The sequence below is a fragment of the Carex rostrata genome, chromosome 10 (genome assembly GCF_964058835.1).
Source record: "Carex rostrata chromosome 10, lpCarRost1.2, whole genome shotgun sequence".
NCBI classification, from domain to species: Eukaryota; Viridiplantae; Streptophyta; class Magnoliopsida; order Poales; family Cyperaceae; genus Carex; species Carex rostrata.
This window is the reverse complement of record NC_135927.1, coordinates 11,944,072-12,000,449: the sequence shown is the minus strand read 5'-3', so window position 1 is coordinate 12,000,449 and position 56,378 is coordinate 11,944,072. Positions and strand designations below refer to the sequence as shown.

At 35.4% G+C, this 56,378-nt stretch overlaps 4 protein-coding genes across 7 annotated transcripts; 3 read left to right on the top strand and 1 right to left on the bottom strand.

Moving 5' to 3' along the window:
- Positions 1–20,096: 20,096 nt before the first annotated feature.
- NOXY38 (tetratricopeptide repeat (TPR)-containing protein) lies at positions 20,097–36,372 on the top strand. 4 transcript variants are annotated; one of them, XR_013513548.1, is made up of 30 exons: positions 20,097–20,278; positions 20,413–20,677; positions 20,995–21,059; positions 21,525–21,714; positions 22,227–22,358; positions 22,610–22,766; positions 23,215–23,411; positions 23,972–24,073; positions 24,269–24,404; positions 25,178–25,306; positions 25,886–26,192; positions 26,731–26,835; positions 26,927–27,045; positions 27,248–27,356; positions 27,663–27,740; positions 27,923–28,000; positions 28,413–28,529; positions 29,096–29,266; positions 29,378–29,464; positions 29,853–29,981; positions 30,172–30,324; positions 30,414–30,482; positions 30,830–30,988; positions 31,126–31,182; positions 31,284–31,324; positions 31,539–31,734; positions 32,335–32,644; positions 34,637–34,744; positions 35,086–35,136; positions 35,483–36,372. XR_013513548.1 is itself a non-coding variant. In XM_078310230.1 (30 exons), the coding sequence occupies exons 2-30, from the start codon at positions 20,413–20,415 to the stop codon at positions 35,906–35,908; spliced, it is 4,149 nt and encodes a 1,382-aa protein (XP_078166356.1). In that variant the 5' UTR covers positions 20,097–20,278; the 3' UTR covers positions 35,909–36,372. The 4 variants fall into 4 exon arrangements, 3 of the variants coding, with proteins under 3 accessions (XP_078166356.1, XP_078166354.1, XP_078166357.1); XM_078310230.1 differs by having other exon boundaries at positions 22,227–22,340; positions 31,539–31,658; XM_078310228.1 differs by having other exon boundaries at positions 31,539–31,658.
- A 7,289-nt stretch (positions 36,373–43,661) lies between these two features.
- LOC144560300 (uncharacterized) lies at positions 43,662–44,195 on the top strand. The gene has a single exon (XM_078309462.1). It carries the CDS (start codon positions 43,662–43,664, stop codon positions 44,193–44,195), a length of 534 nt encoding a protein of 177 aa, XP_078165588.1.
- Positions 44,196–51,251: 7,056 nt separating this feature from the next.
- Positions 51,252–53,303, bottom strand: LOC144561008 (large ribosomal subunit protein eL6x-like). The gene is made up of 4 exons (XM_078310227.1): positions 52,946–53,303; positions 52,566–52,672; positions 51,906–52,087; positions 51,252–51,597 (listed from the first exon to the last, which is right to left on the bottom strand). Exons 1-4 carry the CDS (start codon positions 53,197–53,199, stop codon positions 51,442–51,444), a joined length of 699 nt encoding a protein of 232 aa, XP_078166353.1. The 5' UTR covers positions 53,200–53,303; the 3' UTR covers positions 51,252–51,441.
- Positions 53,304–54,199: 896 nt separating this feature from the next.
- Positions 54,200–54,841, top strand: LOC144561055 (pistil-specific extensin-like protein). The gene is made up of 2 exons (XM_078310265.1): positions 54,200–54,371; positions 54,493–54,841. The coding sequence occupies exons 1-2, from the start codon at positions 54,212–54,214 to the stop codon at positions 54,789–54,791; spliced, it is 459 nt and encodes a 152-aa protein (XP_078166391.1). The 5' UTR covers positions 54,200–54,211; the 3' UTR covers positions 54,792–54,841.
- Positions 54,842–56,378: the final 1,537 nt, after the last annotated feature.

Sequence of the window (56,378 nt, the reverse complement as noted above, 5' to 3'; positions counted from 1 at the left end):
CAAGATAAGTAATAGGCATCAAGCCTACTTTGCATCCCAGCATATTTTGTATCTGTTGTGTATCTCCTTGAGTTGTATAAACTCTAACTTCTCCATGTTGATTTTCAGACCCGTTAGCCTTTGAAACACTGCTAGTGTTAACTTGAGGATTTGTACCTGTTGTACATCTGGTTTGACGAAAAATATCACGTCGTCCGCATATAGCAAGCATGGCTCCATATTTCTGATTGGCATCAAGAGTGCTCCTGTTTCTCTTAATCTTCCCATCCATCTTGGTAAAAAATCAATTGCTAAAATGAACAACAGCGGAGATAGGGGATCTCCCTGTCGTACTCCTCTTTTTAGCATAATTTTTTTGCCTATCAATCCATTAATTATGACTTGTGATGTGCCTCTTAGCACCAGCCTGTATATCCATTGAATCCAGGCTACCGGGAATCCTAGTGCACTCATGATCTTCAAGAGGAAACCCCAATCGATGGTGTCGAAAGCTTTATGGATATCTGCTTTGAATATGGCTAATGGTGTTTTAGTCATTTTTGCGAATTGCAGCACCTCTTGTGTGTATATGAACCCCTCCGAAATCTGCCTTCCTTTTATGAAACCCGACTGTGATTTCATAACAAGTTCATCCATGTGCGCTTGCAACCTGTTTGCCAGAATTTTTGAAAGAATTTTCTGACAGCTATGTATCAAACTAATCGGCCTATAGTCTGATGGCTTGATTGGGTTTGTGGATTTTGGGAGTAGAGTGATGTAAGATGAATTGAGAGGTTCTAATGTAAGATTGGAAGATGTTATCTCGGTTATGACTGCATGCAAATCTGGAATCAGGATATCTTCAAAAGTTTTAAAAAATTCCCCCGTCAGCCCGTCTGGCCCCAGGGCCTTATTTGACGGCCACTCTTTGATTACCTTTCTAAATTTGAATTTAATTAGTTATTCATCATAAAACAATTAGAATTTCATCGTTAAATTTTTGTAAATTTGTTATTGTCAGAAACCCAAATTTATAAATACAACGATAAAAGAAAAGCATATCGAAAGCACCATGAGGAGTTCTACTAGCCAAATTATGCATGTCGTATGACCGAAATATTTAAATATACAATATCCCAAAAAAGATAAACCAAATCATCGCAGTTTTAAAAATTTCGAATTTTGACACGGCCGCATTCTCAAGGTGCGGCCATCTTTTTTTTTTTTGTTCAGATTGAACTGCCACATGAGAAGGAGACCAAAAAAAAAGGGGTCGCATCCCCTAGATGTAGCCCGCAGATTGAACTGCCACATTCTCAAGGTGCATGTCACGGGTTGGTCCGTGCTACGGTTCAATATTCGAGTTTTTAAAATTCTAATGGTTGATCCGAACCGTTCATCTTGTTCTCCATATTAATATGTGTTTGGAGACCAAATTTTTCATTTTTTTTCATTTTTTTACTATTTTTTTAGATATTTAGAAAATCACTTGATCTGAAAATTCTGGACCATCCAAAAACAGTGATTTTCAATAAATCTAAAAAAATAGTAAAAAAATTTCAAAAAATGTAAAATTTGGTCTCCAAACACATATTAATATGGAGAACAAGATGAACGGTTCAGATCAACCGTTAGGATTTTGAAAACTCAAATATTGAGCCGTAGCACGGACCAAATCGTAATATGCACAGTAGCATAGACTCACTCATAAAAAAAACATTTAAAAGTTTGACTACATTCGGACTAATCCGTATGACATCATAGAAAGCTCAAATAGCTCGAAATTATATTCTCTTAAGAAGTCCAAATGTTGTTAGAAAACACAAAAATTAAACTCGTAACAGATCGTGAAATTTAACACAAGTTTAGAACTTTATATTATACACAATATCATGACGAAATCTTTTTTGTTTATGAGTTTTGCCTAGCAAAAAATGAAATTCATTTTGTTCTCATATTAACTTATGGGTGCCATAGGATCGATAATAAAATATTCTGACTAGATTTTATTTTTTTATACTAAAATAGATTCTTTGTGGCCAAATATCAGCGCAATTTTGTTATATTATTTATGCAACCAAATTTGGCTGCTTAAGATTCTCCATGAGTCATGTGCGGCTCACACATTTTTCATCTTTTATAAAACTTTGATATTGTTTGATTACATGTGTTAACCACTTCCTTATTCTAATGCGTATGTAATTTCAAATGAATTAATAAAAATTCATACAATATCGATAATAAGTAGTAAATAATATAGCCATACTCAGCATTTAATAAAAAATACAGAAAAAAAAAACAAAATTGCAAAGGAATAATAACTCATTTCAAATTATTTTGGAAGGTTTTTAATGTAAAATTTGTCAAAAATTTATTAATACTAGTTAGAAAGTTTAAGTTTTAGTAGTATTTTTTGTCACTTAAAAAATGTGCATAAACAAATGTCAAATTTTGTGCAATTTGGAGTTTGTTTAATTGTTGAAACTAGATTTGTGGATTAAATATTAGTAATTGTTTTTTAATACATATTATTCCATATCTTTTTCATTGATAAAAAAGATATCACCTTACAATCTCGTTTTTATTGATTATTCTCTAATATCTTAAGGCAAGTGATTATTTTTTTAATGTGTATTATACTCATTAGTTTTAGTTTTAAAATTATTTGCTTATAAACATTCCCAGTAAACATTTTTTTATAACTAATTAAACGAGTTTAAGCAATACCAAACTTCAGATCTAGTTTATTTTTTTATATATCATAATAGAGGATATACTTATAATAAAAGAAACACTTAAAAGTCTGACTATATCATGACTAATCCATGTGACATTTTAGAAGGCTCAAATAGCTCGGAATTATATTTTTTTTTTTCAAGAAGTCGAAATGTTTTTGGAGAACTCAAAATTTTGGATATGTATTAATGTATGTAACAAATCATGAAATTTAACAGTAGCTTAAAATATACATATTGCGCGCCGTGGCAAAAACTATTTTATTCCCGAGCTTCTCCTAGCAAAAGAATGAAATTAATTTTATTGTCATAAAGACTAAAGAGAGTATCTGAAATTCATTTCTACTCAGTCTGATGCAATTTATTTCCGAGCAATTGTTGCTCGCATCATACTACAAAAGAAAATATATGATACGCCGTGACGTGACATGACAAATACGTTGTGACTTGATCACGTGATATGACATGATGATTTTTTTTGTGACGTGATGTAACATGACTAAATGGTGGTAACGGTCACGTCATGACCACACGTGACGTGATATGACGTAATGTAAATTAGTCATGTCAAACTTTTTTTATATTTTAATTTAAATTGTCGAAAATTCAAAAAAAAATCAAGAAATATGAAAAATTCTAAAATGTCTAAAATAAGTAAATAATGTTTCAAAGTTTTTTTTGGAAGAAAGGTCGTTGGATATCTGACATCAAATTACAAATATTTATTGGATTAAATTGGAGAAAATAAAAATCAGTACTAAATGAGTACTAGTATCACTGAATTTACACTAAAAAAAATTCGGATACTCTGTGCGTACCAAAAAAATGAAAATTAACTAGAAAAAGCTGGATACTTTTATGTTTCATTTTGTAACGTTATGTAATTTTCGCTCGAATATGGTCACACAAATAATCACATCACAGTCACACGATACACAAGTCATGTCACATAATCGACACACATAACATGACTTGTAATTACATCGTGACTAATTTACTTCTCTGCACCCTTGTTATTCTATGCAGTGAATCCAACGCAGTCTTATTATTTTTCAACAAATTTCGGCTGCTTAATTATTTCCGAGCACAACATGGCTCCTGAATTATCTCTTGCTTCTTCTTCTTTTTCTTTTTAAAAAAAAAAAATTAAATTTCGTTGCCATAATCTGTTAACATTTTGTTTTAATCAGTCCGTCAACAAGCAAACTTCTCGCTCGAATCGGCTGTTATTTTTTTTTTTTGGAAAAGAAGATCCCTGTTTTTCTTATCGAACCGTTCAATTTTTTTAATGTACGAATTTCGATAATAATTAACAGTTGAATGAAAAAAAAAATGATTCCTATTTTTCCAAAAGAATAACATCAGATCTTCTCAGCACAGTTATCCCTTTTGCTTTTCTATTTTCTCGTGTTTCTTTATATAAACGACATAAAATGTCTAAATAATTTTTTTTTTAATTTCATACGCGGTGTTTGGTGTGCCACCTAAATTTCATAGTCCCCCACAATTACAAACGAGGTTTAAGTTATTTTTTATATTAAAGGTTACAGTACTGTGAATAATGCATATTAGTCGGTATTTTTTATTAATATTTTTATTTACAAAGTCTGAATAGTCGATCTGAACCATTCAATATAATCATCAGATGAAATGTACTTGTAAATTATATTTTACAATTTTCAGAATTTTTTACTTTTTTTTATAGATAAGTAGAAATGATTTGATCTAATATTATAGACCAATCAACATAAACTTACTATGTACATATCTAAATGAAGTTAAAAAGTTCTAAAAAACATAAACTTACTATTTTTGCATGAAAATTATATTAATTAAACGGTTCAATTAGACTATTTAGATTTGAAAAACAAATTTATTTATATATTATAAGTGGGTTTTATAAAATAAAATAAAGAGAAATTTTAAACAGTGACGCTTTCTTCTTTGTTAATTTTGTTGAATTTATTTTTATTAAAATGTAGAAGCATAGCTCCTAGATTTCATTAGAAAGGCACTAGAGGTGTCAAAGTTAAAGGTAGGAGATAATTTTCTTGAATTTGTAGTGCACAGGGATGAGAATAAGATCATAGTCTGTTGATTAATAAATCACCACAATTTCTTCGTGTATGTAAATTTACAATAGACTTAATAATGTAAGCTAAAGTTCTCAATTTTAATTTTCTAGGTTCTTCCCCATAATAATTAATTATTATGTTAAAATACAAACGTGGTAGAAAGGTGTAGGTCCGATACCCATCGGACCTAGTTTGGTTCCGATGGACAGATCTACCGTTTAATTTGTTTCAAGATTTGTGCGCACGAATATTAAAGCAGATGCGAAGTTCTGGAGCGAATTCTAAAGCCAATCCAACGGTGAGTGAACCGTTGAAACCAAAGTAGGTCCGATGCCCATCGGACGTACTCTGTTTCCATTAACATGTGAAAGACTTTCGAGGGATGCTTCTGATTTCTGAATCTCTTGCCTAAAATATGTAGAGTGCGTATCCTCTGAGATATTTCATATTTGTGCCTATTCGGGAACAGCGCAGAGGGAGCTTTGAGATTCATGCAGAACGTATTTCAACGATTGTGATTTTTCAAAATGTCACGCAAAATATGAGATACCTCAGAGGATGCGAATTCAAATATGTGAGGAATGGATACGACAGCGGGGAAACACATGCATCATGCATGTATTAAATTTTATGATTTTATATTTGGTAGCATTAAAATTAGAAGAGGTGCGTTGATACTCCCAACCAAACCTTGACCCCTACAGAGGCCGAACGCAACCCATCGATGTTATGAAAAGCCCTAAACCCATACCTAAAACCCTAACAATTTAACAAATGAAACATTATTCGCTCGTGGATTTGTTAAATGATAAAAATATTCAGCCTTTTAAAATGCATTGAATTTTTCAAAGCTACCATTTTAAACATATTAAATTACATGCCTGACCCTGAAAATTCCAAAGCAGTGTTGTAAAAAACGTCCGTTTAGGCCGATTAATCGGCCGATTAGTCGTTGGCGGTGATCAAACCGTTATGGATTTTTTTTCGATTAATTGACCGATTATTCCCGATTAATCGTTTGGCGGTATCCTATTCGTCCGACAACCGCATACCGTTATTTACAACACTGTTCCAGAGTCAGACACGGAAGTATCGTCATCAAAAATTTTCATGTTCGTCCACAATAAAAAATGTAATTGCAAAACTTTAAGGGCGTGTTCGGCCGACAAATGGGAATGGGCACGGGTGCGGGATTTGAACTGAAAAACACTGTTTCCGTGGGAAAAAAAAAATTCAGTTGAACTGAATTTTTTTTTTCCCACGTGAATAGTGATCTGGCCGAACACGCCCTAAATGTTTCAATTTCCGGAACTCGTTAAAGGTGAAATTGTCGGATTGAAATCTCTTTGCTTGGATTTTAAGCACGGACATGTCGGAATGCCTTTTTTGCAACAAAGTACCAAAAGACGCAACAACAATTATTCTTGTGTTGATTGCTCCTTCAAATCTCTCTGTTATAGGGAGACGAAATTTTTAATTTTCCAACAGAGCCACGTTGTCAATGCTCTCGTGCATCTGATTCTAATCTCTCTCTTTATCTATTATAATCGGAGGGCTCATATTTTCTCACGTCCTCTTCTCATTTAAGAGAGAACATATGCTTGTATTTATTTGTATTAATCTTTACTATGATTTATTGTGTTATTTTTTATTATATACACTTTTACAATTTAAAAATATATTCACAATTTGAGTATTGATTTTTTTTTATAAAATCACTGTAAAAATTTAATTTAACGTGAAAATATATTATTTATATAGGAACAAATTCCAGACACAATTCTAGTATTTTTATTTATTTGCTAAATTAGACTAAATTACAAATGGAAGGCGTTTGAAGTCCCTTAAATATTTAAACTATCCATAACAGCACTTTTTAAAATTAAAATAATAAAATAAACAACAGTATAATATATATTACTTTTTTCATGTGCAATCAGTGTTTTCTAATCAAATGTGCCTGGAGACTAAATTTTACATTTTTTTGAAATTTGTGTACTATTTGTTTAGAATTCTTTAATAAAAAAAACACTGATTTTAAATGATTCTAAAAAATAGTAAAAAAAATTCAAAAAATGTAAAATTTGGTCTCCAAGCACATTTCAATATGAATAACGTGTTGAGAAGTTCGGATTGACTATTTGAACTTTGAAACTAGAGATATGAGCGCAAATTAAAACACTCGCATTTAATTTGCAAAGCATGGTAGCATGTGTGTGTGTGTGTGTGTGTGTGTGTGTGTGTGTGTGTGTGTGTGTGTGTATGTATGTATGTATAATATCTCCATTCTTATATTATGCGCGTAGATGTCCTGATCCATCAACGACTATAATTGAAAGATGAAATTTCAGATTTAATATCAGCCCTCCAATCAAATAATCTGTCTTATCTCCATTCTTATATTATGCACGTAGATGTCCTGATCCACCAACAACTGTGATTGAAAGATGAAATTTCAGGTTTAATATCAGCTCTCCAATCAAATAATTTGTCTTATTTTGATTAAATGCATTTTTTTTACATGTAGAAGTCTAAATTTAGTTAGAAATATACTCACCACACACATGCCACACGATATGTTACAATTAAAATTGAATAGAGAATAAAATTGGAGAGAAAAACAATTTATTCATTTCCTTATTTCTCCTCTCCGGCTATCTCTCATTCCTTATTTTCTTATTTATGAATCATGATGGATGATCAATTTATTTTTAAGAATATCAAATGCTGACATTTTAAAAAAATATTTTATCAACATTTGATATCTTATCAAATTATTTGATATCTTCAAATTAAATACATTACTCGATTTAAGCTATAGTGAATTTTTTTACAATTTTACTTCTCTGATTTTGATAAGATAAATTATTATTTTTTATTAGTATGTTCATGCTCGTTCTTAATTAGTTTCAGTTGTTAATTATATAGAGAACATTTATTGATAAAGAATTTTAGAAACATTAACTATAATTAGTGTCACAAAATGAAACAACTAATTTGTTAATACGAATTCACCTTCACTAAATATTTTGTGTCCGTTTGGCTTTTGCCTATGGGGTGTAATTTCTACAAGCTATTTGTTTTATTTTATTTTTTTATCAAATCTCTTTACTTACATCAAATTTTGAATTTTAAATTCTAAATCAAACACTTGATTTTTTTCATTTTATAATATGTTTCTGTTGTAACGCACAAGTACGATGCTAGTGGGTGCGTGCGTGCGTGTGTATAATACATATATATATATATATATTGTTGGATTTATTTAATGGTACGCCCGTTATGGGAAATCCGAATCCAAAACCCAACTTGTTATGAAAAGGTGCAGACCCGTTATGAAGAGGTGCTGACCCCTTATGAAGAGGTGCAGACCTGTTATGAAAAGATGCATTGGTTTTTATATATACCCTATCATTCTGTCTCTTCAGATATCTGATAACAATAAGAGTAATTGCCACTGTTTCGGAAAAAGGAAAACACTATGTTAATACTTGAAGGTCTTAGGTCGTGAAAAATGAAGGGCTTCCGGCTTCGGCTTGTGATTCCTTGCAGAACCAGTGATACTGCTACGCTCGCAAGATCCACTTCCGCACGAAGATTAACAGAGTAATTTGTAAGTTCTATCCGTTAATTAACATATATATATATAAAGAGAGAGAGAGAGAGAGAGAGAGAGAGAGAGATGGGCTATGGTGCATTGCAATGCATGGAGGGATTTGTGCATTGGACCATAAATCTAAAATTCAAAATCCAAATGACCGATCCAAACCGTTCATCTTGTTCTCCATATTAATATGTGCTTGGAGACCAAATTTTACATTTTTCTGAATTGTTTTACTATTTATTAAGTATTTTACAAAATTGTTGATCCAACGGTGGCTTAACAAAACAGTAAAATCAGCAGCCACCGTTGGATCAACAATTTTGTAAAATACTTAATAAATAGTAAAAAAATTCAGAAAAATGTAAAATTTGGTCTCCAAGCACATATTAATATGGAGAGTAAGATGAACGGTTTGGATCGGCCATTTGGATTTCGAATTTTAGATTTATGGTCCAATGCACAAACCCCTCCATGCATTGCAATGCACCATAGCCCATCTCTCTCTCTCTATATGTATTATTTTACTCATACATACATACATACAACTGAAATTAACATATTTAATTAAGATCAAATAGATCAATTATTTTTATTAATATATATCCGGCCTGTATACTTTTATCACAAGTGCAGACCCTTCAAATTTTAAATGTACATAAAATATTCTAGTTGAGAGAAAAATATATATATATGTTTCTAAAAAAAGTAATGAGATGAAAATATATAAATGTGGAGAATACATAGAGAAAAAGGGTTGGAATCACATCTAGCATAATACCAAAAATATTGTCTTTTATTCAAAACTCAATATTTATTATGCAAAGTGATTTGAAAACTTTAGTATTCATCTCATACTAAAAAAAGAGATGAAAATGAGTTATTACGTTAAAAAAGAAACTAACGTTATCACATATAGATTGGTTTTATCCAACTGTCTTTATTGATTATAATTTAAATAATTTTGTTAAAATTTTGGACTCTGCCTTAAAAAAAAAATTACTGAAGAAAAGATGAACTGTAAAATAAGAAAAATATTAGTTTTAAATCACTAAAATTTCAAATCATTTGACGTACAGTGAAGCGTATACAAAATCTCATTACTTCTTTTTTTATAGACATGATATGTGGATACTGGATAATACGGGTCTTCTATAACATCGGATTTTAAATTACATTTTTCTTTTTAAAGATTTCCAAAATTGTTAAGATTATAAATTAAAGAATTGTTTTACTAAAAAAAATAAAGAATTGTTTAAAATAAATGTTTGCTATAAAATTAAATATTTTTTATTTCTTAATTTTAGATAAAAATATTAAGATCTCTAAATAAAATATTGTAGCTAACCGGTCCGCTGCTAGATGGTTTGATAAAAAAAAAAAAATTAAGCTGACCGCCCAAACAAGAAGCGGTTTGGTAAAAAAAGTTGACCGTCACATGTTTGGACAATCATGATAATTTTAAAATTAATTTCAATGCGAGAATAAATTTGATAATTTTTTTAGGGTATTAATAAAAAATGGGCAAAACCCCCACCTCCAACCAATTCGTATTCTCTGCATTAACTCAAAAGGGAATCCATTGAGTTAATGAATCTCAGCCGTCCAATTAATTTAAGATTCATGTAATTAGATCCACACTAATATTAAAGGGCCCTAGGTTATAGACACAATTCAAATTGACTCAGTTTAAAATGAAACGGTTGAGATTCATTAACTCAAATGATTCCCTTTTAGTTAATGCAGAGGATACGCATTCAACCTCCGACACGCTTAATTTTGTCATTTCATATTTACAATCCGAGCTTTAACAAATTCACAAATAAATCCTACAAAGTCCAAATTTTTATTATAAGAAACTTTTAACAAAGGAAAAAGAAAAACTTGTGAAGCAAGACGAATACTTCAGAAGCGTGGTTTCATATTTTACATATATGCAGGTAAAACATTTTTTGAAGCAAGTTTTCGTATTAAAATGCTACATTCAATATTTTTCAAAAAGTATGCAAAAAAAAAACTTTTTTTTTTCTTTTAGATTCCTCCCTCTGAGAAGATCCTTACAGTACCCATTTATTTCTAAAGGTTTATTAATCACTGAAAAGTTCGCAATCTTATTATTTTTTTGGTTAAAAAAGAGTGATATTAATAATCACCGTTTCAATTTAATTAAAATATTCCGCACACAGAGTCCGTATTTTCTGTGATAACCGAAAATATCAGTTTTTTTTTTTGAAAAAAGTGATAACATCCACCGATTTCCATTAAAATGAAAACCCCATACAGAGTTTAAAAAAAATATCAGTTAATTTCAAAGATTTAAATAGCGTTTATTGCGTCATAGCGGATTGGTTAAAAAAAAGAGCTATACCCAAGTAGCGCCGCTATAGCGCGGAATAACACACTATAGTGCTGATAGTGCCATAGCTTTTATGGTCTGAAAACGCCATAGCGGTGCTATAACCCGCTATTTAGAACATTGGTTAATTTAAAGCTGAAACATATTTAATTTGGTGCCTATTTGAAATGTACATGATAGTATTAATTATTGCTTTGAGACTCGTACAATAAAGATTTGAACGGTCCAAATTTTTTACACATCAACTCAAAATTGTATGTATTGAAAGATGTAATTTCCCACCCCCAATTTAAAGCTCCCCCAACCTCCGCAAAATTAAAATTTTAATTTTATATTTCAATCCAAATTTGAATGAGTTTATATACATAAACTTAAAAAAACTTTTGTTGTTAGAAACTTTTAAATAAAATAAGTAACACATTTCCAAATTCCAACAAAAACAAGAGTTTACATTTGTGTTTCATATATTTGTAAAGGTTACATGTGAAAAATCTGCTTGTAATTTTGTTACACCATCTCTCGCGAAAGAGAACCGAATTTTTTATTAATAGAAATAAAAAAAATAATATCGAAAAAGGGGAGCACTGTTGATTTTTCTCGAAAAATAGGTAGGATGGGTTGTGTTAACTCGTCCCGGTTACATCCCTAATCCTCACTTAACCCCTTTTGCCGTAATAAAAAAAAGAGACACCCGGACGGGTTTAGAGGACCCGTCCCGAAAAAAAAAAAAAAAAAAAAACGCGGACGGGTTAAGGCGTCCCGTCCAGACGCAAAAAAAAACAAAATTAACCTGAACGGGTTAAGACAGCCCGTCCCCCATCCCTTTATCGTCCCTCCCCTTCCCTTTCGCTTTCCTTTCGCTCTCCCCTCCACGCGAAGCCGAAGCACTGTCGGACCCGACCCGGGTGTCTCCTCCTCTCTGGGACGGACTAACAAAACCCGTCCGAATCGCCAATTCCACCCTCCTCCCACAAGATTCTTCATTTTCATCACTAATTGAAGGTTTGTTTTCTTTTATATATAACTAAAATAAATTAGTATTAAAATCTGTTAAATAATAATAATTTATAATTTGATTTGTTATCAGATTATTGATTATAGTAAATTTTATTAATTTGTTAATTGCGTTTTAAAAAAACTGATAAATTAGGATTTAAGATTTGAAAAAATTGATTTATTTTTAAACTCGTTTGATATAGTATAAATTAATTTAGTTTAAATTAGTTCATAGCATAGAATTGAGAGTGTTGATTAGGAGTGTTCAAACGGTTCGGTTTTTGACCGAATCGAATTAGTTCGGTTTAAACAGTTCTGTTATTTCGATTTATTGGATCGGTTCAGTTATTTCAGTTTATTGGATCGATTCGGTTGGTTTTTCAAAACCGAATTATAATTTTGTTTCAGTTCGGTTTGAAAAAATTTAAAATCGAAATAACTGAACTGACCGAACTTTCATATAATATGAATTTGATCGGAACCACCCCGATTTATTTGTTAATACTCCGGTTTATTTCTTAATCAATTGCTTTAAATACTTGGTTTACTTCTAAATATGAAAGGGGTGTTGATAGCATTATTTTAATTATTCTTTAGATTAACTATCTACTCTCAATTATTAGTTGCACTTTATTAGATATGAATTATTCATAAGATTATTTTGACAATATTCTAGCCTAAAGTTCATAGTTCATTAATTTTAGATTTTTTGGTAATACAAGTAATTTAGGTAATGTAGGTACTTATTTTCCTAATCTATTCTGAAAATGAATTGAATTAATTAGATTTCATTTTATTAGTTTGGTAAGTGTATTTTGCAAGAAGTGATAAATTAGATAATTTATTCATCTTGTATTTTATTTATTTCTCAATTTATTTATTCTTGTGAGTTTTAGAGTTCATAGATAATTGCTTAATTTAGTAATTTATTTAATAATATTAGTGGTTAGTAAATTTAGATTGTTATTAATTTTTTTTTAAAATATCATGCATGCAGAATGTCAAGTAGTCGTGATTCGGGTAGCCCTTCACATGCTGCAACTGCACATGATGATTTTGGTTTTGAATCGGAATGGTCAACAAATAATTTTAGCAATTTATTATGGATGCCGCATGACCAACATAAGGTCTCACGAATCCATGATGATGTAAGTTACTCCATGAATCATATAATTTTGTTTTTTTTTTATAAAATGATATAACTATTTGAATTACAATATTTTACTTTAATTAAATTGTATAACATTGACAGGATTACAGAAATGTAGGAGTGGACCCTCGAGGTGTGTGGACTGGGATTGCGTACCACGACCTTTGCAAACCATTCTTGCTTAGACTCGGTTTGTATCAGGTTTCTCAAATGGCTCACATAAAAATTGACCTAGCACTCCTCATTGGTCTCGTGGAGCGATGGAGACCAGAGACCCACAGTTTTCATCTTCCCGTGGGAGAGATGACAATTACGCTGCAGGATGTTTCTTGTCTCTGGGCGCTGCCGATTGTAGGGTTACCGGTGACAGGTCCTTCAGACCGTACTTGGTCTATCTTAGTGGATCAACTTCTTGGAAATGGGACCGCAAGTGCGGTGCTTAAAAAGAAAAAGAGATCAGGCCAAATGACACGCAAGAGGTTCGAACGACTTTTGGGTATGCTATAAGTTTGAAGGGTATTCGATTTGCTGCAATGCCAAATACGGAACCGGGTGAGCCGACAGAGGAGCAGATACGCCATTACACAAGGGCGTATGTAATCGATTTGTTCGGGTCTATGTTTTTTGCTGATTCGTCGGGAGATTCGGTTCCGGCAATGTATTTACAATTTCTATAAGACCTTGATTCCCCAGAACAGTACAACTGGGGTGGGGCTGTTCTAGCTTATCTTTACAGAAGCCTTTGTGTTGCGGTTCAACGTAAAACAAAGCTTATGGCAAGGCCAACTATGCTTCTACAACATTGGTGTTGGTCTTGTTTACCGACCGGCCGTCCTCGTCCCTTAAATGATTGGAGTCCAAATTGGGCCAATCCAAATGAGCAAGAGTGTCCAGCATTCGGAGATAAGTGGTGTTGTCTCCATGATTATCGCCAAGGTCACAATCGGAGTGGAGTTAGTTACTTCCGCAACGAACTGCAGAAGCTCCAAGATTACATGGTAAAATGGGAGCCCTACAACGCATTGTTAAATCAGATACCGTGTAAGCTGCCATCACGAGTTAATGACGAAAGAGGTGTATGGCTAGCTCGTGTGCCACTTGTGCACTTTTGGATAATTGAGCATTATTATCCAGATCGTGTGATGAGGCAATTTGGGTATGCACAGCCGCTCCCGCCACCACTGCCGTTACCCGAGGATGAGGTACGCCGGTTACATAAATTTGTTCACAGTGCCAATGTGGGACTAGTAATTGGTCTAATGTGCACCAGAATTACGTAAATGATGCATCTAATCCAGGAGACCACTTGGTTGTTCCAACCGGGTATTGGAGTCATTACGACATATTACCATATCGAACTTGGTTCCAGGAGAATGACATGTTCAATATCTTCTTAGGAAAGCGGTGCATAGAGAGTCTTGATGATCCCATTCCAGAATACAGAGATGAGATTGGCGAAGTAGGGTACATTCCCGGTGCCCCGAAATCGACACGTGATGTAAGTTTTATAAATTAAAAATATTTATGAGATGTTATTATTCTTTCAATATACTTATCACTTTTATTTTATTTTATAGACATTACGAGGGATAAAGATCATAATATCAGCAGCTATGGGATTGACGAAATCGAGGGCACTCAAGAAAATAGGGAAATTTTTTCTGAAAGCAAGTTGTGGCCTTCTCAGAGACAACGGTATGGATGCTAAATTGCAAAGTATGTTGAGGGCGGCCGATCTTCCAGACAATATCGATGACATCTCAATGACAAACCAAATAACAAAATAATATACTTAAAAATAGTCTTGAACGTACGACTTCATCTTCGATTGTAATCAGAAGATGTTCCTGATTTGAAAGCATTAATTAGAATACACAATTTTTGGATAAGGAAAAAAAATTAATCAATATTAAAATATTAAGAAACCTGATGTATATATATGTCAGACACATAATGTCTAGCTTGCTGTCCCTGATTCCTACTAAAGGAAGCTTCTAAACAAATAACACAACAACGAGGTCATTAATATATTATGTACATATATTTCAAATGAGAATGACACAAAAATAATGCAACCAACCTGCCGCACGTCTGTCGGACGTCGAACGTCTAGCTTGGTGTCCCACTCTCCTTCCTTGCATTTCATCCATCGTCATTGATGTCACATTATTAGACCTATTATATTGACTTGTTTCCATACAGAAAATGATATTTTGAACCAACAAATAGCACCTTTTACATTGAATATCCCTAGAATGTGGTACTGCTATGTTTTGGTTCCTACTTTGCAGGAATCAGGTGAAATCAGGCAAAAGGCAGACTTCAGGAAGCTCTGATGCGAGTCGCATTCACCTGGTGCGAGTCGCATCCAAGCCCAAAGCGACCTGCGATGCGACCCTCACTGCTCTCTCTTGAAGACCATCTGATGCGAGTCGCGTCCAGTTGATGCGAGTCGCATCAACTGTTGCCGCCCAATTCAAATTCGACCTGATAAGCTCCAAGTCAGATCTAATGCCTATATAAAGAGGTCCTAAGCCAGAAATTGGAGAGCTTTTTCCCCCTCTACATTCTAGAACACAAAAAGAGCGAAGATCAAGAGAAAAGAAGGAGATTGGAGCTTGATTGAAGAAGAAGAGAAGGGAAGATTTCAAGATCCTCTCCAATCTACTTTGGATCTTCGAGCTCCATCATGATTTGCTTATTCTCTCTCTCTTTCATGTTTACTTTTGTTATGCTTGAGTAGATCTCTAGTTCTTAGGGTTAAGATGTAATCTCCAAACCTTTTCTTTGAGTTGAATGATGTTTTGATCTAATGTTGAACTTGTGTGATTGTTGTTTGAGTATTCATCGTTTGCTTGATTGTGATTTCTTGATTGATTCTTGATTGTCTACTGTTAGATGTCTATAGCATCTCTTCTAGTAATTAGGCCTTGATGTATCTTGCAATTGTAATTGAGCACTTGAAGTAGATCTAAGATCAATAGTAACCGAGAGGTGAAATTTCTATTATCGAGAGGTTATAGATACTTCTAGTTAACCAAACAATCAATTTAGGATAGATACCAGTAGGCGAGAGCCACAGGTTGAAGCCTCGCACAAGAAATCAACTTAGATACGAACTCATGTCAGCTCTGCTCGAGGGCCATGCGACCCGCATCAGAGATGATGCGAGTCGCATCACACAGGTCGCATCAGAGATGATGCGAGTTGTATGATAGGTCCAGAGAAGGAAAAGTTTGAGATGAAGTCTGAAACCCTAAGAACGCCTTTTATAATTTATTCAAAACCAAATCTTTTAATCGCTTTCATTTACCTTTAATTGAATTGTCTTTTGAAATTAGGAAACATAAACAAATCAAACCCAATTCTTCAAACTTCTAGTACCTAACTTGGATTTGTGAAAGTCTAGAATTGAGTTTAACCGTCCCTGAGGATCGATACCTTATTTTACTACACGGATATGATTGTACACTTGCAATCCTAGACGTGAGTGGATTCAAGGTTTAAAACAAGTACAATTAGTTGTATTTGGAACTTTGTAAGCACACTCTGAGAAGCGAACAGTCATGACTATACGAGTATGCTTTCTCCTACCCTTCTTGATTTTGTTTTTATCCGGAACAATAGTTAGACCGTCATAACGTGGCCATTCACATTGGTTGGCAAAGTCGTGAAATTGGCCACTCCAAGTTTCGGCAAATGTCTTCGCGGAATACAAATGATTCACGAATATGTTGTGGTTGTATCTCCGTTCTCGACACATGGCAAATACATGAGCACACGGTATACCGGTAAGCTGTGGTTTGAGACATGCACATTGTGCTATGTTTCCATTGCTTATGATGACCTTATACCAGAAAGTTTCTTTTTTTATAAGTAAAATTTTCGTCTCGTTCTTTGTACACGACCCTCTCATCATTCACCTTGACCTCGTGTTCACCGTGCACACCGAGTGGCATGGAATTCATTTCCAGACACTTTTTGATTCTTTTAGCCAATAGCTTTTCAACTCGCTTTGACCAAAGTTGTTGACTAGCTAAGCGAGCCATTGCTTTCTCTTGTCTATCCCTAAACCACGCGAGACACTTGTAATATGTGTCTTCCACCAGTGCAACGACTGGCAGTCTCCGGCTAAATTTGAATACTGCATTCAACGATTCAGATCCGTTAGTAGTCATAATTCCCCAACGAGCGCCGTTGTCAATACATTGATACACCTTCCATGGTTTAGGGATTTCATTATGATTGGTATCTTGATATTTACCGACATTATTTAAGTACACAACTGCATCTGGATTTTTCTTTCGTAATATTTCGAAGAACTCCTCAAACCTCCATGGCTTCTTTTTGTTCACAAGTATTTTAAATAGGTCACAAAATTTTCTATTGTGTACTTTTTTCATCAAATTCTCGGCAATGTGTTGTGAGCACAATCTGTGAACGCACTTGCCACCATCCTCGTACCAACCACCGTATCTATCGGTGAATACTTTCTTGATCCCAAGTGCCGATCAGAAACAACGCACATGAACTTATTACCAATTACCTCCAGACGCAACCACCTCATGAACCATCCCCATGTCTGGAAACTCTCTTCCTCGACTAATGCAAAAGCCAGAGGAAGCAACTGGTTCTCAGCATCGTAACCGCATGCTATCAGCAATCTCCCTTGATACCTACCAGAAAGGAAGCATGCATCAATACTAATGATTAGCCTGAGATGAGGCACTGCAGCAATGCACGGACCGTAAGCCCACGCAGCTGCATTAAACAACCTTTCTGTTGGATCTCCTGTGGGTTCGTGCGCAACTCCGAATTTTGTTCCTGGATTGTCTTTTTTAATTGCTTCCAACAATGGAGTGAGAAGGTCGTAAGATTTTTCCCAACTACCGAATAGTTGTGCGATTGCCAGCTCTCGACCACGCCACAACTTGTTATATTTGGGAATGATTCCCTTGTATTTTTTACGGATTAGCCCTTTAACGCTTTTAATGGCTAAGGCAACATTCTCTCTAATATCTTCTCGTATAACACCGGCGACCATTTTTGCAGTTAATTGTACATGATCGGTACTAGAAGCATCGGCATGGCATGTATGTGGTCCTGAAATTGTTCTAATTTCTCACTTAGATGAAAATAATCCAGACTTAGCATACAAACGCCACGCACACCTGGTGTCCTTGCAATTGACTACCGTGCTAGTTCTATTGCTCCCCGTAATTTTTACTTCAATATTCTTTTTGATGTGATAACTATTTATTTTCAATTGTAGAGCCTCTTTTGAAGAGAACTCATTACCTACAGCAAGTGTATCATGAACATGTTTCGGCCTACTGAAGAAGTTGACATCTGCGGGTTGAAATGCTGAGGTGTCACTGAAGCTTGCCACATGGTGACTTACACCGCGGTCACTTGTGGGAAAATGTTCAGCCTGAACGCGTGGTTTTTGGTGTGATTGTGTTGAGGTATCATCCCGGACATCCCCTTCTGAATCAGCTTCATTATCCCAGTCGGCGTCATCCTCACATGAGTCAGCGTCCTCTTCATCATCACTTTGCGGCACATCATCAAAATCAGTATTAGGATCAGCTGCCTCCGGTGGATCGATCCATGGGCTATTCTGATTATTGTATTCTGTCTGAACAGACGGTGACAACTCGTTCAGATTGGGATAAGGATGCAGATAAATGTCTCGCCTCGGTGTTTTGTTGTGTCGGATAGGGTTCAAAGAAACTGGGACCCCCATAGTTACCACTATATTGGGTCTGTTGAGGGTCTTGCCTCGGTGTTTGTTGTGTCTGATAGGGTTCGAAGAAACTGGGACCCGCATAGTTATCACTATATTGGGTCCGTCGAGGTTCTGGATTTGGTTCTGGTACCATACTATTAACGAATAACAGCGGTTGTATTTCACTGATGATTGGAACCAACTCAATGTATAAATCAAGAAAAGTATACTGGGTTTGGGCACGCATACTTTGGATATAAATACCTCTCCAACTCTGATCGCACACGATTTCAATTTTCTCATAATAACGTCGGGTTGTTGTACCAACATTAACCCATGCATGTGCTTTTAGGTTATACTCATTCTCGGAATATCCAAGTTGGCGATAAATTTCACCTTTCACATCATACCAACTGTGTTCATCAGTTACACTCCATGAGAATTGAGGACTAATACTATACTCTACTCCTTTACGACCCTGTCGTATTTCACCACCAAAATAAATCCTCAGCATCAACATGATTAATTATTTTTATAAATTAACCTGCACAATAATGAATAAATCACATATTATTATTATTATTATTATAATAATAAAAACTAATATTAATTAAATTATTATACAAGAGTTACTAAATGACATAGCAGAAAATAACAAAATCATTTAATTGAACAAATATAAAGTTCAATAATTAGTAAAAACAAATTAAATTTGATAACATTTTAGTGATACCTTACAAAATTTACCTATTGAAATATATTCGTAACTAATATTAATTAAATAAAAATTACATATTATTAACTTACACAATAATGAATAAATTACAAATTATTATTATTACATTAATAAAAAATAATATTAATTAAATTATTTTATAAAAATTACTGAATGATATAGCATAAAATATAATTAAGGAGTTACTTATTTAAAATTTGATTTCGCTATCAACAACAATTACTTCTCTCTGTCTGAGTGTGATGAGCTTCTGTCTTTGTCTGAACGCCTTCTGCTATCTAAGTGAAAATGACCGATAATTGAAAATGATCGAGCATTCTGCGAGGGGGATATTAAAAGTGTAGCTGGACGGTGTAAAACAACCCGTCTTATTTTTTATTTTTTTTTTCCGCCGGGACGGGTTAAACAAAACCGTCCGGATTTTTTTTTTTTTTAAGTTCAGGACGGGTCCTGTAAACCCGTCCGGATTTTATTTTTTATTTTTATTTCGGGACGGGTTCTCTAAATCCGGCCATGTTTTTTTTGCACGAATTTGATTAAGGTTAAGATGATTAGGGATGTAACTGCGACGGGTTTATTGGACCCGTACGGTGGGACGGGTTGTCACAACCCGTTCTACCTACTTTTCGCAAAAACACAAAATTACTCATCTTTTTCGATATTTATTTTATTTTATTTCTATTAATAAAAAATTCGGCAAAAGAGAAGGCACAAACAACAAGAGGGTGTTGTTCCAAAAATAGCCTTTCAGTAATCAATCATCATCTCTCTTTCTCTCTCTTCCCAGGCGCGCCGCCCCTTAGCCCCACGCTTGCTCATCTCTACTCTCTCTCGCAAAACCCTTTAAACCCTAGCTGCCTTCTTCTTCTCCGCGTTTCTTCGATTCTCTTTCATTCGTTTCTTCTCCCCATCCATCTCATCGGTTTGTACCTACCTTCTTATCTCTTTCAGTGGTCTCTTTCGTTAATCGGTCAACTGATAGTTGTTTCGAGAACAAGAGGTTCTCTGATCGTCATAATCGAACTAATATTTATTGCTTAATGTTTGATTGAATAGATGGCTGGGAAATCGAATAAGGCAAAGAAGGGAAAGGCTGCTGGTTCGAACTCAGCACCGGCCAACATCCCCGAGCCTGAATCAAAGCCGGTGGAACCATCTGTACTTGCTTCTGATGTACCGGCAGCTGGTGTGAGCCCTCCAAATGGTGAAGCCAATGGAGAAATTAGAAACACTGATACGGATGTTCACACTGAGGAGGCACAAGCAGGTGTGAAGGAGGAAGAGGCAAATGAGAAATCAAGTCCGGGAAAGCAAAAGGAAGGTAGTGAGCTTGTTTACTGTGAATTTTTTGTATTATTTGGGTATTTTGGGGATTTGAAAACATGTGCAGGAAAAGCACGACTTTAGGAGCTCTTTGTTATTATCTGTGCTGGTATATTATTTGTGTTCTCTACAATGCTATGCATTTTATTTTTGGATGATCATACATAGTTACTAAGTTTGGCAGACCTTCATTACTTGCCAGAATCCCAGATTATTACAACCTTTATTTCATACCAAATCTCTGAATTTGCATCAATTGATGTACTATTTAATGCGTATAAATTTATATTTGTAAGTACACTTTATAATTTCCAGGGGAGATAGGCCTGTATTCTGTTCAAGTAAAGGTTGCGCAATCTGGAGAAAAGCTCGAGCTTCAGGCAAGCTCTTCTCATCTTATTCTCAAAATGTCATTATTGTGGTGGTTTCTGTTATCTTATTTTGATCAATACTGTCATCTTCTCACTGTTGTTATAATGGAAGTGACACACTTTCTGTATAATCTTATTGCTTGTTCCTCTTTTATGTTGAAAATTGTGACTCAAAATAGTTCTACAAAATATAACACTGATAGTGCACATGTGGAATGACATTAACAAAGTGGGCTTAGCCAAACTATTTCTAGTTAACCAAATTTACCTGTCTAGTCTTTTCTTTCACGTTGTTTGATGGTTCGTTGTTTTGTGATTTAAAAATAAGCGTACCTTTTTGTATTTCCATCAGTTCTCAATTGTAGCTTAGACATCAACAAACTGCAAATAAGATGCAATAGAGCACAACTAGTAGAAAACCTGTAGACCCAATGTGTCAGTAAGATCCTGACCTTTCGATACTGTAAATGACAGCTGAGCCCTGGTGACTCCGTAATGGATGTGAGGCAGTTCTTACTTGATGCACCAGAGACATGCTTTTACACATGCTACACTTTGGTGCTGCATTCTAAAGACGGCTCCTTGCATCCCATGGAGGATTACAACGAGATCTCTGAGGTTGCTGATATCACTACTGGTGGTTGCTCCCTTGAACTTATCCCCAGTAAGTATACAATTATTTTTTTTTGTAAGGTCGAGTATTTATATTTGATCCTATAGGAGCTGAATTTTGAAAGTTGGTCTGCTGCGACACATTGTGCTTGATACACAATGATTTTAGTTTTATGTTGAAACCAAATCAGGGGGAGCAAGCTTGGCACGGAAACAGTTGGTTTTCTTTCTCATTTCTTCTGTTAAGATGCCTAACAATCTCTACACCTTGAAACCCCCGCCCCCCCTTGAAAAAAAAGAAACAAAAAGAAGAATAAGTGAAAACAGCAATGTGGGCTTAAACTGTAGTCTTTGATAATGGCATGGCATATCTCATAGGTACATGTTTGCCCATTAAGGAAGCTTCTGAAGTGATTATGAAGCTATTTTGATAATAAAGGTGTAAATTGCACCTCTAATTGGATATTTATGAGAAACGAATCTCCGTTTCTGTTATCTTATATTTCTCTGCTTCCTGCTCACTGTCTTTTGTTGTGTCTATTTGTAACAAATGTGGTTTTGTAGAATTATACGACGAGAGATCAATTAGGCATCACGTGAAGCGTTCAAGGGACCTCCTCTCTCTTTCTAATCTTCATGTTTCTCTGTCTTCATCTCTTGCTTTGCATCATGAGGCTGGCGAGCAGAAGACCACAGGTCTCTTTTCCTAATTCCTTTTAATAAAATCCTATACACCCTTGCAAAATATTTGAAATATCTTGTTTGCTGTGATAACTTTTAAAAGTGTGCTTTCATTTTTTATTGAACTAAAACAATTTAGTGTTCATGGCTACTTTTGTAGAACTGCATAATCAATGAGTAATTAAGAGCATGCCAACTCTTCAATGAGTAATTACTATTATGATTCTTCAATATGATGCTTAATACCTTTTTATTTATTTATATAGATAGTGGGAAACAAGAAGCTCAGGAGATTGATGGACTAGGGTTTATGGAGGATGTGTCGAGCTCCATACCAAATCTGATCCTGCCGGGCCCCAAGGATATTAAATGTATTGAGAGCATCATTTTCTCTTCCTTCAACCCTCCTCCCAGTTACAGGAAGTTAGTCTTTTGATACCTCTTGAAATTTCACAAAGTACTGGCCAATGTTGTACAAGTCAGGTCCTTATTAGTAATCACTTTTGGTACTAAGATGAACAGTGGCACATAAACAAACCTTATTTGCAAACTTTTGAGAGATTGGATCAAACCATAACTTGGTGTATTCCTTGGGACAATCTTTTACTAAAATTAAAGTTCTCCGTGAGTTCTACATTGAGATTACTTTGCCTTTACTGGGTGTTAACCTATTGAATTGCTATCTGAAAAATATTGCAATGCCTGTGTTATTTCCAAGTGCTGTAAATGAACCTTCTCTTAGAAATTTCACTAACAAGAGAATTTTCTTTTTTTGAGATTTGTACTTCTTAATATCTTGTTTTACAATCCAGAAATGTTGTATAATATATGTTATTTACTTGTTATTTGTTTTTTTAATAATTCTGTGAAGGTTGGTTGGTGATCTTATATATATTGATGTGAAAACGGTGGAAGGAACTACCTATTGCATCACAGGGAGCACAAAAGGTTTTTACGTGAACTCCAGTGCATCAGCAGTTACACTGGATCCGAAGCCTTCAAAAAACTCTCATGAGTCAAGCACTTTATTTGGCCTTCTACAAAAGCTCAGCCCCAAGTTTAAGAAAGGTACAACATTTTGAAAGTTCTATATTATCAGACTAGCTTGATATTCCTAGCGACTGAGATATTCTATAGTTAATTTTGCTTCAGTTGTTCTAAAGATGCTCAAACTCTCCCTGCTTATTATTTTCTACATAGAAGGGGGAGTGAAGTAAAGGGAGGTTTGGGTATTATTAGAGCAATTTGATGGGGAGGTACATTGGTGTGTATATATATATATATTTTCACTATTTTGCAGGGGTTGTTTCGTATACATTGAATGTCAAGGTCATATAGGGGCATGCTCTAACTGTTCTCCAAAGAAAGGAATATAGGAATATTTCAAGCCTGTTTGTCAGGTTTTTTTTCTTATAAAGGTGGACATGGTTGAGCTGGTGTTTTCTCTATCAGTTGGAAAGGATTGTAGCAAAGATTGGAAAACTCCCATGGAAAAATGGAGCGATACTTACAAATTTATAAGGCTAGATACTTTTGGTGTTACATTGTATGAATGGTACTTAGTGGTCTTCCAGGTTTTGAAAGAAGCTAATAAGTCATTCATTGATTATTTTATTCGTTTCTTGTAGGTTTTCGTGAAATCTTGGACCAAAAAGCGTCAGCGCATCCTTTTGAAAATGTACAATCTTTGATGCCCCCTAATTCTTGGCTCAGCACCTTCCCTCTTCCAGGTAGACAGCTGTATCCTCATTTCCTCTCTCTCATTCTAGTTTCTTTTCTCTTGAAGGGTGGGGGGTTGGGGTTACTGAATAGCGACTTACTTTTGTTCAATTCTGGTTACTGGTTTAACTATTTAGCTGCGAGGTTCAGATGCTTGTTTGGAATTATACAGTTTTATTTTAATATCTGGAAATTGGTATTGACAGAGCACAAAAGGGACGCAGCGAGAGCAGAAGACGCAGTAATATTAACATATGGAAGTGATACAATTGGAATGCAGCGAGACTGGAACGAGGAGCTCCAGTCTTGCCGCGACTTTCCTCATACCAACCCTCAGGAGAGGTCTTCCTCCCTCCCTCCCTCTCTCTCTCTCTCCCCCTCCCTCCCTTCAGTATCTGTCATAGACAAAACTACTTAAGAAGTGTCCCCTTGTTGACTTGTATCTTTAATTGTAATTGCATGCTTGATATGTTTGGGTAAGGCTACGGTGCTATGGGTTGCATAGAGGGCTACGGTGCTACGGCTCAATATTCGAGTTTTCAAAATCCTAACGGTCGATCCGAACCGTTCATCTTGTTCTCCATATTAATATGTGTTTGGAGACCAAATTTCACATTTTTTGGAAATTTTTTACTATTTTTTTAGATAGGTAGAAAATCAAATATCTGAATGGTGCAGAATTTTTTAGATCAACTGATTTTCTACCTATATAAAAAAATAGTAAAAAATTTCCAAAAAATGTAAAATTTGGTCTCCAAACACACATTAATATGGAGAACAAGATGAACGGTTCAAGCTCGACCATTAGGATTTTGAAAACTCGAATATTGAGCCGTAGCACCGTAGCCCTCTATGCAACCCATAGCACCGTAGCCTTACCCGATATGTTTTGATTGGCATCTTATGTATGACATATTCCCAGCCAGTTTGGAACCTGAAATTTGTCCAAAGACTTTCTTTCATCTATTTATTTACGATTTTAAAATAAAGTTACTGGACTATAGGTTAACTAAACAATACGTCAATACAAGCTGCTTTGCCAATTCTCAGCTGTATACTACATTCAATGTTTCTTAAATCTGTTCTTGCTTTATCTTTGTTTCTGTGGCTTGTAGGATTCTACGTGGCAGGGCGCTGTACAAAGTGTCGTGTGACTTTATTGATGCGGCAGTGAAAGGAGCGGTTGGTGTGATCAATCGATGTGTGCTTCCTATCAACCCAACTGATCCGGAATGCTTCCATATGTAAGTTTAAGACCCTAAAATTTGGTTGATTAACGATTTCAGCACCTCCGACTGACAAATCTGAAAATCTTTCCTATTGGATATCTAGTCTTGAATAGGTTGTACCAGTTTTAACATGTTTATGTACTTCTTGTTCATGCTATACTGTCTTTGCATGCATCAGTTTTTCAACATTCTTTTTGTTCCTAATGCGCCACTTTGGATTGGTCATGCCTTTTTTTTAAAACATTGCTGATTGGGTGCATGCTGGTTCTTGGCCCCTCTGCCCCAAAAGAAAGAATGAAAAATCAAAGGGGTTTATTGAAATTAGGCAGATTTTTTTTGGTCTAGTAGAACCTTGTTATGGTCGGAGTGCCTCATATCAACTCTGTATTGGTAATTGCCAGACTTGTGCAGCACTCAGAACTGAGATTGAAAAATCATGATCCAAATTGAAGATCCATTATATTGTCCTAATCAGCAAAAGAACTTTCTATTTTTTGTTGTACTTATTCTCATGTAAAATGACATTACTTTTTGTTGTACATTCTAATGAACACTCATTTGTTTATTGACCAAAATATTCTTTTCTTTCTGTAGGTACGTACACAACAATATCTTCTTCAGCTTTGCTCTGGACTCATACTTTGAAAACCTATCCAAAGAGAAGAAGCCCACTCCAGATGACGGGCCTCAAGAGAATTCTGCCCAAACAAAGTCAACTATTACAGACACTGATGCCGACACACCTGACGAGACTCAGATAGCTGACAGCGAGCAGGCCACGTATGATTCGGCAAATAATGACCTGAGAGGTACCAAGGCATACCAGGAGGCTGATGTACCTGGGCTGTACAACCTTGCAATGGCCATCATTGACTACAGAGGATTTAGGGTTGTTGCACAGGTAAGAATATTAGTATATTCCTTTATTTAGAAAGAAAATATTGTATACTTCTTCTATGTTAACGAAAGAGTGGGGTTGTGTTTGTAAATTTGATAAGATGCTGGTGGCAGTGGTATGAAATTTTTCCCTATTATATGACAAAATAATTATACACATTTTTTTTAAAAATTCTGGGTTGAAACACATTGGGAATGGGGCAAAGTTAGTCTTCTTTTCTAGCAGTTTGTCTTGGCCATTTGAATATTTTGTAGTGGTATATGCCATTCCTATAGTTATGCAGCTATTTTTGGTGGTGGTGCACTCATATGTTTGTGAATTGTGAGATGTTACTTCCAAAATTTATTTCAGGGTACACATATTTTGAGACATTTTGAGAACTTTTTTGATAAGTTGCTTTGAAGGTTTAAATCAGAAAATAGAATTACTTTGAATTGAATCTCCATGTTCACAAGGATATTTTATATACCTCGTGTGTTAACCTTTTTGTCGGAGTAGGCAGAATTTACCTCCTTTTTAACTTTTACGTCTTGGTTTGTAGAGCATTATTCCTGGCATTTTACAAGGAGACAAGTCGGAGTCTCTTCTTTATGGCTCTGTTGACAACGGCAAGAAAATTTGCTGGAATGAATCCTTCCATGCAAAGGTTAGTTTACCTTCTATTTGACGAAGTAATTAGCAGATAGCATCTTATTTTATTTTTTATTTATTCATTTTGGAAGAAACTGTTTTGCTAGGTTGTGGAGGCAGCAAAACGGCTCCATTTGAAGGAGCATGAGGTGCTGGATGGTTCTGGAAACCAGATCAAGCTAGCTGCACCTGTTGAGTGCAAGGGCATTGTTGGAAGCGATGACAGGTTACTTCTGTTTAAAGCTCTTCGGTGAAAGTGTCATGTTTGGGGCTTTGTTTATAGTTGAAAGCTCTTTTGTGTCTAGTACTTTATTTTAGCTGCTTATATTCTTCATGGGGAGTCATCTTCTTTTCAGAACACAGCATATGTTTTCTTGCCATTTTCTTTATTGATTTCCTGACTTCTTAATTTTTTTTGTTTCCTGTAGACATTATTTGTTGGACTTGATGAGAGTGACTCCTCGAGATTCAAACTACAAAGGACCAGAGCACCGATTTTCAGTGCTACGGCCGGAACTCATTTCCTCATTTATTGAGGTAACCTTGTCACAGACTCCTACTTTTTATTGTTCTTAATTAAGGATTGAAAAATAGTATTCATATTCCTCAAATTAACTTTCTGTTGTGCAATTAGGCCTCAAACCTTGTTTCAGTTCATCCACATTTTACCTTAGATCATGTGTGCTTATAGTACTCTCAGCTGTGAAATTAAATACTAAGCAACAAGAAAAGATGAGAACTTGAAATTGGTGAAATGTTACCATGTGAAGATGATATTAACCTTTGTATCAAGTCAGTGACACCGAGTATGATAATGCTTGCTTTTCTTAAAATGGGAAACAGTCTGAAGCAACATCAAAGCAATCTGAACCTAAGGCTGAAGAAGAATCTGAAGCTCATGATCCTGCCACTGGTACATCGGTAAGGGGAATTTTGAGATCTTTAGGTTTACTGGTGTCTCAGTGAAATTAAATACTAGGCAACAAGAAAAGATGAGAACTTGAAATTGGTGAAAGGTTACCATCTGAAGATGATATTAACCATTGTATCAAGTCAGTGACACTGAGTATGATAATGCTTGCTTTTCTTAAAATGGGAAACAGTCTGAAGCAACATCAAAGCAATCTGAACCTAAGGCTGAAGAAGAATCTGAAGCTCATGATCCTGCCACTGGTTCATCGGTAAGGGGAATTTTGAGATCTTTAGGTTTACTGGTGGTATTCATTATGAGTGCAATTCTTCACCGACTTCCATATCTATTAAAAAAATTCACCTACTTCTTGGATGCACAAGTTTATTGTGTAGTGTAGTATCCGTAATTTCATTTTTGTATTATGCCATTTGTATTAAGTACCATTTATCCTTGTCATGCCTTTTGTATTGTGCATTATTTATATGAGTCTTTATACCTATTTAGTAGGTATATGGTGCTGTTCCGATGTCTGCATTACTCCATGTTGTATATTTGAGTAGCAATTTGTTTTGTGACTCATCCAAAAACCTTTTGTAGGGAAATTTTGTAATCAGGTCTGTTATTTGAACTATAGTTGATTGATTTTCAGCTGTCTTTCAATGAAATTATTTTTCTTTCAGGAAACCAGTATCAAAGATGATGAAAAACTCAATGAAAAGGATGGCTTGACGCCTAGCTCTGAAATACTGTTCAATCCAAATGTCTTAACAGAATTCAAGCTTGCTGGAGCTCCAGAGGTTCTCTCTCTCTCTCCCTTCCACTTATTCGAAAACTCTACATATATAATTGTAAAAGAAGAAATATTGATTATTCTCGCAAAATCTATTTTATATGTTTCGAACTCTGATGAACCGAAATCTGTACCCCACCTGCATCGACATCTGACCACCATTGCTCCTTTGTCTCTGGCATTAGTAAGGCTGCTCAAACATAGCAGTTACAAGTGGACAAACTATTCTATTCTTCAAGTCTCTGTATCCCTTTTGACAGGGCGGAACTAGAAAATCTTGATAGAGGAGGCTAAAACTTAAAATGCACAAATTGTGATTGGTGGGAATTGAACCCAAGTTCTCCACCAACACAAAATAAGCTCTAGCCACTAGACTATAAGTAGATATGTGATATTTATGAGGGGGGCTAACTCTATATAAAATGTTCTAAAAAAATAAAATTCAATTAAATCTTAGTACACATAATTAAAATTTTAAAATCATAGGGGTGGCTTAGCCACCTTTTGAATGGCTTTAGATCCGCCCCTTCCCTTTGATATCACCACTAATCTCTTGTCGCTCTCCTTTCACAGGAAATTGAGGCCGATGAAGCTCTAGTACGCAATGTTGGTACATACCTCACAGATGTGGTTATTCCAAAGTTTGTCCAAGACCTTTGTGCCCTCGACATATCCCCAATGGATGGTCAAACATTGACTGATGCATTGCACAGCCATGGGATAAACATGCGCTACCTTGGGAAGGTGAGTTGAGTTTGCTTCCTGTGACCCACACTATTTCAATATTAGAAGAAAACCTGTAATTGTAGAATACTAATAAATTGAATGTTATTCAATACCCCATTCTTTCGGTAGATTGCCGTCATGGTGAAGCATATGCCACACCTCTGGGCTTTGTTTGTGACGGAAGTTGTTGTTAGATCTGCTAAGCATGTCGTTAAGGTACAATTTTTATTTTTTCCTTTTGCAAGGGAAATATCTTTTCTACTTTTTATTGACTTAGTTGTTGAATGTGTGTGCACTGAGGACCAATTCAAGGGAAGAAAACACACAAAAAGAATTAAATATATTGAGCATGGAAAGAGAACTTTTAGGATAGTCCAACTATGCCCAACAATCTTATGGATTTCATTTTACTGGTGTCTATATGAGCTGCAGGTTCATTGATCATTCTTTATTTTACTGCATATAGTACTGTACCAATACTTGAGCAGTATGGTCCCATGCCTTCTGTTTGCTTGGTGTAATTTGAAACAGTTCCCTACTTTCACATGCCTTCAAACAAGGACTTGATCTGTTCCCTATTTCAATTTTTTCTTCTGTATTTCAGGATTTGCTAAGGGCAACTGATGACCATGATGTGGGGCCTGCAGTAGCTCACTTCATCAACTGCCTTATGGGTGATGTTCAACCCACAAGCGTCAAAGGGAGCTCTGTGCAATCCAAATCTCACAAGAAGGTAATAAAGCACATAATATAACTATTCTGCTTAGTACTTAACTGGTTAGGTTCAGACTTTCAGTGCTGGACCATTGTTAAATAGTTTTTGTAGGTTTATCATTTGTTTTTCAGTACCATTGTCTTTATCCATTTTTTATTGATTAATTGAGGCTGACATCTTTGTTTTTATTGGCTTCTTTTTTTTATAGGGTCATGAGCTTCAGACTAGCAAGTCTATTAGGGGCTCAACAAGGCGGGCCCATGGTGGTCAGGCCTTCACAAAAGGTTCTGTTTCATACACCTCTCTGACCTCTGATGGAGCTTGGACCAGCATCAATGAGTTTGCAAAATCCAAGTACCAGGTTCTGAAATCTGTGCCTAGATCTTTGTGACTTGTTTTACATGTTTTGAGTTTTTATTCTTTAGTAACATACTTTGCTCTCTTGTGTAGTTTGAAGTGCCGGAGGATGTGAGGTCAATGGTTAAGAAGGTCCCTGTGCTACGTAATCTGTGCATGAAGGTAATTTTAAAAAGAAATCTGAAAACTTAACAACAAGGGGTTTGATATATAATCTTCATTTACACCAGTTCTGTGCAAATTGCATCTTGGTTTTCATTTACTTAATTTCATAAATGTAAGAAAACCTGCATAGTTTATGCTTTTATAAATTGAGGTTTGATCTTCTTATATTGACTGAAAAATCTGAAGGACCCATAAATACGCATAAAGCATTTAGTAACTTTCTGTGCAACCATTACAGTGACACATTAAACCTTAATTTGGTAAATTTTCCTAAGCTTAAAAACTGTTTTTGTTTTATTTCTAAGTTTACCATTGCCTTTGTACCAACATTGTCTTTGCTACAGATAGGAATAACAATAGCATCTAGAAAGTATGATCTACAAGCATCCACTCCGTTTCAAGTCTCGGATATTTTGAATCTTCAGCCAGTGGTGAAGCACTCAATACCGGTTTGTACTGAAGCCAATGACCTCATGGAAGCTGGAAAAATCCGTCTGGCAGAGGTACTCATTTTGCATTTTTCTGGATGCTATATTAATGCTATCTCATACATTTGGTAATGCTTATAATATTCTTCAGTAGCGAGGTACTTGTATGGGTTTAATTTACATGACATATGGTCATAAACTTTTTGTTTCAGGGAAAACTCAATGAAGCCTACACTCTTTTCAGCGAATCATTTGCTTTGCTTCAACAGGTATCACTCCCTCTCTCCCTTTCTCCTTTGTGTGAAGATGTATACTCTCTCTCTGACAATGTAACGTATTACTTGCATTGGTTTTTGGTGCATAATAATAGATTACGGGCCCTATGCACAAGGATGTAGCTAACTGTTGCAGGTACAGTTTCTAGCTTTTTTTTAACATGTTACTCATGGCATTACTTTCAAACATGACAAATATCTCATTTGCTGATTCAACATCTTTCTATCAAATGCTGTTTGTATTGTCGTATTGAATTGAAAGCTGTTATTTTGTTTTCATTTATGTGAGTTATGATTGTCAATTTTGGATAGCATCAATAGTCACTTTTGTTTTCTCTTTATTTGATAAGATATCTTGGAATGGTTCTATACCATGCTGGTGATGTTGGAGGAGCATTGGTGCAACAGCACAGAGAGCTCATAATAAATGAGAGGTGTCTAGGTCTTGATCATCCTGATACGGCACATAGGTATGCAAGACATTGGAAATATCATGAGCATGCAATTGTAAACATTAAAGATCTGTTCTGTTTGCTCCTATTAAAAGTAAATTAAACTCTCTTTTCACTTGTTGAAACTGTGTGGGTAGTTTGTTTATCTTCAAAGAAATGCATTGTGATAGGAGTAACCTTAGAAAATTTCCAATGCTATCAGAGTTACATGTGATATTTGACATAAGCCTATAAGTTGTGTTATTTTGCCTTTCATTGGGGCAAATGTAACAATTTGAGGTTCTTAGTGCAACTTCTTCCACATTTAGTTCCTTATTCATTGGGCATCTCCGTTGTTCACCTCATTGTAAAACTGAATATTTCTTCATAATATAATTTTTGTCAGGCACTTCCTTTATCCACCTTGACCAAGTAATAAAAATAAGACAAATATTTTGATGTGGAATCTTCTTAGGAAAAAAGTTATTCAATAAATTTCTGCAGACTATTCTTGAGCATCCTTTTATTTTTGACTGAAAAAAGGGGTAGCAAGGACCCAGACTGCAATTTGGAATGCCTATTGATAGCATGGAAAATTGGGGGACACTTGAGAAGATATTTTTACAGTCAAATAAAATATCTTCTCAATGAGGACAATGCTCACCATCTGCATAGCTACCTTTTGCTGATTGTTTGTGTGGTTTTCTCCTTGCAGTTATGGGAACATGGGTTTGTTCTACCATCAGCTGAATCAGGTAGACCTGGCGCTTCGACATATGTCACGCACGCTTCTGTTGCTGAGCCTGTCAAGTGGTCCCGACCACCCAGATATGACAGGGACACTGATAAATGTGGCGATGATGTATCAGGATACAGGAAACATGAACACAGCATTGCGATACCTGCAGGAGGCACTGAGCAAGACCCAGCGCCTCCTTGGCACTGAACACATTCAAACTGCCGTCTGCTACCATGCTCTAGCCATTGCCTTCAACTGCATGGGTGCTTTCAAGCTCTCCATTCAGGTATAGTTTGCTACTATCCATGCCCTTAAAGTTTGACCCTAATTATCAAATATGAACTGCCTGATCTAACACCGGTGGACCAGAGTCTCCCCATGAATGATCTTTTATGTGCTGTTCGGCAGCATGGAATAGAGGAATTGTGGCAGAATAGTAGCAGAACAATAATGAAACTGTGGACTTATGGATTTGTGGAAAAGTGGAACTGGGCCAGATATTGTGCAGTCAAATCCCTCTTTGAACTTGAGTTTCCTACCTTATTCCACTTGGTGGATGGAATAGCCAATTTCACGGAATTATAATAGTCCTACAATCCTAACTGCTTCTGCTCCAGGTCCAAGCTTAATCGATTTACTTTTATTTCTATTAGAAAATCGACCAAGTGGGCTTAAATAGTGTAATATATGCTCGCCACTTTCATTGCACTACCCTTTTTTTCCACTGCTTAATGCTTTTAACTAATTCTTTTCGGCAGTTTTATTAGCGTTAGTCACCTTGTCTATTCCTTCCGCCCTACGCTCAAACACCTTGTTATAAAATCTTACATAATAAGCTAATTGGCACGCAAAGATGGACTTGGAATGAGAGAATCCTTTCCTTGGGCTTGGGATTTGTTTATCTGAAAAAGGGGTATCTACAGATCCGAGCAAGATAGATGCGATGTTGGAGTGGCCCGTGCCAAAGAATATAAAAGAATTAAGTCATAGTAGATTCTTCTACCTCATTAAATAGTAAAGATAGAACCCTTATAATAATCAGTTCTAACTGATATTTAGAAAAGCTATTTATTCTAGTCCTTTCTGTGTTATTTAGTCTTTTACTTTCAAAAAGAAATCTTACAGTTGATATCTATCCTAAGTTTTCTTGCCAAATACACCAGCTCGCTATTACTTGCTTTGGTAAGGTAAGTAAGCTACTATAGGTAGGCATCGGTACGCTTTGGCGCTGCTTTGGTATGAAAGAAAGCAACATTGATTCTTGAGAGTCAACATAGGCAAATTTTCATGTGGCAAGGGTGGTTTAAGCATAACGTCTGCACACGGCACAACCTTATATCCTTCTCTTCCCTGCGGAAACAGAGAATTTTCAACACTTTCCTCTCTCACCGAACACAATTGGAATAGGATGAAATAGAAGTCTGTTCTATTTTCTACTTTTCCACTGTTCTACTGTTTCACCAAAAAGCCATTTAGAGTGGGTTTCCATAGAAAATTAATGTGAATCTTAGGATGAAATTTGGACAGTCCAGAACTTTCTAGTATGACCATTCAGTGCATGAATAACATAAGAAAAAATTAATTTGTTTCTGTTCTTGGTCAAGGGTGTTTCTGTTTGTGAGGAGATTTGTGTTAAAATAATCTTTAGTGGGGGTTTCCATAGAAAATTTATGTGAATCGTAGGATCAAATTTGGACAGTCCAGAACTTTCTAGAATGGCCATTCAGTGCATGAATAACATGAGAAAAAAGTAATTTGTTTCTGTTCTTGGTCAAGGGTGTTTCTGTTTGTGAGGAGATTTTTATTAGAATAGTTAGGTTATGTATGGCCATTGGGTTGATGTTTCTGGGCAATGTCAAGGTTTTGTGAATTACTAGTGGGCTGTGATTGTTTTACCTGTTGGTGCTTGATTGCAAGCTTGTGTGTTAAAATTAAGGCTAAAATTTCGGTGGCCCTATTTTTCATGCAAAAGGTAATGTGATATGGATACTACCTGATCTTCATGGGGCTCTGCCTCAAACCTTATTTGTCCCAGTGGCCTAGTGTTGGATGGGGATGAATTTAGCCAAGAAAAATTCATAAATACACTTATTTATAAATCATGCAGAACCCGGATTGACCCTGCTTGACCCATTGCCAAAGAATTTACTTGTGCTGTCCAATGTCGTTAGGTCTTTGTCTGGCTTGTATAATATGATATCCCACTGGTGTCTTATTTAAATCCAAAGGTAATACTTATTGGCTTCCTTTTTCCGTCTCGTTTCTTTTGCAATGACAGCACGAGAAGAAAACATATGATATATTGGCAAAGCAATTGGGAGAAGAAGATTCTAGAACTAAGGATTCTGAGAACTGGATCAAGACATTTAAATTGAGAGAGCAACAGGTACTTGTTGTAACCCACTCAACCTGTCTGTATTTAGTGTAGATGGATGGTCCTGTTGATTCTTATATTTCCCTACTCTAAAATGAAACAACACTGCCAAAATTTATTTATTTTTCCACGATGGTGCAGATTTCTAAACTATCATACTAGATTACTAGTAATCTATTTCCTAAGGTTACGAAATGAGTTGCTTTGGTTATGTTTTATTCAAGTAAAACATACAGTAGTTAACAAGTCATAAGCACAAAAATGATCGCTTAACATAATATTAGATTTTCAATGGACATGTACTTCCTATACTTGTTTCTTTGTTTATTTACTACATATATATGTATGCACAGAAACAAAAGGTTGCACCAGGTTCAACAATGAAAGCCATTGATCTCTTGAAGGTTAGCTTTCTTCTTGTCAATGTACATCTATTACAATTCTATGCAACAAGAATTGGAAAATAAAATACACAAAAAAATATGCTAATTATAGGCGTTCATCTGATTGAGCCTTGTTGGGTTTTTCCAAACTGGAAAATTGTTTGGCCCTACATTTCAGAACAACAATAAAATAAAAACTGAGCCACTCTGCTAATACATTCATAATTAATCCAGTTTAATAAAATTATTGTGCTGATGCACAAAACTGAATATTTTATCTGAAAGGCTTGGTTCCAAGAAAAAAAGAAAAGAACATGTAACCAAGTACATGACTGACTTGTAACTTCATATGCCCTCTGTAATGCAGACACACCCAGACCTAGTTCAAGCATTTCAAGCAATGTCGAGCAACCCTGCCCCAGCCACTGAGGGTCTGCCACGTGGCAGAGGCATTGATGCACGTGCAGCCCGTGCTGCAGCTGAGATTAGGCGCAAGGCAGCAGCTCGGGGCCAACAACTGCGTCAGAACCCTGTAGCGGCCCCTACTGGTCAGAACTTGTCTGCATCTCTCAGCCAACTCCTCAATATAATAAATTCAGGTGAGGTGCCAGCAAGTGGTGCTGGGGTGAAGGCTGAGTCTAGTGGAAATGGAAATGTTGGAAATGAGAATGGAAATGGAAATGGAAATGAGACACTTCACCCGGTAGAGGAGAAAACAACTGCCCCAGTAGGGTTAGGCACTTCGTTGGAACCAAAGAAACAAAAATCGAAGTCAAAAGCAACATCTTCCTGAAGAATTTTTTTTTCCAATAAATTTACATTTTTTGGGGGGAGCCTCTGAACGTCTTTTCAATAGTTCCTATCCTTTTTTTCTTTTTTCTTTTTCCTAACCTGAGTTTAAGTGGCATGGTTTAAGGTTGTCTTTTCAAAAGATGGCGTCAATAAAATAATGGCGATGGTGAGACTGATTCAGAACATAAATTACAGTTGAAAGTTGAAACTATGGTTTCAAGTTTATGCCCAAAAATTAGGTGCAGATGCGGCGGGGGGGATGAGCTCATGATTAATTTATTGGGTTTTTGAACCCTGACGCTTAGTAATAACCTGTGGCAGTTTTTCATGCAGGTTTTTATACTTTTTGTTCTTTGCGTAATGTTTTAGAGGTGATTTTGAGCAGAGCATGCTTGTAGAACATTTTTGATGTAGTAAATTCTAACAAGTCAAATAATTCACTTTTCAGTAGTTTTCTTAAACTTCCTATGTGTGTGAATTTAAAATGTCTGACAGTTAGCTTTTGCTTTTGTTAGAACATGGGTATGTTTGAATGGGAGTTAGAATAGTTAGAATAGTGAAATTTGAGATTAGTAGATGAGAATAAAGAAAAAAATAGTGATTAGTATGAAAATGATGTTATTTGGATTAGTAAAAGATTGTACATTTGAAATAATAAATAGTTGTAACTGAAAATGAATTGTTAATAATGTGTTAATTAAGAGAAAAGATAGGTAAGTAGGGTTTTAAATAAATTATTATAATGTCAAAACATTAGAATGTGTTTTTTTTTTTTTTTTTTGTTTGTGTGTGTGAATAAGTGACATTGACACCAGAGTTTCCTGGTACCGAGTCTTAGTAGGTCTTGACACCGATTATCAGAGTTTCCTGGTACCGAGTCTTAGTAGGTCTTGGTTATGTCTCAGGTACAACACTGTCAACACTTCATTGGAGATCTACTCTCCTCTTAGGTTTGCAACAGTCTCTCTATGTACAACGCTAGGATTTGATATTGAGTTCCAGCAGCCTCAGTCATATCATAAATAGTCTCAAATTGTTACTAATTGGTAAAAGCGGTCGCACCCAACACCGACATCACACCGTGCTTGAATATTTAGGTTGTAATCATTCTTGTGATATCCAAGTCGGTGGTAAATTGCACTTTTCACATCATTAAAACCTTGTCCATAAGTTGCAGGAAAACTAATCAGAGGGTTTATGCTGTACTCAGCTCCCATTGGACCGTGTCGAATTTCACCACCGATATAAACCACTACACATATCATGATTGTTTGTTTTGGCAAATTAGCCTAAAAATGAAAATAAAAATAAAAATAAAGTAATGAATACCGATGGCAGTGAGCTTGTTTGAATGATGACAGCTGTGCTCTGTTTAATTTAATATTTATTTTCCAAAAATGATATCATAATTTTTTTTTTAAAAAAAATACTACACATAAGCAAGCATTAAATATTTATATCTAATTTGAGCAGAACACAAGTGCGAAAGGGGAATTGCATATTTATATCTACTTTGAACAGAACACAAGTGCGAAAGGGGAATTGCAAAGGAACTATTTTGAAAAGTAGTGAAAATATTCACCGATTTTATATTGAAATCAAAATACTTCTATTATGGTATCCAAAATGAATACCAAAAACAAAAGCATAAAGATCATACAGATGTTCAAAGTTTACATGATCACCAAAAACAACCAAAAGAGAAATAAAAAACATACATCATGTAAAACAAACATAGAAGCTAACAGAGAATAAAGTATAGAATAAAGCCCTAAACTATTCTAGAGCATCCCAGTCCACCCCATCTTCATCTTCATTCAGTTCTACACCAGACATTGGATTTTGGCGGTTGCCATCTCCACCATCTTGTGTTGTATTTATTGGGGTCTCTCTGCCAAGGACAGCAGCAAGGTCACTGTTTGAACAATGTCTAGACTGCTTGTTCCCTCCTCCTGAAGTTAATCTGGGACGTTCTTAACATCAGATGACAACATTAGGCTTAATTTGAGAATATAATTTTTAGGAATAGAGTTACACCATAAATGAGCTAAGGAAATAATTTTAAGACCTATTGATTTAATAGGTAAAGGAGCAGAGTTATTAAAGAAAACTCTGTTCCTCTCTAACCAAACTGTCCAAAGGACAGAGGCTTGGAGAAGGACTACAATATTTGTATCTTTTAAATGTATACATGCATCAATCAACCAGAGATCCTCTAAACAAATACCATAAAAAATAAAGTTGTTATGGGAAGCAATCCAATTCCAAATGGAATTAATATATGAACAGTTGACAAAAAGATGGTTTGCACTTTCAGGTGCTGAACAAAACACACAAGTGACTTCCCCTGGCCAACATTTTTCTCTCAAATTAGTTTTGGTAAGAATCTTATCTCTTCTTAAAAGCCATAAAAAGATTTTAATTTTCAGAGGTATATGAGATTTCCAAATATATATTCATAATTTGGAAATCCACCAAATTCAAGCCATTTATAGAATGAGTTAACAGTAAACAGATCATTTTGAGACCATCTCCAAATTAGTCTATCCTCTAAATGTGAGGAAAGGGTAAAGTGCTGAAAGGTCTATTGTAAAACAAGCCATTCTTCTAAATAAATACCAGTAATTTCTCTTAAAAGATAGAGATAAATGAGAGGAGGCAAAAGCCTTTGCAACAGAAATAAACCTGTCAGAGGCAATAGAAAAAAAATTAGGAAATAGATGTTGTAAAGCATGCTCCGAATGCCATCTATCCACCCAAAAGGCAGTTGTGAGACCATTACCCATCTCCTTATTTAAACCCAAGTTAATGACCATGTAATCTTTAAGAATGGACTTCCAAAAAGGGGAGCATCTAGAAGGAGAAGTTCTTTTCTCATATTTACTGAAAAGAATGTCCTTCCATTTACCCTTAACTGAGTTATCATTAAATCTAATCCACCATTTAGCTAAAAGAGATTTGTTCATTAATTTCAGATCTAGAATACCCAAGCCACATTGATCTTTGCTTTTACATACAATTTTCTAAGCCACTAAGGAGTATTTCCTTATAGTGGAATTACCCCCATGCCATAAGAACTTCCTTCTAATTTTATCTATCTTATTTCTTATCTTGGCAGGCATCCTATAAATAGAAAGCCAATATAGTGGAATTGCAGAGAGTACAGAGTTTATAAGAGTTACTCTTCCTCCCAAAGAGAGTAAGGAACCCTTCCAACTCTGCAATCTTTTTTCGATTTTATCTATAAGGATTTGCCAATCAAGCATAGATAGTTTAGAACTATTAATTGGAACACCTAGATAGGTAAGTGGAAGGGAAGCAACTTTACAACCCAAAATTGATGCTAAAGCAGGACATTCATCATTTGATAAGTTCAAAGGATACATTTCACTTTTCCCAAAATTTATTTTGGGACCTGAGAGGTTTTCAAAACCTACAAGCAACCATTTTACATGTAACAAGACTGTTGGATTAGCCTTTAGGAATAAAAGAGTATCATTTGCAAAATGTAAGTTTAGAATATTACCTATGTTCACAAGTTCTACTTCCCTCTAGGGTCAGCTTGATCCAAGTAATGAATCTCTGACCAAAACCCCTTGTTTCTAAAATTTCAAATAAAAAATCCCAACTAACATGATCAAAAGTCTTTTCAAAATCAAGTTTGAAAAGAACACCTTTTTGTTTTTTGATCTTGACTTGATACAAGACTTCATGGGCACACACAACATTATCTAGGATTAATCTACTCTTAATATAAGCTGTTTGAGAAGGATCTATCAAAGAATCTATAACACAAGCTAATCTGTCTGCTAGCAGTTTAGTAACTAATTTAAAACTACAATTAATTAAACTAATTGGCCTATAATTTCTAACAGTAACTGCATGTTCTTTCTTTGGAATCAAGCAGATACTTGCTAAGTTAAACTTAGAAACATCTAAATTATGATTATAAAAAGCTTGAAAAAGATGAAAAAGATCCTCCTTAAGGATATCCCAAAATGAATGATAAAATTGGAAAGACATGCCATCTGAACCAGGTGCCTTATTGGGGTTACATGCAAAAACAACTCTATGAATTTCTTCTAGAGTAAAAGGTGCTTCTAAAAAAGCACATTGAACAGTATTCAAATTGTCCAAAGCATGCCATAGATTTGGTTTAAGATGCAAAAGTCTAGTGGTAGAGGATCCCATAAGACCCTTATAAAATTCAGTAATGTACTTCTGGATTACTGACTGGTCAGTACATACAACACCATCTATTTCTAAGCTAGTAATTTGTGTTCTTTTTTTTCCTAGTAGAAGCAACTATATGGAAAAATTTAGTATTAAGATCTCCTTCTAAAAGCCATTTTAGTTTGGACCTTTGTGTTGGGTTTCGGGGTAACCAAAACCCGTTTAGGCTTAAGCTGCGGAATGACCGTAGAACAAAAATTTCTACGGCCAACTTAAGCTCAAGATTAAACGTGGTATGTCAGGAAACTTTCCAAGGCGGTCCACCTTCAGTATTCCTTTGGCATCAAAACCCAATTTAATCCTTTTACAGATCTACTCCATGATTGATTTCTAAAACTTTAATCTACTTACCAATTAAATAGATTAATATAACATATTTATACCTTGTTTCCAAATCACAGTTGGAATGCAGACCGAGCGAGTAGAGCTTCATCACGGGAATGATTCTCCTCGGAGCACCAAACGTATGATGCCTCTGTAGGTTATCCACCAGGACTAACCAGAGAGCGGTTTATTTCTTTTGCCAGAAATACTATAAACCGCGGAATTCTGCAAAAACACTATTCATGAAGAAAAAGACGAAAACCCGTAAACACGAATTTTCGGTTACTCAGTTTCACAAATAAGCAAAACTGACATACCGCAAAATTCGGGAAAACACTATTCATCAATCTCGTAAATATACTTCACAACAACTCGCAAGATTATACGTCAACTACGTATAACTTTCTTTTCTCAACCGAAACACTATTTGGGAGAGAAACCGAGAAAGAGAGAAAATACCGATTCGTTTCGACACGAAACGATACGAGTGAATTAGTGGTTTTTCTCTTTACATGTACCCCTCTATTTATAGGCTTTTGAGGAGGTTCGCAAAAGACCGAAATACCCCTCAACATATGCCTATTTACAAGATATGCCATTGAATGGATAAGGATGATGACATGTCATGTGGATAAGATCGATGACGTGTCATGTGGATAAGGATGACATGTGAAAAGACCAAAATGCCCTTGGCTCAAATTCAATTAACATCCATATAATTATTCTGAACAATTATATTTTTTGCGGTTGTTGTTTCGGTAACTTTTATACAACGTGTCCGGCACGTTTATAAATTAACCAGTGTTTTTGCTTTGTCATCCGTATGACATTTATATATTAATTATAACCAGTATAATTAATTATAACCATCTTACTATTGATCATAACCAATTTATAATCAATCACAATAATATTATCTGATTAACTCTTATATGGTGTGACCTGATAGGATCTGTGTTATGTTGGTAAATAGAATTAAAACTGTTTTAACTTCTATAATCATGAGAGGCATCTGGCAAAACGCATCATGACCATCCAATTACACAGATGATGTTGTACAGTACAATATCACGATCCAGTAAACAATTTACTTGTGTTAGTTCTTTTGTCACATAGCTATCAGATTAGTTTCAAGGTAGGTGTGTGTCATGCTTGTAAACTTAATCTTTTCTTGATCTTGAGCAGATCATCAAATATGATTACTCTTGTAATCATACCGCGCGCTGATAATCTTACTCTATCAAGGGGCCCAGTGATGCTATAGCTCGTATAGAGATACGAGGGACAATAGTACTTTTGGTAAACCATCACTACCTCAGCTAAGCCATGTATACCGAGGAGCTACCGTTATAACTGCATTTTACCGACAACGTTTGATAACAATCACACATATACATTTCTTAGTAGGAAAGATGAATTCCTCATACTTTAGAACTTAACACTGAATGAAAACATTAATAACACGAATACAATTCCGTATAATGTTTCATTCGGGGTCTGTCAGATATCATGTTCCTAGAACATATATCTATGTGATTAAAATGACAACTCCTTGTCTATGGTCTGTAAAACTTGACCATCATTTAATCCACATACTAACCTTATCGTGGTAATTAGTGTTCCTGCTAATTACCTTGGTCAGTGACTTTTTTAGAGTATATATCATCTATATTATGAAGTTTCACAATTCCAGTCATGAACTCGAAATGATTCATAAATACAATAATACTCAAGGCAACAAAATGATATTAATCATCCAATTCATGAACAAAGCTTTATATATAATCAATTATCGTATTATTAACTTCTAGATTATTACACTAACACTTTGCTGCCAATACAATTCTTCCTCTAGATATAACTTATGTAATTCTTGCTGACAAGATCTCCAAGAGGACCTATCAAAGTCTGTAAGGGAGTCCTCTTCTAGTTGTTGTTCAAAATATCCAATTTGCTGTAATAAATCAAATTTGACTCTTTTTTTCTCGCCTCTAATATTGGAATTCCATCCCCTCAACTTTTGTCTTAAAACTTGCACTTTAAACTTCCAACTAAGACCTATGTCATCAGTTAGGGGACATTCTAACCACCATTTAATAACTAAATCATAAAAGCCTTCAATTGCAAGCCAAGTTTTATCAAACCTTATTGTTTTAGAGGGTTGCAACTGAACAGATTGAGTGTCTAATATTAAGGGAGTATGATCAGAATAAGCTCTAGGTAAGGAACTTAATTTCGCCAAATTAAAATGAGTATTCCAAGCAATAGAACAGAAAGCTCTATCTAATAGAGCTTGAGAGGTGGAGTTCAAAGACCTGGCCCAAGTGTACTTCCTATCAGACAAGGAAAATTCAAGTAAATCATGATCTCTAATGAAATTATTAAAATGACTACTGATAACATGATTATAAGATGGACCAGACCTGTTAGATCTACGTCGAATCATGTTGAAATCCCCTATTATTAACCAAGCATCAATTCCTAAATTTCCAATATCAGCTAACTCCAAAAGAAATGATCGTCTAGCTGGGGCTGTTAGTGGGCCATACACTATTGTCAAACACCACTCAAAATTATCTAATTTATTATGAAAATGAATAGAGATAGAGAAAACTCTAATGTAAGTAGCAACAATTAAAAATAAAGAATAATTATATCCTAATATAATGCCACTAGAGGCACCTTCAGAGGGCTTAATTAACCATTCAGTAACAAAGGAACTCAGAGACCTGATCATACGATCAGAAGAAACCTCATTTTTAGTTTCCTGAATACACACAATGTCTACTTTATTATCTTTAATTAAATCATTCAAATAACGCCTCTTAATAGAAAGGCCCAAACCCCTTGCATTCCAATTAAGGATTTTAACCATTAATATTGGCTAAATCCCCTATCTGATTAGACTATAATAAAGTGTCATTATCTACATTATCATCTGTAGGAAGAGCTTGTAGTACAGCAGTACTGGGGATATGTCCAGAAGACACATAATCAGAGATAACTGAAGTAAAACATGGCTTTGATAAAGCTCTCAAAGTTCTAACTATTTGAATACTCTCATCTAAATTATGCCCTAATTTAAAACCACTAATATCATAAAGTTTGACTAAATTCAAATCAGTCAGCAAGGAGTAAGGAAATTGGTCTATAAGAAACTGAGTACCTGTGGTAGCTTTAACATTCTTAGATGATACATGTTCCCCTTACTGACGGCATCAATCATCGTAGATATCATCGGGACTAGCATTAAGGAAGACCCCACTATGAGCATCTGGAGTGTAGCAAACTGTGTAAGGGTTAGGTTTGGTAGTATAACCCCGAAGTACAACAAACTTTGGAGAGGTCGCGAGCTTGCAGTAGCCCGACAATTTGGGAGTTGGGAAGAGTCGTACAACTTTATGAAACTATTGCTTATCCGGACATGTGACAAGAATTCTGGCTCGGGGCACTTTCCGACCAACCCGAGCTTCGATAAAAATACAGGACTGGTCAAGCAAGGTGTTGTGGAATTCGTGGCCGTGGCATGGGCTTACGGAGCATGCATCACCGCATTTGATTACCTGAGGTCGGTGATCAGTATAGATGCAACCTTCCTTTCTGGGAGGTATGAGGGAAGGCTTTTGATGGCTTGCGGCTATGATGCCGAGAACCAATTGCTACCTCTAGCATTTGCAATTGTGCATAAGGAGAATGAAGATAATTGGGAGTTTTTTCTTACATTGGCTTAGGATTAATGTGATTGGTGTTAATAGATTCGTATGTGTTATATCAGACCAACACAAGGGGATCAAAGCTGCATTCCTGACTACGGATGTGATAGTAATAATGTTGTGCACAGGTATTGTATCCAACACGTTGCTGATAACCTGATCCAGGCGTGTGGGAAGGACGCATAGTACGAAACTAGGTTCAAACTAGGAGCCAGGAAGAAGAAGCCAAGAAGGCTGAAAGAGATGTTCGAAGATTTCGCCATGGTATGTCTAATATTGTCTAATTTATATCAGTGGACACCAGTATTGATGTATAGCTCCACTATCCAGAAGCACACCAGTGGACCCCTGTATAGCCACACCGCCGAATCATCCGCTACAGTCTGCGGCAGCCTCCCCTCATTGTATAGCTCCTGATACGGAGTCCAGGTCACCTGCGTGTCACCCAGGCTCTGAATCTAACCTCAGACCAGCTTGATACCTACTGGCTTTCCGTGAGGCTGGTTCCTGTACTCGTGATTTCCGTACCATTTCTTGCCAAATGCATGACAGTCTTGATTCGTGGGAACTCCCTATTCTGGCGATTCATTCGGCACAGGTACCCCCACCGGTAGCCGTGACCATGCCTAGTGCTGTAGTAGAATTACCGGCCCGTACATAACCTTATTTTTCCTCTGTAATTTGAAGAATATTAGCCATCAGAGAGAAGTTAAAATATTTAAAATAAGACAAGAAGAACATACTGACCTGACAACTCCGGTACAAGTTGAAGTAAAGATGTGCCAGGACAGTCCCACCCCAGTTGTACTTTCTATCCGGCTCAAGGTCCTGCACCAGCTCTAGATACATCATCGGGACGGTATCACCGCTCGAATCAGGGACAAATAGGTCCATCAGGAAGCCCCGTGTGTATTTGTAATATTGAAATTAGAAAGCAACTCATTATTCAACATGAATTATAGTACAAAATAAATGTAACACGAATAGTTTTTATGAGTACCTCTGAATCTCGAGCTTCGTGGCATGCCGATCCAGACCTCCTGCAAATAGAGCTCGCAGCTTCGTCTTCTTCAGAGCGTACCTGGACTTCTCACTATTATCTCATATATCTCCTCTCGCTCCCAACAGCTCTGCGAGTCTGTCATTAATCATGTCGTCATCCTCCTCAGGGGGGTCAGATATGCCACCAACGGGCTCGCCCTGGATGGGCAGACCCTATAGGACACTCATGTCCTGGAGAGTCACTGTCATCTCTCCGAACGGTAAGTAGAACGTCTGAGTCTCGGGGCGCCATCGCTCCACTAGTCCTGCAATGAGGGACCCATTAATGGCCTTAGTCTCCGTCTCCATAATATCGACCAAATGGTGCAATCCCAAATTTTGCAGATACTGGTCCATCAATGGGTAGTACTGTATACCAGGATGCCGACTCCTGGCCTCTACAATCTCCTCACTCTGCGTTGAAAAAAGTAAACAACATAAAAAAACTAAAAATACGACAACTCGACAAAATTTAAACTTAAAAAAGTAATCAAGTACCTCAACAGATGCCAGTGAGACTCGGTGCTCTGCGTGAGTCATCCATAATAGAGGACTGAAATGTTCGGTGCTGTTCTCAGGAATTGGCTCAAGATCAGGGTCGGGTGGTTGTGGTCTCATAGGCCATCCCCGTCCCCACTGGCGAATCCACATAGGCCCAGGGGTAGGCACTTGCCTACCCCTGGATTTGAATTTTTTTTTAGGCTTAGTATGTTTTTACTCTTGTGCCTAACCCTGGCTCAGATACAGTGCCTAACCCTAGCCCAGATAAAATTATAACAAGGCCCGCTCTGCTTGATTGAATTAAAAGATAAATAACAGGCTTCGATCTAACTGCTCCGCTGCCTTATTTCGATTAAATAAAATACCACTTTGAATCTTTGATTGATTTGCGGACCCAATAAATAAAATACTGCTCCGTTGCTTTGAGGCTTTGATTGACTCACTTGAAACAAAATAAAAAAAAGTCACTTAATTCTCATTGGCTGCTAGGAGAGGTGAGCAAAACCAAAAAGAAAAGAAAAAGACCCTTGCGTCTCTGGAGCCAGAGAGCAAACGAAAAAAAAAGATCATTGAGAAAAAAAAGGTAATTGGGCAACAGTATACCAGTTTTCTGTTTGCCATTATTTTACTGCAACAGAAAAGAGATTAAACTGCCAAAATAAAAACTGCTTAGAAATTAACCCCTATTTTGTTTAGCCTAAGGTGATTTAAAATTGGATTGGATTGATTAAAGCATCTACTCAGTTCTGAAGAAGCGCTCATCCAGCGATCTTCCATTTCTATCTCTTGCGAGAAGAAATCAGTTAGCATACCCGATTAGTGCCCTATCCTGACAGAAATCCTGGATCCGCCCCTTCCCGTCCCCTAGCCGCCATCCTACGTTAAAAAAAAATTAGACATGATACTATTGGGTAAAATACGCTAATTCCGCATCTGGATCAGACACAATAATTTACAAACAAGTTATGAGTTATCTATTTGGAACCGAATTACTGGACCCAAAATATTAACTATTAAATGCAGTATTCGGATCCGAACACTTTCAAAATATAGATTCAAATATAATAGTATAACCAGTTGGCTATTAGAACGGTTGACTATGTATAATTGACTGTTGACTAATGAAAATTCTAGTTTAAATGACTGTTTTATTAGAACAGTTGACTATGTATAATTGATTGTTGACTAATAAAAATTCTAGTTTAAATGACTTTCAAAAAATAGATTTAAATATAATTGACTATTTTATTAGAATAGTAAAATCTCAAAACTCTTAAAAATAATCTATTTTAATAAGAACTAACAAGCTTTTTTTTAATGAAGTTATTATATCATAAGAACTACATGCCTAACATATATGGCGATGAATCATGTCTCTTTACAGAAAGACGCATGTTCAATTTTCATAAAATATTTTTACATAGAGATATATTTCATAATACCATGACATATACCAACAAACTTTTGATGCGTCAACGTATCTATTTCTAATTAAATTGTTATTATATCCAACAACTTTCTAAGAAAAAAGTTAGAAAAATGAGTTATACATATATTATATACATATACATACAGATACATATACATACATATACATAGACATATACATACATATACATACATATACATATACACATACACATACACATACACATACACATACACATACACATACACATACACATACATATACATACATATACATACATATACATATACATACATACATATACATATACATATACATATATATACATATACATATACATATACATATACATAATGGATTTTTTTTCCTCCAAACTCTAAAAAAAAAAAAAAAAAAATCCGGAGCGCAGAAAAAATCTGCGCTCGGAATAAAAAATTCTAAAAAAAAAAAAAAAAAAATTTCGGGGCGCAAATTTTTTCTGGGGCCCGGAATAAAAATTCCGGACCGCAGAAAAAATCTGCGGCCTGGATATTTTTAAAATTTCGTCCAAAACCTGATTATTTTTAATAAAATAATTATTTTTTTGGGTATTTTTAAAAAAATCGGTAACGTGGTTATTTTTAATAAAATATTTTTTTATTTGAATATTTTTTAAAAAATCGGGTCATAGTCACTCATAGACTATTAACTGGAAAAATAAAATCAACAAATTTCATTTCTCATGATAAACACAGAGACAAATAATGAAAGAGTCGGAAAATAATTAACTTCAGTATATTTTTGCACGAGCTGAGAAGCAAGTCGAGCCAATATGAACGAACAAATTACGAGCTTTATCTGAACCGATCTCCAACGAGCCACAAGCTACAATTTTTTTTGCCAACCCGAACACTTAATAGCGGATGCACTTCTTGTTATAGAGGTGCAAATAGATCGGATATTATTTGATTGTATCAAACCCGTATCCAAAAATTTAATACGGATATCCGGTATTCAAATATCCGTGCAGATACGGATATGATTTTAAATTTTAATTATCCGTATTCAAAAAATAGCTATATACTATATAGTTTAATATATATTATTAAAAAAATATGTTATTTACTATTATAAAAAGCAGATATCCGTATTTGGAAAATAAAAATAGACACGGATATGGTTTTACCACTATCCGATCCGTATCCGATCCGTTTGCACCCCTCTCTTGTTATGGTTGAAGTATAGTAATATCGGTCATTAATGCCACTAAATAAAATATATTAACAACACACAAGAAAATTGCCATAGTATCGGTCATTCACAAGCAGAAATTTCTAATAAGCAGAAATTGCCATAGTATCGGTCATTAAAATATATTAACAACACACAAGAAAATTGCCATAGTATCTGTCATTCACACAAGCAGAAAATTGCCAAGCGGAAGCCATCGGCCTAGGGACTCCTCAGAGGCAATAGAGTGCGATTGGGGTGGCAGATTTTCTTTGCAGCCACTTGCTGGTTCATCTGGAACTGGAAGCAGCGCAATCTCAAAATTTTCGAAAACAAGCTACCTCCGGTTGACGTGGTGGCGATGTGGATAATCCATGAAACGACATTATGGGAGAAGTGTAGCAAAGCATTACTGCCTCATATTACTGATTAGATTTAGGAATTTGGTTGTTGTGCTCCCTTTTTCTTTGGTTTGTTTTATATTCCCCTAAAGTGCTACAGTAATTTTGTTTAGGCATAGTGATTTCTTTGTTAGATGGAGATACTGACAAGCACTAGGAAGGATGTACATTTTTTATTTGGTTGGCAATATAACACCTGGCAGCCACTGTCCGGTTTTTCAAAAAAAAGAAGAAGAAAGGAATTAACATGGAGTCAATTTGCAATTTGTCCAACTGGGACCAAAAGGACATTTAACAGTATTACATATTCATCTTAAGTTTGTCCTTCATTAAGTCGCATTAAAATGATTTGACAGGCTGGTTGGTTCAACCGGAATACACTAGAATAGGAGGGCAATCCAGTTGGTTCATTATATAGACCGTATATGTACTAAAACAAGCTAAAACTGAGTGAATAGACCAATTTTTTTTTTTTTAAAAAACGACGAATTGTTTAGTTAAAAAATCCCGGTTCTTGATATGTTTGTACCAGTGTTATCAGAACCGGACCGGACCGGTCGGTTCGACCGGAAAAAACCGGAACCGGTCTCTTGTCCGGTTCGGTTCTTATGTAGAATCGTCTGTGTAAATAAACCGGCCGAAACAGGTTAAACCGACTGGTTTTATTAAAAAACGATGAAACAAACCATCCGAAAAACCCCGGTTCAAAACAGATTCTTCCCAACTCTTTCGCACCATTCGCAACCTCCTTCGTTTCGATTTGTCTCTGTTGATGAGTGAAGACAAGGCAAGATGACTGAAGGGAGAGAGGAGAAATGTGCGAAATAATAAACTCAACAAAAATAATGGTTTCAGAAATCTAGAATCCAAAGATAGGAGGTACTATGAGCTTCACCCATGTATGAAGCTGTGGCTCCGTATTTGACACAAGATAAACAAAATAAGTAGAAAAGCAAGGGCGAAGATTCCTAAGCCGGATAGAATTGATTAAAACAATACTGCTGGATTATATAAGAAAATTGGTTTGATTTTTTTTTTCTTTTCTCGATTTTCTGATCTCCTCTCCTATGCACAAAACCATTACTCATTCTCAAGGTTTATTTTGAAACAAAATTACAATAGAAACTGTTGAGATCAAATACTCTAATTAGTCTCATGTAATCAATGATTAAATTGATAGAACACTTGAAAGGTTAATACTTTTAGTTGATTTTATTGAATAAATCAATGCATTTAAGGTGTTTGATGAAATGCTCAAATCAAAGTAGAATTTTTATGGTCGGCAAAATTGTTTAGAATACCTCATCTAAATATAAATTAAGTACACAGTAATAACAATCAATGTTTAATGAGTCAATTTCATAATTTTTTGAGGATTTGCCAGTATCATTCTTGGAAAATTATATATGAATCAAAGTACACTGATTAGATTTCCTACGAGCTGCAACTTTCGCTTCAGAGATGTTCAGTTGACACTAATATTAAGTTATAATTGTTTTAAAAAATCAACGGTTGAACCGGTTGACCCACCGGTTCGACCACTGAACCATTGACCCGAAGCTTTGCCGGGTCGATGCCCGGTCCGGTTCTGATAACATTGGTTTGTACTGAGATGGATCCTCCACTTTTCACTTCACATATAACATTCTTTCAAATTCTTTCCCTTCTCTCTCTCATGAAATTCAAAATTAACCATAGCTTATGAATTTGTGAGAAACTTTGTTGTTCTAGCTCACCGCATCCAAGCAAAACACTACAAGAAGCTAGTCATGTTGAAGTAGTGTTGGTCCTAGCTAGTTCTTGTGGCTCGTTGGAGAATCTCATCTGAATGATATATGTGAATTACGAGCACAAGAAGAAGGCCAAGAAGACCGAGGGAGAATCTCATCTGAATGATGAGTTTGCCTTTGTAAATATATATGATAACTTATTGATAATGAATGCTTTCAAGGTGTTTGATAAGTTGCCCAAGTCAAATTTTTATTCAGTTTCGTGGAAATGCAATTACTCATTTTTTTAAGGATGAAACAAAGAATAGAGCAGGAATAGAGGTAATCTTAAGCTTTAAGAATAATAACTAATCTAATTATACAAGACAAATACAAAATAGTGAATTAGTGTTATTCTTGCTTCATCCAAACATTGAATAACTCAAAAGAATAGTTATATTCTCAAGTTAGTGCTACTATTGCTCCATCCAAACACACCAAAATGATTTTTAATTTTGGTTTATTCAATCTACAATGTACAAAAAGGTAACATAAAGATGCTACCTTATCAAATTAAGTACTAGCATAATTTACCATTGGTAATTGTAATTTGAACATTTGTATAGTGAATGTATTATATTATCAAATTAGGTTCTCTCTTAAAGGCCTTCTTTTAAATTCAGAAATCACTGCTGGGTAAAGGGTTTTTACTGTCTACAAAACTCCAACAGATGACTCAAATAAAAGATTCTGAAAATTTGAATTATTGAAAACAAACAAAATATAGAAATCGCAAAACTCAGGTGATTAATATAATTCTCGAGACTAATAACAGAGCAAATCTAGTCAAAGAAACATGTTTTGCTTCAAAAACAAAATTGAAAATGAAACAACATTTTGTCCAACAAAACCTCAGACCGACATCCATAGAGAAAACACACTATCCCGGGATATAACAGTGCTAATAATATTATCTAAAACACAAGTTGGTGGGGTTTCATCCCATCCCTGAGACTGAACCGAGCTGAGAGGTATGCTTTCAAGTCTGGTACCGCCTCAATTGCCTTGATCAATGCGGTGTCAACTGCCTTCTGGTCATCTTTCTTGTGCTGGGGAACAGCACTCTTTTCCTATACCGAAGAACCCCAAAAAAGGAAAACAAGTTCAAATTATTTCAGGTAAATACAGCATAATGAAATGCATCCTGCTTTTATTTCGATGCCTAATCTAATGGAAAACAACAAAACATCTAGTGTAAATCATTACAAAAAATAAACCTAATGACTCAACACAATTTCATTCTACATTAATAAATGGAGAAAAGAGACATTTATAATACAGGGCATATAATGCAAGGGCAGGACATAATAATGAGGCATCCCAAATATTGGTGGATGATGTTGTAATAGGAATATCAGAAAAGGATAAAAAGACAAACCTCCTCATCAGACTTGAAGAATTCTCCCTCGGTCTTCTTGGCCTTCTTCTTGTGCTCCTTCATGAAGTACTTGTCCTCAAACTTGGAGACATCGACAGAGGAAATATCAACCTTGGTTTGTGTGCCAATTACATAAGCCTGGTTCACCCTCTTCAGTGGTACACCATTCACCTTAAATGGTCCTGTTATAAGAAGAAAAGAATAGTAAAAAAGTATAATACAACACTTACCCAACAACACATATTCCTCAAATAAAAAGCTCTCGACATTTCGTTTCAGGAACAACAAGGTTTTGAAATCTCAAGATGTAAAAGGCGTTGCCCGAAATAATAGAAAAATGCAACCACGTACTATTTGTAACTACCTTACGCTTAGTTAATACTAATAAAAAATGAATACAATTGCACAAGTACCTATTTGGTTGGAAATACTCAAATTAATTACCTCTGGATGTTTTCATCTTTAGATTAATACAACTTACATACACAAACATCCTAATATAAATTAGAATTGCACAATCATGACTCATTTAGATGCAACTAAAACTCAGTTGGCATCTATCTCAAGAACTTTTTGTAATACATAATATTACTGGATCTAACACCTATAATCAAAATAAATGAAATGAAATGAATGAATGAATGGATGAATGGTATATACCAGTGACAAGAAGCAAGCCAGAGGGGAGCTGCTTAAGAAACACAACTCTCTTCCCCATAAACCTTCCAGCTAGAAGGATCAACACAGTTCCAGGTGTGATGGTAGACCTGTTTCCAATTCAAACAGAACACGCCAATATTAATATCTAATATGAGTAGCAGCTTATATCGGTCTAATTTGATAGGAGGAAATAAATAGACAACAAAAAAACAAAGAAAAACCCTCCAACGAAGCATCTATACATCAATCTCCTCAATAATATGCACATTTGCTCTAAAACCATCAAGCCACTTCATATACTACCCCTTCTCTCCTCTAACCACTCACAGACAAACAACAACCACCACTAAAACTAGCAAAAAAAAAAACGAAAATCGAACCTGAGCTTGGTGGGGTTGTTCTTCTTAGGCTTCGAGCGGGTTTTCTTCACATCGTCAGCCGGGTAGAACTTCGGCGCCTTCTCCGGCACGGGTTCCGCTGCTGGTTTGGCGTCGTGAGTGGGGAACTTCCCACCGTTCTTCGCCTTGATTGCCCACAGACCGCGCCTGTGGTACATCTTCGATTTCGAGTACTTCTTGATGCCCGGTACCAGATCCGGGTTGCGAGGTGTGGTCCTGACCTTCGTCGGCGCCATTGATACTTGGTTTAGGGTTTTGAGGTGGCGGCGGAGGGAGGAGAGAAAGAGAAACCCTAGAGAAGTAGGAAGCTGGCGGCAAGAGGAGGAGAAATAGAGAACGGGGTCTATATAAATGGGTTGTGTACTTGTATGGCCATTTGGATAGCTTTAAGATTCGTTCTGACGGATTAAGGCCCGATTAGTTTATATATTTTTGGAGACTGATAGTTGGGCTTATACAGCCATGAGGTCTGTTTATAGATTGGAGGAATTTATTGGGCCATGTTTTGTAATAATTTCACGGCCCAATTCTGGTTAAAGTGGGCCTAATCTTTCCAACAGAGGTGTTTGTTTAGTGGCCATGGTTTGGAGTTTTGGGCATCTCATAACTTATTGTTATGCATACACGTATACCATTATTTTTTTGTAATAATTATTAAATTTGGAATTAAACTATTATTGTTATGGACACAAAACCATATCATGTAAAATGGTACTCATTTTGGGTATTGAACAAATTTTGCGCCGTTTAAAGCGCGCGTTGGAGTATTTACTGCATGGTGGTGTGCGTGCAATTTTGACTTTGAGCTTTATTTTTGAATTTTTTTTTACCAGTACCAGTTCGAATTGAATTGTAATATCTGGAAGTAAGCCTGTTGTATATATTTTATAATATACACACCCTGCAGGAAGCCTTGAAATAACACCTGCCGATGTAAACCAGTGACTTCTCTGGTCAAACCGCCCACATTTTCTAATATAACCCTGCAATTTATTATACTGGAGACTTTGGCTTAAGCTTGCTTCCTATATTGCATAGATTGAATTAATTATTTGAGAGCTTTCATGGGTACTCTTTTCAAATTTAAATATTCCTATCTGCATATATAGGGATCTATCAACTTGCCAAAACAAAATTTAGAACTTTCAGGGTTATACAGGAAATTTTACTTCATTATAAATGCAGTTCACTTCATAACCCTAAAGCACCAGCTCACTTTCATTCCATTATAGAAAGAGAGAGAGAGAGATGAAGAAGCACTTGTTATTTTTGTGCATTGCTATAGCTCTTGCAGGAGCAGTTCCTGGTTCGAGTTTCGAGCTGAGTGATATAAGTGTTGAAGGAGTGATATACTGTAGATGCAATCTCGCCGGCTATGCCGCTCGAGTAGATGCCTCTCCCTTGTCAGGTTTGTTTAACAAAGAAAAGGAAAAGAAAAAGAAAATACAATGACAACTCATTTAAATGTACAAATTAAGTAAATAATAGTTCTCTTCCATTTTTTTTTTTTTTTTTTTTCTGTTACACAGGTATTGTTGCTTCACTTAAATGCGACGGTGGTAACTACCGCACTCTCGTCAATGCAACAACAGATTATTCAGGCTATTTTCAGGTTTCAGCAAAGGTGATAAAGAAATACGTAGGTTATTACTGCTCGGTGTACGTGCTCTCCTCCCCATTGTCACAGTGCATTGTGCCATCTCAGCTCACATTTGCCGGGAAGGGTTCTAAACTCATATATGAACAAGAAGTACCGGGTGTTGGGTCACAATATAGTGCCGGTCTTATGCTAATCGGCCCGTCCAGCTCAGCTTCATGTCATGTCTGAGTTTTATGCGTGCAGTTGTCGTTTGATTTTTATTTTTTTTATTTTTTTTGAGGGGCTGATTGCAAGTTTGCTAAATGTCATATATTGCTTAAATTAATTACCTGTGTTTAATTCGTTATGGTGGAAAATGTTTTGAATGTCACAAGGCTAAAGCTTGTTGACCAACTTGTATTTTTTTTATTAATTGTGAAGTGTATGGATCGATGTGTGCTAACTGTATAAGCCTTGATATCTAAACTATAACATTTGTTGTTACTTATTACTGCTTCCTTTATGTACCTATCTTATGAAAAAAATTCAGAAGATATGTGCTACATCTCTTTGCAAATGTAATATATACGCATGTAATTGTGAACTAATTAAAATATGGTCACTTGATCAACATGACAAACATCCAACTTTAACATAACCTAACTTAATTTACATGTCAATGTAGATTTACCTAATTTTCTTATAAGTATTTATCAGCACCACACGTATAGTTATTACTAAGTAATTTTGTTGTTTTTCTTCATTATTAAAAGTAGTATATATTGCATTTCACATGGTGATCCTATAAAATACAAATAATTGCCTATTTTCCAAGGTTTGACATTGACCTAGTTGGCTTTTTATCAGGGTCTTTAAATTATAAATAAAGAAAGCATTTGCCTTGCCTATTATTAATTATCTCTTTACTTTTGCCAGGTTGGACATTTCCTTCTGTTCTTTGATTGTAATTTTACTCGCTTAATTTAAGTAATATTTATCTTTCAAGCTTAATTTGTCAAAGGCGTCGGCAGATAATTTAGTATTTCAAGTGTAAATATAAAATGCCAGTAATATTTATAACAAAAAAAATAATAAAATAGAGAAAATAGGTACTGATTACCTTGGTCCTATATACAGACAAAATAGAGCCAATTATTATATACTTGATTTTACTGGTAAATACGGTTTGATCTCTTAATTTACTGGTCCGTCTCTGTGCTCCTCTGCCATGTCACAGAGAAATGATTGCCCAATAGCAGAATTTTCATTTATGTTACGATCTTGGATGGAAAACTCGAATAATTTTGGTCAATTGGATAAAATCGATGGAAACTGAGGTAACGAGAAAGAATAAAGGGATAACAAGAACAATCAAATTGATATTTGGTTTCTTTTTGTTTTGTTTTTTTTGTTTTTTTTTGCATTTCAACGCCCGTAGGCAGCTTACAGATACAACAGACATCGACTTAGTCTCTGAACAATCAAATTGATATTTCAATCATGAGTGAAACTACCGTACTATGCATATGCATAGCGCATATTTTTTTTAGATAAGTTGGAAATTAATCATTCAATCTAAAGATTGTAGATCATTAAAAAATACTATTTTTTTTTAATCTAAAATAGTATAAAAATTATTAGAAAAATTATAAAATTTAGTCAGTAGGTACATTTTCACATGGAGATTATATTGAATGGTTCTTATCAACTCTTTGAACTTTGAAAATGAAAATATTAATTTCAAGTACAGATCAATATACCTATGCATAGTACCGTAGCCTCACTCTCTCAATCATCATAAGCTCTTGATACATGAATTCAGCAATTTATAAGCAT

Excerpts from the sequence above, each read along its gene's own strand:
- NOXY38 (XM_078310228.1), top strand. The coding sequence starts at position 20,413 with ATGGCTGGGAAATCGAATAAGGCAAAGAAGGGAAAGGCTGCTGGTTCG. Across the intron at positions 27,046-27,247 it reads ATTGTTGGAAGCGATGACAG|ACATTATTTGTTGGACTTGA; the intron begins GTTACTTCTGTT and ends TGTTTCCTGTAG. Across the intron at positions 31,183-31,283 it reads CATTTGCTTTGCTTCAACAG|ATTACGGGCCCTATGCACAA; the intron begins GTATCACTCCCT and ends GCATAATAATAG.
- LOC144560300 (XM_078309462.1), top strand. The coding sequence starts at position 43,662 with ATGTTCCCCTTACTGACGGCATCAATCATCGTAGATATCATCGGGACT.
- LOC144561008 (XM_078310227.1), bottom strand. The coding sequence starts at position 53,199 with ATGGCGCCGACGAAGGTCAGGACCACACCTCGCAACCCGGATCTGGTA. Across the intron at positions 52,088-52,565 it reads TGGCTTGCTTCTTGTCACTG|GACCATTTAAGGTGAATGGT; the intron begins GTATATACCATT and ends TTCTTATAACAG. Across the intron at positions 51,598-51,905 it reads TCTTCAAGTCTGATGAGGAG|GAAAAGAGTGCTGTTCCCCA; the intron begins GTTTGTCTTTTT and ends TCTTCGGTATAG.
- LOC144561055 (XM_078310265.1), top strand. The coding sequence starts at position 54,212 with ATGAAGAAGCACTTGTTATTTTTGTGCATTGCTATAGCTCTTGCAGGA. Across the intron at positions 54,372-54,492 it reads AGATGCCTCTCCCTTGTCAG|GTATTGTTGCTTCACTTAAA; the intron begins GTTTGTTTAACA and ends TCTGTTACACAG.